At 41.6% G+C, this 72,089-nt stretch overlaps 1 protein-coding gene across 2 annotated transcripts; it reads right to left on the bottom strand.

The window, feature by feature from the left end:
• Positions 1-21,663: 21,663 nt before the first annotated feature.
• IDS (iduronate 2-sulfatase) lies at positions 21,664-56,415 on the bottom strand. Of its 2 annotated transcripts, XM_028523046.2 has the most exons (9): positions 56,191-56,408; positions 55,554-55,690; positions 54,740-54,917; positions 51,856-51,944; positions 48,084-48,284; positions 46,395-46,565; positions 40,717-40,843; positions 35,711-35,884; positions 21,664-24,111 (listed from the first exon to the last, which is right to left on the bottom strand). In XM_028523046.2, exons 1-9 carry the CDS (start codon positions 56,282-56,284, stop codon positions 23,615-23,617), a joined length of 1,668 nt encoding a protein of 555 aa, XP_028378847.1. In that variant the 5' UTR covers positions 56,285-56,408; the 3' UTR covers positions 21,664-23,614. The 2 variants fall into 2 exon arrangements, with proteins under 2 accessions (XP_028378847.1, XP_028378848.1); XM_028523047.2 differs by lacking the exon at positions 35,711-35,884 and having other exon boundaries at positions 56,191-56,415.
• Between the last annotated feature and the right edge of the window lie 15,674 nt (positions 56,416-72,089).

Here is a 72,089-nt window from a genome sequence, read left to right as displayed (position 1 = left end):
TTGCTCTGTTCTTGGTTGGACCTCTGTCCTTTCTGCTGCTTCCCCTGAGCAAACTGGGCCTCTCTGGTGCCAATTCCCATGTGGGTAGGCTTGTGCACACCGTGGGACTTTCCAAGGATCTGTCCTATGAGGCTGGGAGTCTTTTCCTGCACCTCAACCCACACAGCTGTTTTCAATCAGTGCCCTAAGGCTCTATTTCCCAGCACTGGAATCCTGGGTTGCGCGCAGTGCCTTGCTTCACAATTGTCATCTCTCTGGGTCTTCTGGTTGCCACCCCTTGGCCGTGGTCTGCCAGCTGCCGCTTGCATGTTCAGGGTCCACCTGCTGCAGTCTTGCATGACCCAGATGCCTTACGCACCCGGTCCCAATGCTCTCTGCTCTCCGCACCATGACCCGTGCCCGACTTTCCAACTCCGCCCCTCCTACCGGTCTGGATGAACGTGTCTATTTTAACTTCTTGGTTGTCCGACTTCCATTCAGATCAATTTTCTGTCAGCTCTTGTTGTTATTCTGTTTCTAAATTGTTGTTGTCCCTATCTTGGTTGTGCAAGGAGGCACAGTGTGTCTACTTATGCCTCCATCTTGGCTGGAAGTCCTGTCATTATTTTTTTCAAACAGGTTTCCTATCCCGTGCTCCTTTTCTTCTTCTGATATCCTTATGATATACATATTGTTCCATTTCTTGTTGTCCCAAAGCTCCCTTAAACTATCCCTAATCTTTTTTGAGTCTTTTTTTGTTTTGTTTTGTTGCCCTGCCTGGGTGTTTTCTTCCTACTTTGTCTTCTAACTCACTGATTCAATCTTCTGTCTCATCTAGCTTGCTTTTAATTCTTTCTAGCATGTTCTTCATTTCTGATATTGCATTTTCCTTTCCAACTGATTCTTATTTACAGTATCTATGCAGTTCCCACTAAGTGCCTTGTAGTTCTCACTAAATTCCTGATCATCCTTATAACCATGCTTTGAACTCTATGTGTGATAAATTGCTTACCTCAATTTCATTTAGCTCTTTTTCTGGAGATTCCACAACCAGAACAACAATATCAACAACAAGAGAACAAAGAATAATAAAAGTGTAAAATGAAATGGAATAGTAGAGAAGGGGAAAGGGGACAAGAATATGAGAAGACCAAAGGAAAGAAAAGTGATTATGAGGGGAGAAAGGGGAAGAGAACTAATAATAGTAATGAACTGAAAGGGGAAAATAGGGAAAAGGAACACAGAAATAGCAACAGAAATAATAAAAAGAGAGAAGGGAACAATGGAGTAATTAAAGATAAGAGTAACATAAGAAATATGAAAGAAAAAGTAGAGCATCAAAATTTTTAAAAATATAAAAATAGATTTAAAATTATAAAAGGCTATGAAAAAAGAAAAAAAAAAAAAACAAACCAAGTGGATTCATCTCAGCACACTTTAGATCTTGCTTGCTGATTTCCCCTTTTGGATACCACTGTGATGTCTGAGTCTGTTGTAAGCCAATGTCAGGTGCTGTCCACATCTGGCCCTCAGCTGCTTTTTGAAGCATTAAGTGATCCAGAGTTTCTGGCTGATTCCCACACACTTGGCGGCTCCCAGGGTAGACCAAGGTGCTCTACAAAGCTGGCTTTTATCACCACTGGGTCCAGGGGTGTGTTAGTAAATGTCCCGAGTCACCCCAGGATCTGCCTCTGCCTATCTCTGCCTGCTGTCCTGCTGTCAATCTTAGACTAGTCTTAGACCTTACTATTTCTGAGAGGACTTCTAGAAACATAGGGCTGCAATTTCTGCATTTTCTATGGCAAGAACCAGTCTGTTTCCCAGGAAAGTGTATAGAATGGCTGTGCTCTACAGCCAGTCTGACAAACCCTAAATCTGTCTTTGCTGCTGTCTCCTCAGCAAGGTTTAAGATGCAGGATGGAAGAAAAGAAAGAAATTTTTTAAAAACCCAAATAACTCTGGCTGGTGTGGCTCTGAGGATTGAGTGCTGGCCTGCAAACCAAAGGGTCTCTGGTTCGATTCCCACTCAGGGCACATGTTTGGGTTGTGGGGCAGGCCACCCGTAGGAGATGCACCACAGAGGCAACCACACATTCATGTTTCTCTCCCTCTCTTTCTCCTTCCATTCCTCTCTATCTCTGAAAATAAATAAAATCTTTACAAAAATTAAATTAAAAACCCAAGTAAAATAAAACCCCAAGACAGAGCAAAAGTAAATAAAAAAAACAAAGAATGGTGTAGGGTGGAGTGAACAGAACTTCAGAGGGTATGGCAAAGAGAATTTCAGAATAGGGAGGGAAGCGGCAGGGTACTGTATGTAATACAAACCCAGGCTCCTGGGGTCTGAGTCATTATGGATGAAATATAAGACATTCACAGGGACTACGGGGTCCTGTGGAGGAAAAGGGACAGCATGGCTTTTCTCTCAAGGGTAGCAAAAGCCAAGGCCCTTGCTCCAATGAGCTTTTATTGTCTTACTGGACACATTACAAGAAGGTCCTCATTAACTATGCACAGGCTCACTTTAGGTGGTTACCTTTTACAGGAAACAAAGGAGTCAATGCTGCTAATCACATCACAGAAGGGGGATGTTTGCAAATAAAAAAGCAAAAGTAGTTGGACTGGTTACACTCACCCTTGGAAGGTTTAGCATGGATTTTAGGAAGTCGTTTTGCAGTAAATGTCCTCAATTCAGGGTGAGGGAGTTTTAGCAAAAAGCAAGACTCATAGCAGCCTGGGTACATTGCAGGCCTGATTCCCCACAGGAGAACCTATCCATGGGGGTGGGTCCTGTTCATCTCCCAGTGGGAGCTGGGCCCACGCCACACAGAACAGTGTACTACAATGTAATTGATTTTCCCCTGGGAGGGACTAGCTCTTCTCAAGAATGAAGGCTGCTGTAGAGCCCAGGTATTTCCAGCCCCCGAAAATCCCAGAGCCACTCCCTCAACTCTCTCCCCAGTGCCTCCTGTAGCATCCAGCACACACTAGAACCAATATCGGAGACTTTCAGGGGTTCAAAGATGTTACTTTATTGGCCAAGTTTAACCTGCGCAGGGTGAACTCTCAAAGTGTCCAGCGACACAGTGCCCACAAAGAGCTGCAAACGAGAGCCGCCATGAGCACGTACAACTACTTTCTTATATAGGGGAGGGCAAGCAAGCGTTATACAGAAGCAGACGTGGCAGTTAGCAATTCGCTTACAGAGACCGCGGGAATTTCAAACCAAGCATTTTTGCATAAGGCGGGAAGGCAGGCTGTTTGTTCATTAACCTAGTAATCTCCTGGCTCTAGCTAGCTAGTTTTCTATTTTCTCATTAAAAACTACAAAGCACTGCTTATCTAGCCTACTCAGGGGAGAGCATCTGCTAGACACAGGATGTTTGCTTAACTGCCCTGTGTCTCCCTTATCATTTCCTTTTAGCTACAATGTGGTTCTTGTCTATTAGAGGAAATTTAGTTCTTAATTTCCTTATTCCCAACACCTCCCACTCCAGTTTCTCCTTGTGCAACACCAGGCTGCACCACCGTCATTTCACTAGGGCCAAAGGTGAGTTGCTACAAAGAGAAAACCTGTTTTTGCCCCTTTATTAAGGAAGAGGAAAAGATGGTGGGTTTGTATCCAGCAGTCTTCGTCTCCCTTCAGCAGAGAAAATCCATGTAGTACAGATTCCTGATCTGATCTGGATGCTCTAGGAATGTCCCTTGTTTGGGCTATGTGCTGTCTCCTGTTGTATTTGTGTCCTGATTGTTATTGGCCCAGTTTTTGGTTGGAACTTCCCCCATCTGGCTGACTAAGAGGCTCTTCCCCTACCACATCCGCCTCTGCCTTGAGAGGACTTCTAGGTAAAGGTTGGATCCCCTGTCAGGGCACATACAGGATACAACCTAACAATGTCTCTCTCACACCAAAGCCTGTCTCTTTCCCCCAAATCAATAAAACATGTCCTGTATGTATCTTCTTCTTTCAAGTCTCATATTATCCTGTTGGGGTGAGGGAAGGTAGGGAAGAGTCCAGCAGCAAAACCATAACATAGGATGACTGTGGATGCTCATACCACTCCTTCCAATAAGTCTCAGCCTTGGGCTCCCACCACTGCACTTCCCCATGTGGCCTTCATAGCCAGTGCTTCACAGCCCTGCCACCTCTCTCTGCACCTGGTCCTCCCAGATCCTCAGCTGATCCACAGGCTCCTTCATCAGACTCTGGCTCTCAGTTACAGCACATGGCCAGGAAGGCAACAGCCCCCTCCCCAGCAAATACCACATTCCCCAACCCTGATCCCAGCAGCTGGGTACATGGCCATCCCGGTGGGGAGGGCTCGGAGACAAGGCCAGGTACCAAGGACTGGCCATTCCAGTGGCTTCTTCCCAAGGAGGATTTTGTAAATTTCATGAAATGGCTCATGCTCCAAACCTGTACAGCCAGAAATGCCAGGCTGGGCGGCGGCAGCAGCCACTACTCTGCCTGGAGAGCCCAGACCACCTGGCCCTGAGCACCCACACAAACAGACACTTACACACTCACCCACACACACACTCACTTATCCATGCTCTCTCACACACACTCAACTGGATTTTCAAGTTGATTGCTCTGTAGTTTAGCTGCAAGACTGGTCTAGAGCAAGTGGGCAGAGCTTCCAGCTACTCTGCATCCAACTTGGACCTCTCTCCCAAAGATATTTTCTGATCCCAGTTTGGGTCACATGAATTTATTTCATAGCATTCATCAATTTGTTATAAATTTCAATAAGATTTTTCTGCCACATCTTCTTAACTTTTGGTTAAATATTTATTAAGTACCTGTTATATTTCACATACTGTGCTAGGTATTGGGCTATCAATAATAAAGAAGGATATGGTTGTTTCCTTCAGAGAGTTGAGAAATATTCTGAAGGAAAAGAACAGGGATTTTTTAGTATAATATGGGACCTGATCTATCTAGAGGGGCAGTGAAGGCCTCCTGGAAAATATAACATTCTCACTGAGACTGGAAAGATATATAGAGATTAGCCTGACATGGCATCTGTCAGTACAATATTGATTAAATGGAATAGTCAAGAAACAGGGTATTTAATTAAAAGGTCTAATTTTTTAATTATAAAAATGAGCTATAATAATTATAACTCATTTATAAAGACTAGCAGTACTTTCATATACATTTTTTCATTTTACTCTTAGAAACTCTCAAAGAGAGAGATTGAGAATACATTATTTTTTCTGATTTTGTAGACATTTTCTGTGCCCCAGCCAAGTCCCTTAGCCCCTACTATTTTCATGTATCCTGACCCAACTTCCAACTGCTAGTACCTGAGTGTCTTTGCCTGAGTGCTGTTTCTGACCACAGATGTCTGCCCAATCTGCCCACATGGCAGCCCTGAAGGATGAGGAATTAGTCCCTACACTGAAAGCAACTCTGAACCAGTAACTGAAGAGAGTTATTGTATGAATGACCCAGCTCCTTCATCCTTTGGTCAGGACAACTTGGGGTCATGTGTTCTACTCTTCTATCCATAGATCCCCAGAAGGAGTAAGCTGCTGCTGTCCACAGCAACTTATATGGATAATGTACCCTTCTTAAAGTTGCTTTTCTTCTTGTATCATTTCTTTATTCCCTTACAGGTGTTTCCTAAGGTCACCACTGTGATGGTTAACTTTATGCATCAATTAGCCTAGTCTATGATGCCCCAGCTGTTTGGTCAAACATTAGTCTATATGTTCTATGAAGGTGTTTTTAGATGTGATTAACATTTAAATCAGTAAACTTTGAGTAAAGCAGATTTCCCTCCATGTGTGGATGGGCCTTATCCACTCAATTGAAGACTCTAAGAGAAAAAGACTGAGGCCCTCCAGAGAAGAAGGAATATACAGTGGTACTTTAGTACTCATCATTAATATGTTCTGGAACATGTGACAAGTGCTGAAACCAACAAGTGACCAACAATGAAGCATTTTCTCTTGTGGGGCAGCAGCATGACTCATACAAGTTCTAGAGAGTACAATGAGTCCTGAGCAAGCTGAATGCTGAAACATTTTTTTGTTGTCAAAATGTGATGAGTACAGGGTTTGATGACTTCTGAAGTCAACTAGTACTGAGGTATGTCTATATTTGTAATATATATTTGTATGTATATGTATAGATAGGTAGATAGACACAAACAAATATATAGCTAAGTGACTTGCTGAAGTCACAAAGCTACTTAGCTGTAGAGCTCAGATGATTAGATGCCTTAGCTCCTCACTAGTGTGGTTTCCACCTATGAAGATTTGGCAAACATATGCCAAATCACTTCTATCACTCCCCTTCCTGCATCCATGGCAGACATTATGAGTTGATCTTTTCCTCTTGGCCTCATCACATCCTCAGAAACTTTCTCAAGGCACACTCTAAGCAGCCTTTTACAGTCAACAGGGCCTGGTGTGCAAGAAGAAACTTGCTTGTCATCCCTGTTCTGTACTATATTCAGAACCTTTAAGAAACACATCACCATGACTTTGGCAGTGGCTGGTAGTATCTACCTTATTTTCTCCCTTTTGCTTGCCTTATCAGTTCCTTGAAGTTAGAGTCAGGTGTGCCTTTTAGCCCTACTCCACCCTGCCCCCTTCACCACTCAGTGCTGATTCAAGCATACTCCATTTTATGACAGATGCTGCAGAGACCACACCTCCCACACAAGGGACTGGAGATTGCATTTATTGTCACTCTCAGAGGCCAGATCATACAGCCCATCAACAACTGAGTCCAGCATAGTCCTGTGCAAGAGTAGGTGGTACTTTGTGTTGATGGACTGAGGAAAGGAACACACATGAGTGAATGAACACCTCTAAGCATTATGAATTATTTCAAAGTCTCTCATTCCAGTGGTCTTTGAGGAGCTAAGAGAAGAATAAAACAAGAGTCACAAAGCTGGTCCTGTTATTCTCAAGTCTCCACACATCAGCCTAGAGCTCATTCAGATATTTGCCAAAGTGCTTATGGATGCTGCAATTACTCTTATTACAGAATCTAAGGCCATGAATCTGGAAAAGTGGATTTGCAAGATAAATTTAGCAGAGATGGGAAACCCTACCAGTTTAATAGCAAAGGGAGCTGGCACAGGAACCCTCCCACTACCTGGGGATACAAACCTGTTGACATTGGTCTGGGAAGTTCCTGCAAGAATGAGCCTGGGACACGTCTGCTTTCAGCCATGGAAATAGCTGGGCCCTTTCCCATGTTGGCTGGGGGAAGGGTGGGGGGAGTCTGCGGTGTACACAGCTGTAGCATATCAAAAGAAAAAATAGGAAAGGAAAGAGCTCTAGGCTGCAGGTTAGGTGGGAAACCATGACAGAGACCTCCAGAGCCTTCCACAGAGCAAATAAGACCCAGCCTCTGTGCTCTCACCCCCATCTTTGACATGCCTTTCTGTCAGACGTTAACTACATGGGCCAGATGGGCAAGTGAGGATTCTAGGAAATCCAAGGCTCCCAAATCCCAGTTAAAAAATACGTGAGCTTTTCTTCTTTGTGAACACATAATCTTCCAAGGTCACTTTGATGAGGCCATGAACAAGTAACCTAAATCCATCTGGACCAGGGATTAGGAGATCAGGGTTCTAATGTCAGCATCCCCACTGACCCCCAAGGGCACAGGTTGCCCAAATGCAGGGCAATATTGCAATAGCATAACCACTCTGATGCTTTGGGTTTACACAGCTGGACTGTTCACATGGTCTAATTAAATCCTAAAAGCAACCCCGTGAGGTAGGCAGGATTCATTATCCCATTTACATAAAAAAAGGCTGATTAAGGTCTAGAGAGGTTAATGCACTTACCTAAGGCCACACAGCTAATCCCAAGTGGCATCAAAATTCACACTCCAAAATCAGGGCCCATTTCATCTGTCATGGTTTCTCTCACAAGCTCTCAAATAGTGATCAAAAAGTGAAGCAACAAATACTTTGCAAACACTTGTGAGGCTCTGTTGTATGTTCTGAGATTGTAGTGGTAAATAAGATACCACAACTTCCCTTGTCTCTGGACCCAGTTTTCTAGTGGTGGAAATGTATGATGATTTGTTACCAAGAACATAAATTCAGAAAGTGGAGGGTGCTATGAAGCCAAGTAATGTGAGAGAAATGGGGCAGGTCTAAAGACTGGCTGGGCAAGGAAATGAGGCAGGTGACATTTTCTATAGCCCAGGAACCTTTGAAGAAATTGTGCCCTTCTAGGCTTCTGTATGTGTGAGTGCCAGGGCAGAAACAGTTATCCAGATCAGGGACCAGCCTCTGGCAGTGATGACCTGCACAGTAACCCCCTGTTCCCACCTGCTTCTGTCAGGTAGTCTCCCTTAGTCCTGGTTCCCCCTACCCTGGAAGTGGCCTTCAAACTAGAGTCTGGCCTAGTACAATGTCAGTCTGAGACCACACCAGCCCAGGAAACTCAGGAAATGTGTATGTGAGTTAGGTTTGAATTTAAACTCATTCAAGTCTAGTTCTAGAAATAACTAGAAAGAAAGAAAATAATTTTATGATTGTATATTGAACATAGCTCCCATGCAAAGAAAAGCTGACCTTTGAAAGGACTCTAGAGTATGACAGCAAGGAAGGATAGATCCTAGATGGAGAGATCCAGGACCAGGGAGATTTGTCCCAGGTTACCCCATGGGTAAGTCAGGGTCAGGGTCAGGGTCAGGGCAGAGATGGGAACATATTCCCTACCTCTCAGGTGCTCACAGCCTAGGCAGACAATGAAGAAATGTGCCAAATAATTCCCATAGACTTTGATACTTGCACAGTAATAACTCCGTTAAATAGCTGTTGTATTTTTTTTTCAGAATCCTCTAATCAGAGGCCCCCTTCTCTCTTAAATGTTTCTAATCCAGCAGTGGTGGCCTGGGATGTGCAGATTGATCACTTTCAAGTGGGCCCCACCTCCCTGACCTCACAGAGTTTGGAAAAAGAGAAGACACATGGACTGATGCTAGATCCTGCCAGGACGTAGCATGTTCTCTGCACCCACTCATTGAGGGTACCCATTCTCCTGAGCAAACAGACCCAGAGAGCGAAGTGGTTTGCATAAGGTCATCCAGCCCTCAAGTAACAGAATTGGATCAACCTCATTCTGTGTGGGCTGTTCCAGATCTGCCCCCCCCCAGGATTTCTTCTGCACCTCCTGGAGACCCAAGTAGACCAATATGAGGGGATCAGAGACTGGGGACTCCACAGGAGAGCTGGTTTATTTACCAAACCAAAAAATGGAAATTTACGGGCTGCATGTCCCCACTGAGTCATAAATAATGACAGTCCAGTCATTATTTAGATCTCCAACCACATGGGAGAGCTTTGTGAAGAGTCGGAAGAGGTGAACATTTATGTGTTGGACCTCTGGGACTTCAAGAGTCCCATATTTAAAATGCCCTTTGCTGGTTTCATCTCCTTCACTGGCTACCCAGAGTTAAATCTACTGCTGGTCCAACCTGTAGCCCCAGTTCCACTGTGGCTCCTATGGTGACCACACCAGGGGCAGGGCCTTTATTAGTACAGCATGTATACACAGGGTCTCTCACAGCCATGACACAGGTTACCACTGGTTGAACTCAATGAGTCTGAAAATCAAGTCTTCTGAAGTTTGTTTGCTTGTGCAGGTGTTAGGGGGAGGGTGATAACAAAAACGAGAGAAGTAGATTACCTCTAGTTGCCACTTCTCAGTGAGCAAACTCTTTCCTCTGAGACTTCTTACCACTAGGCAAGTCTGAGAGCCCATTGTTCTCTGTCTGAACATATTGCCACCAACATGGCATTAGAACTGTATGCCTGGCTTCAGCCCTGAGCACCTGGAGTCTCTGAGCTCCCTCAGAGCAGCTCACTGCTCCCTGACCAGAATCACCCCTCAAAAAGGATGGCCAAAGTATGCAAATCAAAATGCAGGACATCCAGTTAAATTGGAAATTCCAGGAAACAAGAAATCAATACTTACAGTAACCAATTAATCATTGTTCATCTGAAATTCATTATTTATCTGGACATCCAGATTTTATTCCATAGCCCCATTACTGCCGCCCACTTGGTGCCTGTGACATGCTGCCAGTACTTGTTAGTGGAGAATACAGTATAACATCCTGTTTTGCCAAAGTATTTGGGAATAAACCCTACAGGGTGCAGCCACAACACTTCTACATTTTTGGAGGATTTTCCTCACCGTATGTAAGGCCTGCATCAGGAGAGATGTGAATGAGACCCAGGCCCAGAGAGGAGAAACTGAGTTAGAAAAGCAGTTAGAAAACAACCCCAGGGGATCCGGTACCCGCGTTTCATCTCCCGAGCCTTTTATCCTCGTTAATTCATAAGTGTCTTTAAAATTCTGGACTAGAATTAGAGAAGAGTCGATGTTTGTGACAGTCTTTACTCCTAGAAGATGTGCCCTCCAACAGTTGGTCGCGTTACACGTGTTCTTAGTGCCACAGCGGCCTCTACTGGCCTCTCCTGAAACCGCAAGCTGTCTCAGCCCCTCTCTGTCTAGAGCCAGCCCATGCAGTGCTGAAGCGCTGGCCTGGGCAGTGTGGAAGGATCGAAGTCCAAAGGCACAAGTCCAAGTGCCCAATGTGGAAACAAAGCTCTTCTCTGCTGCTGTGAAGCTCCGACCAGACCAGGGCTCTATTTCATCTTACTTGCCAACATGTAACATATCTGCTGACCCAATTTTAAAGATGTTCTCTTCAAAACGGACACGCCTCTATGAATATTTTTAACTCTCAAGCTGTGGTGGTGAAAAATCTTTTTAAAAACCCTTTCATAAAATGAGATGGTTGAGCTCAGGACTGATTTTTCTACCAGTTGGTTATGCTTAAATAGAAAGTTGTGGGTTGTGGGAAAGGTAAACCACTGAATTAGGATCCCCCACCACCACCCACCACCTCTTCCCTCCAACTTAGCAGCCATCTTCCTTCATTTCCAACAAAGGGAAGCAACATGGATCCATTATTGAAAATACACAACTCCCATACCTTCTTCATTTTCATACATGTAGCTCAGGGCAAGAGGTTCTCTCTCATTGCTTCCCTTTGATTTGAAAGCAATACAAAGAATAAAGAGAAATTTCCCTGGCCGGTGTGGCTCAGTGGATTGAGTGCTGGCCTGCAAACCAAAGGGTCACTGGCTTGATTCCCAGTCAGGGCACATGCCTGGGTTGCGGGCCAGGTCCCCAGTAGATGGCATGTGAGAGACAACCACACACTGATGTTTCTCTCCTTCTGTTTCTCCTTCCCTTCCCCTCTCTTTCAAAATAAATAAGTAAATAAAATTTTTTAAAAGAATTAAAGAAAATGGAAAATATGGCCATAGAGGGACTCACATTTAATCCTTACTTACATACATACATACACACATGCATTTGTGCCTTCCAGCTACATACAAAGGCAATTTTCCAAGTGGATGGCCATGGCTATCTCTCCCTTCACAAGTTGATTTTCTGGCTGCTCCATGACTTATTTGCTCATCATTGCAACTGAAACCTACCTCCTGGGTGGGTAGAACCAAGAAGAGGAAAGTTACCCAAGTCGTAGACTTTGCAACAGCTGCCACAGAGGAAGGGACTTGGAGGTGGCCACAGAATTGACTTAGTGGAGTTAGGTCTGAGGCCTGCTGCCACTTTGCAAGCTGTAAATCCTTGGCTGAGTGGCTTCCCTTCTCTAAGCTTCAGCTCCCCTTGTGGAATGAGAAAATGCATGGGCATCCTCCCAAATCTGAGTCTCTGGTTCTAGTTTGGTCTTCCTTAAGCTTTTTTAAAAAAAAAATTTTTTTGCTCATTCATTGAGTAAATATATAAGTATCTTAAGCATGCCAGGCACTGGATTAGAGGCTTAGCATAGAGGATGAATAAGAAATGCCTCTTTCCTGAAGGAGCTCCTACCCTTTGCAACAGCTTGGATGGAGCTGGAAAGCATTATGCTAAGCGAAATAAGCCAGGCAGTGAAAGACAAATACCATATGATCTCACCTTTAACAGGAACCTAAACAACAAAACAAAGAAACAAGCAAAATATAACCAAAGACACTGAAATAGAGGACAGGCTGACAGTGACCATAGGGGAGAGAAGAGGGAATTTCAGGGGAGAATGGGAAGGGTTTACGGGAACAAATTTAAAGGACACATGGACAAAAACTAGGGGGAGGGTGGTAATGGGAGGGAAGTGGGGAGGGTTGGGAGGGTGGGCTGGACTGGGAGTAAAAGGGAGAAAACTGTACTTGAACAATGATTAAAATAAAATTTAAGGAAAAGAAATGCCTCTTTCCTTAGACTTAGGTCATTGCAAAGCAACAAAACACAGATATAAACACAAATGCTGGGTGTCCTACTTATAGGACTGTCAATTTGTGCAACCTCTTTGGAGGCCAGTTTGGCACCAGCTTCCAGATTGTCCAATGTACAGACTACCTTAGTCAAGAGCCCTAGTTGCTTGACTGAGTCTAGTTAACTTAAGCAGAAAAGGGTTTGTACTTTTTAAAAAGATTTTATTTATTTATTTTTAGAGAGGGAAGGGAGGGAGAAAGAGAGAGAGAGAAACATCAATGTGCCATTGCTGGGGGTCATGGCCAGCAACCCAGGCATGTACCCTGACTGGGAATCGAACTTGTGACACTTTGGTTCGCAGCCCACGCTCAATCCACTGAGCTACGCCAGCCAGGGCAGGATTTGTACTTTTTTTAAGGCTATTAACTCAGAGTCCCAGGGAACACTGCAGCCTCAGACCCAGGTAGAGACATATGGTATACAACCACAGCTGAAATCACACCACAAAAACAGTCTGGCACTGACACTGCCATTGCTACTACCAGCCACTGGTGGCCACTGCTCACCCACTGTTGTGGCAGAGCCTACGTGCTATGCCATGCTACCACTGATTTCTACCACAAAGATGGAGTCACCATGGTTCTTGTCTCACAGATTGGGGAAGAGGGTATCTGCTTAGTTGGGTGAGGGTCACATATCTGCTCTCTAGCCACAAGGGAGCCACAGAAAAACTGGCTATCTGGTATGTTGTGCCTCTACAATGGCAAGTGGGTTCTGCTTCCCACCCAAAATAATAGCATGGGGAATTTCCCCAGCAGAGGAAGACATTTATGATGCCGGTGGCCAAAATCATGACAAATGTCCTCTATTCATGCCTTTGACCTGGAAATTCCATTTCTACAATTTAATCCTTTAGGGTTACCTTAATACACAAGTATTCATTCATTCCACTAACATTAGTTGTAGGGGTTCCCATGTGCTAGACACTGGGAGACAACAGTGCAAAAATAGACACTCTGTGCCCCAGGGAGCTTACTGGGGGGAAATACATACAAATGAGGCAATTACATAAATGAGTGTGAAACTACAATGTGGCTGAGGGCTAAGAAAAAGTGGTATGGGTATGCTGCAATCTGACCTAGTCACAGGCATTAGGAAAGGATGCCCTTGAGAAGGGAGGGTCAAGCTAGCCCTGAAGACAGGAGTCAGGACAAGGAGGTCAGTAGGGGCCAAATCAAAGGGTATACACAAAGTCCATGTTAAAGTGTTTTCTGCTTGTTTTCATGTCAATGGGAATCCATTGGACACTATATTTGGGGGTGGGGAGGTACAAGCAGTGGTCAGTGACACGATCAGATTTGCATTTTGCAAAGATCATCTGCAGAACTGTGTGAACCAGAATGCCATGAAGCAGGAGTGGAAGACCACTTAGGAAGTTGTCAGGTGTCCAAATGATAGGGGATAGTGGCATGGAATGGTATGTGTAGAAATAGATGTGTGGATGGATTTGGAATATACTGAAGAAATTAAAATCCACATGGTCTTTTGGTCCATGTCTATACCCTGTGGGGTTGTAGGGCTCTCCAGGCCCTGCAGACAGCAGAGTCATGAAGGTCAAGGCTAGAAAGAGCAGCAGTCTTGGTGTGAAACTTTATAAAAGTATTCATATTTATAAGCTGGCATGCGAAAGGAAGGAAACTCTCAGGTTTCCCATTTTGTCCTCCAGGAAATAGCATCACATGCTCACATGCAAATGATTCATATTTGCATGTTATAGGAAGTTGGAATTGGGGAGTCCCTTAGAAATCATGCAGCATAAAAGCAGGCTGTAAAAAAAGGATGCATAATAACAGCTAGAATGTAAAATTGTTTAATATATTATGCATAGGAAAAGCTATGTCAGGTTAACAGTGGTGTTAGATTATTGTCTTTGCTTCAGAATATTTTTCTAATTTTTCTGTGATAAATATATAAATACTATTGCAATAGGGGAGGAATTCAATATTATTTTTAAAAGAAATTACCCAGCATACATAACTCCTCTTCTATCAGAGAGAAAACTGAGATGGGGGAATCTCTCTGGACAGGGAGAAATGAAAAATGCAAACAACTACTATAGAAACTTTTTTTGTTGTTTTAAAATCTTCATTTTTATTTGAATGCTCCTTGTCCTCTTTAAAGATTTTTTTAAGGCAATATGCAAAGGGCCACTCATTTTATATAGTCAGCACATTATTTTAATAATTGAGTGTGTATTCTCCAAACCATGAAAGTCTCAGAGACAAAAGGGGTTTGAGTGTATAACGTGCTCTGGCAAATGATTGCCTGTGTCAGTTTCTCAACCTTGGAAATACTGCCACTGGGGGCCGGATGGTTTTTGTTGTGGGGACTTTCCTGTGTATGCTTCTTTCCCTTCTGGCTTCTCCCCACTCAATGTCAGCAGCACTGCCCTCAGTTGTGACAACCCAAAATGAGTCCAGAAACTGCCAAATGTTCCTGGAGAGTAGAATCACCCCTGTTGACAAACACCATCCTAGGTATTACTTGTATACTTCAGGTGACAGCTCACCAAAACTAGGAACAGACTCTTCAAACTATGAACTGCTGTTAAAATTCAACCTTTCACTGAATTGCCATCTGTTTCCTGCAGCCTCTGGTACTGGTTCGTCCCTTGGGGCCATTAGAGAACATGTTCAATCTCTCTTGCCTATGATGGTTCTGCAGAGATTTCAAGACAGTACCATGTTCTGCCCTCCATCACCCTCCACCATATATTCCCATGTCTTTTTTCTCCCAAGTTAAACATTCCTCTTTAGATTGCTCCTCCCATGCCATGTTGGATCTCTTGTTTGTCCACATTTCTATAACAACTCTGGGTCCTTAGCTAAAAACAATTGTCCAGGTGCTGGCTGGCCATGTGGGAAGAACAGCTGACCACCTCACTCCTCCTGAATACCCATTTATGTAGCATGACATTCCTTTCACTTCCTGGCAGCTGCATCACACCAAGTCCCCATACTAAGCATTGGCTAAAATACTAAAGGTTTGCATGTATAATACTGCTTGCTCTCTTGGGTCACCCCTCCCTAATATCTTGGTTCTGGGGCCCACTTGTTTGGCCCACATTTATCTTTCTCAAACTTCACCAATTCACATGGAACTGGTTGGCAACTTTCCATTCCTCTGAGGACAGTAGGGTCACTGGGGACAGGAAGGAAGAGAAAATGACTTGCATTGTTGACACGTGTGTGTCTTTCAAACTTTGTACCATATGCATATATTATCTAGTCACAATAAACAAGCCAGCAAATATATTGGATATATTTCATCTGCTTTGATTCACCCAATCCTTCCAGCCTGTCGTGATCCATTTGGTAATTTATGATGTCTTCACTCAAAGTCATCCATAAGGCAATGTGGAAAAAGATAAGTCAAGGCTCATACAAGCACATTTAAATTAATTCAAAGCACTAAGTAGGGATTTTTCCAGTTAGGACCTCAGGAACTCACGCATTTCCTTCAAGAAGACAAGTAAGTCTGCCCCATTTTAAGTGGTTGCTATTGCATATCTGGTTTTCCCAGAGGCCCATCTGATTTATCACCTCACTTCCTTCTTCTTTCTGGGGAGTTTCTAACTTCAGGGTAATCTGGGAGAGATATCACTGCCCACAAAACCCACACCACACCTGCCCTGTCCTCACATAGATGGGAACAGGTTGGATACTGTAAGGGGACAAACCTGTACCACAGTAATGAGATTTGTTAAATGGCTTCATTTATTTTAAGGCAGCATCAAGTAGTCCCAAAACAGCAGCAAGAATAGCATACACAATGATAATGATGAATTTAATATTATTTAACCATACAATAACTCATGCTGCCATTAACACAAATACAAGGATACCTTTTTAATAGCATGGAAGAGATGAATTCATAAAACCTGTTACATAAATGATGAGTTTTGAACATAAATCACATGCTAAAGTTTATTTCCAATACATACCCAAAATTATGATAAATTAGGGCAAAGGTAGTGTAAATGTCAGCCTCAGTCCTTGCTCCAAACCATCTTATCCACGTAAATCAATGGCCCTTGACTTTTATAGACAGAAAAAAGCAAAAGCAGTTTTCTCTTGGCATTTGCTCCTCTCTTTGCCTAGATCCTAACTCTGGATTTCTAGTAGATACCAAATACCTTGAGCCTTTGCTCCCTGCTGGAAGTGGGACTCTGCTCTTCCTTCCTGGGCTTTGACACATGATTTTGTGCAGGTACCTGTAAGTGGTTTCCTGATACCTCATCCAGAGCCAGCCCAAGCCATGTTTGTTTTCTCCAGCCTAGATTGCCCCCCATCAGAGGCCTAGGAATCCATAGTCAAACAAGGGTGTCTTTCAGTGACTAGCACCACTGGCTGCCACTGATCTTGAGTAGTACCTAAAACAACAGCCAGAAAATTCTATCACAAAGAAAAGTCCTTGAAGGTGGGCTCTCCACAACATTAGATTGCTTATATTTCAGCTGACACTCGAGAGAAAAATGGCCCTACCCCATCTGATGGGAAAATGGACAGGGATACCATAAGGGGTTTCAATAGCATGGGCAAGGCAAGTCCTGAAGGCAGGGAGTATTCTTACCCATCATGGCAACACTATGGGCAATTCAAGAACACCAATTAGTAACAGCCTTATCATCTTTAAGTTCTCCTGAGCAGAGGAGAGACTGCTTGGGGAATGCCAAGGGGTCACCAAGTGCATTGGGATGAGGAGAGGCTAAACTGACAGCATTTTCAACCACAAAAGGCTATACCTAAGACCAAAAGAGAAAATGGATGCAGGCCAAACAGGGCAGCTGCATTCTAGTCCAACACTGGATCTGAGGCCAGAATTCAAGAGACTCTTCAGAGGGACTATAATGTACAGGTTGGACTTGGACAATGAGAAGGGACTGAGCCCCATTTGTGAATTTATACCCAAAGCCCCTCACATGGTAAGGTAGATATCTGGCAGGCATCAGTGAGGTTGGCCCTAGAAGGGGGAAGAGCCAGCCCTTTCCATCATTCAGAGAAACCCTGGCCTCTGCAACCTGGGTGATGCTCCCTCAGAGTTGCCTTGTCCATCATTTAGCATACAACCCAACATTTTTAAGTAATTAAAGATGAATATAGGCTGGGTATATACCCAAAATAATTAAAAGCAGAGAGTCAAACAGATAGCTGTATAGCCATAATCATAGCAACATTATTTCCAAAAGCCAAAAGGTAGAAACAAAGCAGGTGTCCATCGGGGGTGAATTGATAAATAAAATGTAGTCTATCAATACAATCAGTCTTTACTATGAATCAGTCTCTAAAAGAAATCCTGCAATATGTTACAACATGGATGAACTTTAACAATATTATTCTAAGTGAAATAAGCCAGACACAAAAGGACAAATACTGTATGAGGAGGGATAGAGTTCTGTGGATGGATGAAGGTGACAGCAGCACAACAATGTAAGTGTACTTAATGCCACCAAACTGAACATTTAATAATGTTTAAGATGGTAGATTTTATGCTATGTGTATTTTACCAGTTTTTATTTATTTTTATTTTTTAAAGATTGTATTTATTTATTTTTTTAGAGAGGGAAGGGAGGGAGAAAGAGAAAGAGAGAGAGAGAGAGAGAGAGACATCAATGTGCGGTTGCTGGGGGCCGTGGCCTGAAACCCAGGCATGTGCCCTGACTGGGAATTAAACCTGTGATGCTTTGGTTCAAAGCCTGCGCTCAATCCACTGAGCTATGCCAGCCAGGGGCTGCCACAGTTTTTAAAAGTGCATACATAAATTTGAGAATTCACACACACAAAAAAATTAATGTAGGGAGGGTGGAGCAGTCATTACAACTGCTAACCAAGAACCATCAATGACATGAAAAACCACTCTAATGTTATTTTAGACTTAAAAACATCAGGATACAGGATTGTTTGTAGTAGATTTCAGTTATGTAAAGATAAAACTGTCCATATCTGTACTCATGTATGTGGAAAAAGAACAGAAAGAAATACACACATCAATAGTAGCTACATTCTGGACAGTGGGCTTCTTTTCATCATCACAATTCTCCACAATACACATATGTTTGTTACTTTGATAATGAGGTGGGGAGAGAGGATAAATCAAGTATAAAACCAAACCACAAAAAAGCAAAAGAATATAAATATTCATTCAATCCCCAGGTTGAGAGAGGTCTTCAGGTTTAACAGAAAAAAGACAGGAAAAAAAAAAACACACAGGATAAGAGCAATTTGTTTAATTACTTGAAAAGTACAACCCATAACCAAAATTAAAAGGCAAATTCACAGGCTAGAAATACAGATGCCCAACAATTCTAGAGAGAGAACATAATCAAAGTCACTAATGAGCAAAGAATTAAACAGTAAAACAGGATACCATTTTCATCAATCATTGTTAAGGGTGAGTTTTGTGGGGTTTTGTTGGCTTTATGGTTTTTATTTGTTTGCTTATTTGCTTTAGTTTTAGTTTTACTATCTTAAGGTATCATGAGAATTGGGAGGGGAACAAAATAGAGAAACTTTTGACAATTTGGCACTGAGAGGCTATCCTAATGGAGTAATTTGAAATACATAAAAACATTTTATTTAAAAAGGTGTTCATCACAGCATTATGCACACTACAAATTTGGAAATAACCTAACCTTCAAATGACTGGAAGGTTATGTAAATTGATAAAAACTACACAATAAAATATGTTCTTACCAGCATGGAGCATTTTTGCAAAAATGTGTAATAACCACATATAATACTTAAATAAAAAAAACAAGAATGCAAAACTACACAATAGAGCACATAGTATGATCACAACCATATAAAACTTTACACCGCTAAAAAACACATGTTAAGTGTCTATCTTGGAGTAAAATATTGGATGTATTTTCCTACCTTTTACTATATTTCTGTCTTCCAGTTTTTCTATAATACAATTTTATGATCAAGAAAAAATACCTTTTTAAGTAAGGGGACCACAAGATTCTTTAATAATGTTAATTTCCTCCCACAATGTAATCTAGAGAGTCACAAATTCTAAGCCTTTTGGAGGTAGAAGAATGGGAGCAGGGTGTGAAGAGTGACCATGAATGTATGGTAAATGGAAGAGGGGAAATCTAGGAGTGGATGGGGAGGCAGAGATTGACAAAGGACAGTGAGGGACCAGTGTGCAAACTGGTCAGCCAAGGAAAAGGTCTTTGTGGAGTCAGGGAAGACTCTGACTGCTAGGGGAGGTCTGTATAGATCCAGTAATAGGCACTAATGGTGTTCTCAAAGGACAGGATCAAAGAGGGATTTCAGGAAGACACTGGGATTCTTTAGGGATGAGGGAGGAAAGAAGAAGGGCAGGTAAACTACTTGGGAAAAAGGTAAGAAGGGCTGAGGTGATGACCATGGGAGTAGAGAAAAAGGCCAATTACCAGAGTGAACTCCCTATGCTATGTTTAAACATACTTCACTCATGTGTGGACATGGCTTTGCAAGAAAACATAGGGCAGGGAATCAATGCACAGGAGGAACTTGCCAACAACCAGGTAGATACAGCTCAAATTCAGTTAATCTAGAGCAGCTCCATTCAGTCAAATTTCTGTCATGACAAAAAGGTTCTACATCTGTGTTGTCCAACATGGTAGCCACTAACCAACCACATGTGGCTATCAAGTACTTGAAATATGGTGAATGCAGTTGAGATTCTGCTTTTGAAATGTTTCATTTTAATAATTTAAAATTAAATAGTCATATATGTGCCTAGTGGCCTCACCCAGACACACTGAATCAGAACCTTTATGGGCAGACCCAAGCACACTGGATTTTAACAAGCCCTTCAGGTAGTTCTCTGATGTGCTCTCATATTTGTGAGCCACTGAATTAGGACCATTGAAAATTTCTGGAAATACTTGTTCTGGTTTCAACTGAACTATAAAATGAGCCCTGGTCAAGTAAAATGCATCTTTCTACAAATAAAGTGTCTGGAGAATAAATAATAAGAGATGTCCAGCTCAGTGGGATGAAATAAAGGTATGTGAAACAACAAAGTTGTGGTTTATCTAAACTAAGGAACATGATCAGGTTTAATATCTGAAAACCAGAAGTGGCTGTTCATTCCAATGTGTGTTTCCAATGCAAAAGGAAAACAAGAAGTGGCTCTAAATTGGGTTCAATATCAAAAACAACGACAAAAAAAAAACTCATAAGATGATTTAGAAGAGCATACCACTGAATGTGAAATGCAGCCTTTGCTTCTAAAAGGAGATATTTTGTTGCATGGGTCACCGGCCAGCAGTGACCACAGAACGCTGCAGATGGCTTGCCGAAAACATGCGAGAAAAAACATGCACAGAGACAAACTAGTTTCTGTGGGGAAGTAGAGACGAAATGGCCACCCCCCCCAGTGGGGAGCGTGCCGATTTACTGTCCATACCTGCTTTTATTGGGCTCATTTTGCATAATAATTCAGGTAAAGTACAGTACTTATCAGGGGGAAGTAAGGAACTATAGAAAACAAGGAACTCTGCAGGTCTATTGAGTCGGGGTCAAAGAGCTGTAAGACTTTGAGGAACAAACTAAGTTCCTCCTTGGGCCCTTCTCATTCAACTGAGAGCTTTCTAAACAAAGAAGGTTTCAAAGTAATTTACATATTCTTTCTTAGGCCTGATCACCCGGGGAATCCTCCCTTTTCAGCACAGAGCTGCACCACCCTGTCATTGTTTCAGGCTTAGGTGGAGCAAGGGAACTAAGGCAACCAAGAGATAAGGAGATTTTCTCCCAGACATTGAGAACTCAGGCTATGTCAAAGCTGAGGAGCGAGGGTCCATCACCCCATTTTGCTGCAGCCCCCCAAGTCCTTCTTTTGGGGGGCCTCCCAAAGTGATCGTGCCTGTCTTAGGTCATTCCCCCCGTGGGGAATCTTACCCGTCTTTGGCTAACTGACCAAGCTTTTTGGGGTTCAGTTATGAATAAAGCAGCAGAAGCAGCATTCCTGCCAGGGAGATAAGCTTTTGTCTCCTTGCTGGCTTATGGTTCCAAGGGCGTTCCCTTAGCCTAGGCCTAGGCAGGAGTTTCAGCTTCTGATACCAGTCAGGGCAGTTCCCAACAAGATTTTCAAAGGGAGGCCAAGAAAAACTATAAACTAAGGACAGCTGAAACATTCTGAGGCTACATCTTCATGTAGCAAAGATAGGACAGAAGCACTTCCAGCAAAGGCAGACCAATATGTAAAAGTACCCTGTGTAGACCCAGGCTCAGATGTAGCTTTAGTAATTCAGGTAAATTACTGACAGAATGGCAGATGCACATCCGATATACATGTCACTTCACTCTCTTCTGGCATAGTTCAGCTTATGACTTCAGCAAGAGTAGAATTTGGGGATTTCTGATTATGAAACTGTGCTTCAAGAAATGAAGTGAGAAAAAATGATGTATGTATTATAGTTAACAGGAGCAACAAATGAATGTGGAGTAAAACCCTGTTAAAACTTACTATAACTATGGAGTAGGAGATAAAACTAAATATACTGAAAATATGTCATGAGAAATTTACAGAGTGGACTGTAAAAATCTTAATGGAAGTGATAAAAGCCATAAAGAGGATGAAGAAGGAAAAAGAAAAGACTGAGGGAAGTCATCTACATGTAAGCTGAGACTTCCACAAAAAAAAGAGGCTTCAGGATCGGGGGAGATGAATAAAGCCCTCATGCCTGAAGTAGAAATTGTTGTTGTCAGAACACTGAGTCACTTAATTGCTTAGAAGGTCATTGTGTTAGTATATATACCTCTATTGTAGATTACTTAGCATGAAAAAACTTTTGAAATTTTATTGATTTGAAGCAATATTTTAATGTAATGTCTTGCCTTTTTGGTTACCATTTAATATACTGAAGTAACTTAACCTAATTTGCTGTATTTTGTTTCACCAATGAAGCATTTGCACATAGAGAAATACTAAAAATTATTCATTTTGATTTAAAACTATATTTGATGTTTACTTAGAAAATGATTGACTCTTCTGATAACTACTGATAATTTAATCAGCTGCAGCCTATTATAAATGAGTTGAGAATATTCTATCCTTTTAAAGATGACATAGGCTAAGTTTATCACTACCATCTGCCTTTCTGGTTACTTTGATTTTCAGAACTACATTCTGGGGGATTAGAAATGACCTGATATTACACTAATGGAGTTTTCACAATTCTCAAAATAATTTTAAATTTACTAAAATTAATGTTGTCTTTAATCAGTAACTAATTAGGATATTTCTTGTTTCCTGAATAAATGGATGTCTGCAACCAAACACCCCTGAAAGAGAACACTAATAAAGTTGTGAGTGATTTGACTCATGCATACAAGTGTCTTTAAATGTTTTCCATTGTAAACAATGATGTCTTTTAATACATGGCCTTTAGGTTCAAGGGTCATATTATTTACTAACAAATTATTATTTGGGTCAAAAAATATCTAAAAAATGTAACTGAATTTCTCATTCATGTTATGACTCTAGTTTACTGAACATTATTATTTGATATAGAAACCCACATTAATTACTTCATATATATTTTATCTTTAGATTTTGAATTTTGTACTCTTAGAAACAAAAATTAAAGATTTTAAGGTCTTGGCATCTAGCATTATTATTTAATTTTCTTTTAAAAACAAATCTATATTACATATTGACATAATACTTTTTTTATTTTTTTAAGATTTTATTTATTTATTTTTAGAGAGGGAAGGGAAGGAGAAAGAGAGAGATAGAGAAACATCAATGTACGGTTGCTGGGGGGCCGTGGCCTGAAACCCAGGCATGTGCCCTGACTGGGAATCAAACCTGCAATGCTTTGGTTCATAGCCCACGGACATAATACTTTTAATATATTGGGCTAAATAAGACAAAAAATAAAATTATAAACAAAAGACCAGGACTCAGTGTCAAATTTAATTTGATATATACTTACTTTTTGAAATGCACTAAATTCCACAAATAATTAAAGTATTTCTTAAATATAGTGTTGTTTGGCTATTATGGTCTTGATATCTGAAGTTATGACAATTATAGTTTACCAATCTGTACTTATTCATTCAATAAATAAGCTATGACTCTTAAAAAAAAGGAAAGAAAAGGTTCAGCCCAGACCCAGTTCCATTACCAATTAGAAACTAATAAAGACCAAATCAAAATATTTGGCTGTAGTATATTCTTTTGCCAAATTGTTGATGCACATTTTGATTGCATACCCCTTGGATTTCTTCTGATATTAAGAGTGATCACAAAATAACCAGCTTTAACTCCTTTTGTTACCTGCCACAAGGGAGCACACACTATGTATATATTATACCCCCTTTGTGGTTGGCACAACCCAAGGTATCAATGATTGAAGGTCTCCACCTTGGGAGTCATTATACATATTATGATCCTGGAAAGGGTCAGAATCTACAAAATACAGTTCCCCTGCATGGACATCAGAAAAGTTAGCTAGAAATTCATGGGGATTAAAGCCAACCCACACAGTATATCTATAGTCTATTGTGCGTATGGAATAGCCCATGACTTTTATATCTTTTAAACTCGGCTTGTCAGAATTCCACTGAGGATAGTCTGCAGGTCGGGGGTACTGGCTATAGGCAATGGACTCATGGGGATTATCATGGAGTGTCAGATCCTCTTCTAAGTCCTGAAATCGAAAATGCTTCAGAAGGCTCTGGCCTTCTCGGCACAGCTCCACATGAAATGAGGGAATGGGGCAACGAGGTGGAACGTGCAATCCTGCGAGTCCCGTTAGTGTGGGAAACAGAGAGACAAGTTCCACGAGGTCCACAACTTGCTGGCCTGAGGAGGAAAAGACCCAACAGAATGAGTTACATTACAGAATCCTGCCACAGCCAGGCAAAATGAATAAATGAGCCCATCAGGGCTCCACAGTTTTCTTTTACAACATTTATTTTTAGCATAAAAACTTTAGAAACAATGCCAACTCAGCACCTTGCCCAATAGCATGATGCAAAATGAAGGTGCCCTCAGCCTCTTGGCACTTTTAAAAACTATTGAAATTTTGGAACCACCAGTTTATAATTGAGTCAAGCAAGGATCATCAATGGAAACCCAAACCACCGGGTAGAAGTCCGTTAAAGAACATGACATTCCAAGTCTCATAGTAACATTCTGCAGGTTACCATTACAATGGCAAGACCTGGCTGACATGACCACCTTAAACAGGTGATCAAACCTGGCATCACTAATAATGGCACAGGCTGCCAGGAAGTGCCCCTGATCTGATACAATGGGAGCAAACAACCCCACAAGTAGTACACGTGTTTAAAATATCTACCCTGAATCTAGTCATGAGGAAGCAATCAGACAATTCCCAACTTGGGGCCATTGCACAAGACAATTGGCCTGGACACTTGTAAAAAGATAATGTTAGAAAGATAACGTGACCCGCTCCCACGTAAAGCCTCACTCTCACTCTGCCTACCTGGCGCTAAGGGGTGACAGGAAAAACTATGTTCCCAGAGTAGGTAGGAGCTTTGAGTACCAGTATACCTGATGGAAGAGGAAACCCACCAACAAAGGAACCACCAACACATAACAACAAAAGAAGGTAAAGGAGGGAGTGGAAGCCACACTAACCTCAATCCAGGACCAATCTGAAATTACAACTAAACTGTGGAGAAATTACCCAGAACAAACAACTGAACAAGAGTGAGAGAAAAGCCTCAAAATCTTATACACACAGAAGAAACAGCTTCAACACAACTTGTCTACACTTGCACAACAGAATACAAGATGTGGTAGGTGAAGTGACCCTCAGTTAACCAGCTGGAGGGAAGGACTCACCAAAGAAAGACCCAACAATGATGAAAACCCATAGACACACAGAGAGCCAACATAAATGACAACCCAAGACCAGCAAGCTCAGGAGATCAAGTAGACTGCACTGCTGAATCTCACAGATCTTCTGCCATAGAAGTTCACACCATAAACCCTGGGGAGTCAGAACAGATCACATTAAGAAGCAGAGGCTAACAAGAAGAATCTCACAAACAATGGGAAGACAAGCAAACAATCCCCAAATGAAAGGAAAGGAGGAAGCATCAGAAAGAATGCTAAATGAAATAGAGACAACATAACTATCAGATATTGAGTTCAAAGCAAAGGTTATCAGGAACCTCAATGTGCTCACTGAAAATTACCACAAACTACAGGGAAACTACAATGAAATCACTGCAAACTATATCAACATGAAAAAGGAAACAGAAACTATCAACAAGGGCCAAGAGGAAATGAAGAATACAATTTGTGAAAGGAAAAACACAGTAAAGGGAATCAAAGCCAGGATTGATGAAGCAGAAGACCAGGTCAGCGAACGGGAAGACAAGGTACAAAAAAAAAAAAAAAAAACCACCCAGAAAGAATAAAATAAGGAAAAGAGACTCAGAAAGAACAAAGAGGGGTTAAGGGAAATGCAGGACAACATGAAACATAATAATATCCATATAATAGGGATACCAGAAAGAGAAGAAGAAGAGAAAGGAATAGAAAACCTGTTTGAAAAAGTAATGATGGAAAACTTCCCTAATTTGATGAGAGAAAAAGTCACACAAATCCAGGAAACAGAGAGTCCTAATCAACAGGAACCCAAACAGGCCCACTTCAAGACACATCATAATTAAAATGGCAAAATCCATGACAGAGAATCTTAAAGGCAGCAAGGGGGAAACAGGAAGTAACATAAAAAGAGAGCCCCAATAAGGATAGCAGCTGACTTCTCAATGGAAATGCTCCAAGCTAGAAGAGAATGACAAGAAATATTCCAAGTAATGAGAACCAGAGGTCTGCAACCAAGGCTACTTTACCCAGCAAGGGGTAAACCCCTTAAGCCTTGCTCTCAATTAAGATGGAAAGTCAAGTAATGAGCTTCCCAGACCAAAGAAGCCTCAAGGAATATATATGCTCCAAACCAGCTCTGCAAGAAGTGCTAAAGGGTCTGCTTTAAGAAAAGGGAAAAAGAAGAGTGAGAGAGAGAGGAACACAGGTACAAAAAAATGGTAATGAATAAGTAACCATCAACAATAACCTTAAAAGTAAATGGATGAAATGCTCCAATCAAAAGACATAGAACAGCTGAATGGATAAGAAAGCATGACACATACATATACTGGCTATGAGAGACCCAATTCAGAACAAAAGACCTACATAGACTGAAAGTTAATGGCTAGAAACAAATATTCCAAGCAAATGGACAGGAAAAAAAAAACCGGGGTAGTAATATTCACATCAGACAAAACGGACTTGAAAAAAAGAGCCATAAAAAGAGACCCAGAATGTCACTTCACAATACTCAAAGGATGAATCCATCAAGAAGACATAAACATTGTATATATATGTACCCAACATAGGAGCACAAAAATACATACTGAAAATTGTGGAGGACTTGAAGAAAGATATTGACAACAACACAATAATAGTAGGGTATTTCAACACCCTAAAGTCAAAAATGGATAGTTCATAAAAAAAAAATCAACAAAGATGTTGTGGAATTCAACAATATCCTAGATCAAAAAAACTTAACTGATATATATAGAACATTTCATCCCAAAGAAGCAAAATACACATTCTTTTCAAATGCACATGGAATATTTTTAAAGATAGACCACATAATAGGACACAAAACAAGCCTCAACAAATTCATGAAAATTGAGATTGTATCAATAATTTCTTGGACCAAAAGGGACTGAAACTAGAAACCAATCACAAGGAAAAAAAAAACCCAAAAACATTCAAAGTCATGGAGATTGAATAGCATGCTTTTAAACAATGAATGGGTAAAAAATGAGAATAAAGAAGTAATCAAAACGTTTCTGGAAATGAATGAAAATGAACTCACAACAGTCCAAAACTTATGGGACACAGCAAAGGCAGTCCTGAGAGGCAAGTTCATAGCAATACAGACCTACCTAAAAAAGATAAAAATATTTCAAATAAACAACCTAACCCGACACCTACTGGCATGTGAGGAACAAGAAAACCCAGAGCAAGTAGAAGGAAGGAAATAACCAGGACCAGAGTAGAATTAAACACCATAGACACTACAAGCACAGTTCTAAGGGTCAATAAATCCAGGAGCTGGTTCTTTGAAAAGATAAAAAAAATTGACAAGACTTTAAGCAGATTCATCAAGAAAAGAAAGGAGAGGATCAAAATAAGCACAATCAGACATGAAAGAGAAGAGATTACAACTAATACCACAGAAATACAAAGAATTATAAGAAATTACTATGAACTATATCCTAAAAGTTTGAAAACCTAGGTGAAATGGACAAACTCCTAGAAATGTATAATCTTCCAACACTCAGTGAAGAAGCTGAAAGCCTGAACAGACCAATAACAGCTGAGGAAGTCACAGCAGTAATCAAAACACTCCCAGGACACAAAAGCCCTGGACTAGACAGTTTCGCGGGACAATTTTACAAAGCGCTTCAAGGATGAGATAACCCCTATCCTTCACAGACTATTCCAAAAAATCCAAGAACATGGAAGACTCTCAAACTCTTTTTATGAAGCCAGCATCATCCTAATCCCAAAACCAGATAAAGGCTTAGGAAAGAAACAAAACTTCAGACCAATGTCGCTCATGAACATAGATGCTAAGATCATAAACAAAATATCGGCAAACTGCATCCAGCAATACATTAAAAAGATCATATACCATGATCAAGTGGGATTCATCTCAGGGATGCAAAGACGGTACAATATTCACAAAGCAATAAATGTAACACATTACATAAACAAAAGCAAAGACAAAAATCACATAATCATACCAATACATTCAAAGAAACATTTGATAAGGTACAGCATCCATTTATGATAAAAGTACTTAGCAAAGTGGGAATACAGGGAGCATTCCTCAACATAAGAAAGGCCATATATGAGAGACCTACAGCCAACATCATACTCAATGGGCAAAAACTTAGAGCTTTCTCACAAAGATCAGGAACAAGGCAAGGATGTCCATTTTAACCACTTCTATTCAACACAGTATGGGAAGTCCTAGCCAAAGCAATCAGACAAGAAAAATAAATAAAAGGCATCCATATTAGAAAAGAGGAAACAAAACTGTCATTGTTTGCAGATGACATGAAAGCGTACACAGAAAATCCTATAGATTCCACCAAGAAACTGCTCAACCTAATAAATAAATTTGGCAAAACACTGGGTACAAAGTCAATATTCAGAAATCAAAGGCATTTTTATATACCAACAATGAAACAGCAGAAGCAGAAAACAGGAATAAAATCCCATTTGATATAGCGACAAGAAAAATAAAGTACCTAGGAATAAACCTAATGAAGGAGGTAAAAGACCTGTACTCAGAAAACTATACAACACTAAAGAAAGAAATTAAGGATGACACAAACAGCCCTGGCTGGCATAGCTCAGTGAATTGAGCGTGGGCTCTGAACCAAAGTGTCACAGGTTCGATTCCCAGTCAGGGTACATGCCTGGGTTGCAGGCCATGACTCCCAGCAACCGCACATTGATGTTTCTCTCTCTATCTCCTTCCCTTCCCTCTCTAAAAATAAATAAATAAAATATTAAAAAAAGGGTGACACAAACAAATGGAAACATATACACTGCTAATGGACTGAAAGAGTTAACATCATCAAACTGTCCAAACTACCCAAAACAATTTAAACATCCAGCGCAATCCCTATTAAAGCACCAGTGACATATTTCACAGATATAGAACAAGCATTTAAAAAATTTATATGGAATCATAAATCACCCTGGATAGCTGCAGCAATTTTGAGAAAGAAGAACAAAGTAACAGGGATCACAATACCTGATATCAACTGTATTACAAGGCCACTGTAATCAAAACAGCCTGGTACTAGCATAAGAACAGACACATAGACCAATGGAACAGAACAAAGAGCCCAGAAATAAACTCAATTCTCTGTGGTCAATTAATATTCAACAAAGGGAGCAGAAGCATAAAATGGGGTAAAAATAGCCTCTTCAACAAATGGTGTTGGGAGATCTGGACAGCTACCTGCAAAAAACTGAAATTTGAGCACCAGCTTATACCATACACAAAAATAAATTCAAGGTGGATAAAAGATTTCAATTTAAGTTGTGACACCATTAAAATCCTAGAGGAAAACATAGGCAGGAAAATGTTAGGCATTCCACGTGGTAGTATTTTCACCAATATGTCTCCTAGAGCAAGGGACATAAAGGATACAATAAACAAATTGGACCCCATCAAATTACAAAGCCTCTGCATGGCTAAAGAAAAGAGTATTTAAATGAAAAGAGAACCAACTATATGGGAAAACATGTTTACCAATGACATCTCAGACAAGGGTTTGATCTCTAAAATATATGAAGAACTCACACGACTCCACTCAAGGAAGAAAACAAGCTAATTAAAAAATGGGCAAAAGACTTCACGAGACACTTCTCCAAGGAGGACAGAGGGCTGAGAAACATATGAAAAAATGCTCAGCTTCGCTAACCATCAGAGGGATGCAAATTAAAACCACTATGAGATACCACTTCACACAGGTCAGAATGCCATCATAATCAAATCAACAAACAAGTGTTGGAGAGACTGTGGGGAAAAGGGAGCCCTAGTATATTCTTGGTGCTGCCACTGTGGAAAACAGTATTTAATTTCCTCAGAAAACTAAAAATGGAACTGCCTTTTTATCTGGAAATTCCACTGCTAGGATTACATCCTAAGAATCCTGAAACACCAGTCCAAAAGAACGTGTGCACTCCAGTGTTCATAGCAGCACACTTTACAATAGCCAAGTGCTGGAAGCAACCTAAGTGCCCATCAGTAAATGAATGGATCAAAATACTATGGTACATTTACACAATGGAATACTACCCAGCAGAGGGAAAGAAGGAGCTCTTCCCCTTTGCAACTACATGGATGGAACTGGAAATCATTACGGTAAATGAAACAAGCCAGGCAGTGAGGGACAAATACTATATGATGTTACCTTTAACTGATCTAATCAACAAAAGAAAAAAGCAAGCAAAATATAACCAGAGATATTGAAATTAAGAACTATCTCACAGTAACCAGAGAGTAGATGGGAGGGGATAATGGAGGAAAGGGGGAAGGGTTTTGAGGGATGAGTATAAAGGACACATGGACAAAACCAAGGGGGAGTGGAAGGAAGGGATGGAAAAGAGTTTGGCTGGGGTTGGGGGGAGTGGTGGGGAGTAAATACAGATAAGTGTAATTGAAGAACAATAAAATCAGTTTAAAAAATAGTCTGGTACTGGCATAAGAACATACATATAGATCAATGGAAAAGAAAAGAGAGTCCGGAAATAAACCTATGTTTCTTTGGTCAATTAATATTTGACAAAGTGGCATGAGCATACTAAGGAGTAAAAATAGTCTCTACAATAAATGGTGTTGGGCGAAGTGGTCTGATACATGCCAAAGGAAATGAAATCACACTATTCTGGTACATTTTACGATACATCAGAATAAATTCAAAATGGATAAAAAACTTAAATATATGTCATAATACCATAACACTCCTACTGGAAACATAGGCAGTAAAAGTTCAGATGTGCCAGAAAGCAATATTTTTGCCAATATATCTCCTAAGGCAAGAGAAATAAGGGAAAAAATAAATAAATGGGCCTACATAAAATTACAAAGCTTCTGCATGGCTAAAAAAAAAACTGCCATCAAAATAAAAAGGGAATCCATTGTATCACAGAACATATTTGCCAATGATACATCAGATAAGGGTTTAATCTCCAAAATACATAAAGAACTGAAATGACTCAAAACCAGGAAGACAAGCAATCCAATTTAAAACTGGCAAAGGAGCTGAATAGACATTTCTCCTTGGAGGACATACAAAGGGGCCATAGATATATAAAACGATGCTCAACATCACTAGCCATTAGAGAGATGCAGATTAAAGTCACAGTGAGATATGAGCTCACACCTGTCAGAATGGTTATCATCAATAAATCAACAATCAACAGTGCTGGCAAGGATGTACAGAGAAGGGAACCCTAGTGCACTGTTGGTGGGAATGCAGACTGGTGCAACCACTATGGAAAATAGTGTGGAATTTCCTCAAAAAATTAAAAATGGAACTGTCTTTTGACCCAGTGATTCTATTGCTGGGAACATACCCTAAGAATCCTGAAACATCAATTCAAAAGAACTTATGCACCCCCATGTTCATCGCAGCACTATAAACAATAGCCAATGTTGGAAACAGCCTTAGTGCCCATCAGTAAATGAATGCATTAAAAACTGTGGTATATTACACAATGGTATAGTATGCAGCAGAAAGAGAGAAGGAGGACTTCTGGCCAAGAGGGAGGCGTAGGTAGATATATTTTGCCTTCTCGCACAACCAAAAGAAGGATAACAACAAATTAAAAACAAAAATAACTAGAACTGCCAGAAAGTCCAACTGTATCAAAGTCCAACAATCAAGAAGTTAAAGAAGAAATATTCATTCAGACTGCTAGGAGGGGTGGAAATGGGCAGCTTGGACAGAGAGGATGTGTTGCAAGTCAGTGGCAGGGAGAGCTGGTGGGTAAGGAGACGGTTGGCAGACTAGGTGGTCACATATTCACATGTGGATAAACTGGGAGGAACAACTGGGAAGCAAGACAGGCTACACAACCCAGGGTTCCAGCACAGGGAAATAAAGCCTCAAAATCTCAGGCTGTAAAAACTTGTGGGAATTGCAGTGGCAGGAGAAACTCCCAGCCTCACAGCAGAGTTTGTTGGAGAGACCCACAGGATCCTAGAACATACACAAAAGCACCCACCCAGAAATCAGCACTATAAGAGACCAATTTCTTTGTGGGACACCAGGGAAATGACTGAAAGCCAGCTCAGCTGAGCATGCAACATTATTCCCTCTAGGACCCCTCTCCCACATACAGTGCCACAACACAGCTATGTGGTTTGCCCTGCCCTGGTGAATACCAAAGACTCCACCCATTAGAATGTAACAGATGTGCTGATATACAGAAATATGGTCCAAATGAAAGAACAGTTCAAAACTCCAAAAACAGAACTAAGTGATGAAGAGATAGGCAACCTACCAGATACAGAGTTCAAAACACTGGTAATCAGAATGCTAACAGAAATGGTTGAGTATGGTTGCAAAATAGAGTAAGAAGTGAAGACTATGCAAAGTGAAATAAAGCAACATGTACAGGGAACCAACAGTTACCAGAAGAAAACTGGAATTCAAATCAATGATTCAGAGCAGAAGGAAGAAAAAAACATTCAACTGAAACAGAATGAAGAAACAAGAATTCAAAAATATGAGGAGAGGCTTAGGAACCTCCAAGACAACTTTAAATATTCCAACATCTGAATCATAGGAGTGCCAGAAGGAGAAGAGGAAAAGCAAGAAATTGAAAACTTATTTGAAAAAATTATAAAGAAGAATTTCCCAAATCCATCAAAGGAAATAGACTTCGGGGAAGTCCAGGAAGCTCAGAGAGTCCCAAAGAAGTTGGACACAAGGAAGCACACGCCAAGGCACATCATAATTACATTACCCAAGTATCTTAAAAGCATCAAGAGAAAATGAGACAGTTTCCTACCAAGGAGCGCCCATAAGACTATCAGCTGATTTCCCAAAAGAAACCTTAAAGGTAAGAAGGGGCTGGAAAGGAGTATATAAAGTCATGAAAGGCAAGGACCTACATCCAAGATGACTCTATCCAGCAAAGCTATCATTTAGAATTGAAGGGCAGACAAAGTGCTTCCCAGATAAGGTCAAGTTAAAGGACTTCATCATCACCAAGCCCTTATTGAAATGTTAAAGGGACTTATCTAAGAAAAAGAAGATGATCAAAACTATGAACAGTAAAATGACAACAAACTCACAATTATCAACAACTGAACCTAAATAAAACAAAAACAATAACAAACTAAGCAAACAAACTAGAACAGGAACAGAACCAGAGAAATGGAGATCACATGGAGGCCTGTCAGCGGGGAGGAGGAGTGGGGAGAATATGAGAAAATGTAGACGGAATAAGAAACATAAATAGTAGGTAAAAAATGGACAGGGGGAGGGAGGTTAAGAATAGTGTAGGAAATGGAGAAGCCAAAGAATTTATATGTATGACCTATGGACATGAACTAAGGCAGAGGGAATGCTGGTGGGAGAGGGGCTGCAGGGTGGAGAGGAATTAAGGGGAGAAAGAAATGGGACAACTATAACAGCATAATCAATAAAATATATTATAAAAAGGAAGGAATTCCTACCCTTTTTGACAGCAGGGATGAAACTGGAGACTATTGTGCTGAGTGAAATAAGCCAGTCAGTGAAAGACAAATATCACATGATCTCACTTATAAAAGTAATCTAATCAACACAATAATTAATGAGCAAAACAGAACCAGAGACATGGGAACATGGAAGATACTGACAGTTGCTAGAGAAAAGAGGGGAACTGGGGAATGGTGGAAAGAAAGGGAAGGGATTAGTCAAAGAACTTGTATGAATGACCCATGACATGGACAATTGTGTAGAGATTGAACGTAAGTGTTGGGGGTAGGCTGGGAAGTGGAGGAATAACGGAGAAAAAATGGACAACTGTAATAGAATAAACAATACTTTAAAAAAAAAAGAAGGATAATGAGGACCCACATCTCATCAGGTCTTGTTGGCCATGATAAGGACTTTTATTCAGATTAATACAGGAGAATATAGGAAGCTCCAGAGCAGGGCTCTAACACAACATGACTTGGATTTTAAAATAATCACTTTAGCTACTGTGAGGAAGAAAAACTGTAGGGGATCAAGGGCATACTCAGGAGACCTTAACAAGCTGTTGTAGTAATCCACCAAGAAATGGTGGCAGTGTGGTCCACAATGGCAGCAGTGAAGTGGTGAGAAATGTTATGGACAGATTCTGAATGGAGAGTGACAGTCTTGTCGATGCACTGAATATCACATATGGAATATGAGAGAAGGATGGGTACAAATGACTCCATGATTTTTGGCCTGGGAGACTACTACAATTTCCTGAGAAGAGGAAGACTATTAAAGGAAAGGCTTGAGGTAAAAGGTCAGAAGTTCAGCTTTAGGCTTGTGAGATGTCTAGGTAGACAGGCAGCCAGAAACCCAAGTTCCAAGTTTAGAGAACAGATATAGACTAGAGAGAAATTTGGGAATAAAACGGATGACAGTGTATGAATTTATGAGTGGCCAAACATTTCTGAACAAGTTTCAAAAAAAGATTCTGAACCTCTCAGAAGACTTTTCCAAGTAAACAAAGGGCTATAATCATGCCTTTAAACTTTTAACATTTTTTATCAATGACATGAAATAATGCAGAGCATAAAAGCAGAACATAAAAAGTAAATGTACAGAAAATGAAATTAGGCAGTAGAAAGCAAACTTGGAAAGATCCAGAAAGCCAGAACAATGGTCCAAAGCCAGGAAAATTTTAAACAGGAATCAAAAGAAAGCACACAATGTAGATGTTAGAGATGGATTAAATGCAGAACTCCAGAAAGGGGGCGACCTGCTTTAGCAGATTTCATAGAAAAAAAGCCCTCGGAACGCAGCAAATGTTGTCTAAACTGCATGCCTCATTTCTGCACTGAGCAGATCAAGTCAGAAGAAAACTAACAACAAAACCATCCAGGTCACCCTTACAGCAGGGAGGGGATCATGCCCAAAGGACATTTCTGGAAGTGCTTTCTCAAACTGGAACATTTTGGAAGACAGAGACCAGGATAACCATGGGTATCACACTATCTTAAGAACAGCTAGATTGAGGGTTTTGGCCTAAAGAAAAAAAAATATTATGTTGTTTTCAAAGCTTGAAAGGACTAAACCTGGAAGTCTAAGTTAACTTGACCTCCACTGTTAGGGAGGGCAGAGGGAGAATCACCTGGTAATGTTACAGATCTAGTGGTTCACTAGAATGATGAGCTGACTCTCATCAGATATGGCAAATGTCTGTCTGTCTCACAAAGGGCCAAGTCTCTGCCAGATGTATGTAGGTAATGGACTTGTACTCATCATTGAGGGTTAGTAGGGACAGCCTCTGCCCTAGCTGAGTCTGCTACCCGCTTCATATGAGCTCTGGAGTAGGCTGTTGTTGTCTGTCTCCTCTTTGAGAGCCCTCTCAATCCTGGGAATGCCTCCTGCTCCTCTGACTCCAACCATCCCTGCCATCCATGGCTCCTCAAGAACAGGGGTCATAGTTGTCAGCTGCAACTGTGCCACTCCCCCGACCCAGAGCATGGAAAGTACCCAAGAAATGTGTATAGAAATACCAACATTGGGCAGGAAGGTGGACTGGGTAAGCCCCTAGGCTATGATTTGGTTAAGTGATTTATATAAACTAAAGAAGCTATTACTGCCAAGCAATATCACTTTAGCATACTATATACCTGGTTCCATCAATTCTGAGGCAGGATCAAAAGGGTCGATATAAGGGAAAAGCTTCTTGCCTGCCTCTGGAAGCAGAGCTGTCCTTCTGGGAACATAGAACATCAGGGGCACATGAGTAGCGACATCAAAATTGCTGTATTTGGCCCATTCTCCATGTTCACCTAGAGACCACCCTGGTTCATAAAAAGCACAGAATGACAGAAAATAAAATAATCACATTACAACTTACTCATTTTAGATATCATTTTAATTCCTGTTATTATTAAAAATCAGAGGAAGCAAAAACTCTTCACCAACAAGAAATTTTCCTCTACAATCAGCACAAATGGGTGATTTCACCTAAATATTACTTTATTTGAAGTTAAACACTTATCTTGAATGAGGAAATATTTAAAAAGAAAAAATATTAAATTCCCAAACTAAAATATCTTCTTTTAGGAAACAACTAGCAATATACGTTTAGGTAGGGCTCCAAGGGACCACTGCTCTCCCCAACCCACAGGCCCACCTCCCCTGCTTAGATAGGCTTGTTCTTGACTGGACAGGGACCCCAATAGCTGTAGTGTCACCACTGCCTTATCCTGTGCCTACCTATCTTGACTCAAGTTTCACAACTCTGGTTTTCACTTTTTTTTTGGAGGGTGTACCACCAAGAAATAAGCTGTAAAACTGTGACACAATCACTTAAATTTAAAAAAAAAAAAGATAAGGGCAGCTTGTCCAACTTTTAAGACACACCATAGACCTAAAAAATATAACTTTTGATTCCAAATCCTTAACCTTGATTAAAAACTACACTTAACCCTGATTAAAAACATGCCTTGAAAAAGATAATTTGAAATCCCCCAGTTGGAAATTTCCAATCTTTTTAAGTTTGAGTACTCTTTTTCATATGAAAGACTATAAAAGACAAAAATCATACATTAAGTATTTTGTGTTACAAAACAAGAAAGCCACAAAAAGCTGTTATGTGTAGATTTGAGAAGGTTTTAGAACTCAGATATAGGAAATCCAAGGAGAGCTCTTTGAGAAGAGCCATTTGTAATCAACAGCAGCTGCCAAGCAAAGAGAGCTTACAAGTGGGCCTTATTCTCATGGGGTACAGTAGGCTGTGTTAGCACTATAAGAAGAAACTGGGCACTGAGAGAAAGGTCAGAAGTGGATAGCAGATCATTAGGGAAAGAGTGAAAATTATGACACTTCCATATATACTGAAACAGGCCTTTATAAGGCATAAGGTATGTCTGTGAGAAATGACACAGAAAACTGTATATGACATTGTTAAGTCATAAAAAACAAACTAGGGAATAAAACAGTACACATAGCACAATCAACCCTACCTTGTTCATTACTAGTGTATTATATACATATGCACACATAACCCATAGCCACAGGCATATGCATAAAGGCTGGCAGATGCCCCATGATCCATCAGTGCCAGTTAGCTCTAGGCAGGGGCAGGTGGAATAAAAGGTCAGGGTGCCCTGGCCCTATATGTTACACTCTATTATCCTTTTTTTGTTTTTATGATGAGTACATGTTATGTTCTAATATTGTTGTGTTTTACATTATATGATATTAAACAATTGTCTTCCTGGTGCTAGGTATGATAATGGTATGACACTGTTCAGAAAAATGAACAACCTTAAATTTGCTTCAAAACAATTTGGGAGTGGGGGTGTAGAGGAGGATGAAATAAACAAGACTTCCATGAGTGGATACATGGGGCCAGGAAGATCAAGACTAGTAAGTTGTTGTTTATCTTCTTCTCCTATGCATGTTTAATTTTTTTCAAATTAAAAATAATTTTTTAAAAAAAGATATTTCCCTTTTTGAAAAAAGTTAGAAACTGCCTTAGAAGAGATGACAGTTGTGAACCCAGGCTCTTGGCAGAAAAGACAGCAGGGCTAGGGTGGAAGGGTGGAGGCAGATCTGAAGGCCTTATTGAGTTCAATCAGGAATGTTCTGGATCCTCCTAAGACCAACAAAAAGTCTTCCAACCGTCTAAATTAGAAAAGGTGGTTACAACTTCCGGTCAAGGTAGTAGCATAGGCAGACATGGCTTGCCTCTTCGCACAGCCACATCAAAATTACAACTAAGCCCTGGCTGCTGTGGCTCAGTGTATTGAGAGCCAGCCTGTGAACCAAAGGGTCATTGGTTCAATTCCCAGTCAGGGCACATGCCTGGGATGCGGGTCAGGTCCCCAGTTGGAGGTACACGAGATGCAAGGACACCTTTAGGTTTCTCTCCCTCTCTTTCACCCTCCCTTCCCCTCTAAAAATAAATAAATAAAATCTTTTTTAAAAATTACAACTAAAATATAGAACAACCATTACGCAGAACCATCAGAAATCAAGTTTAATTGAAGTCTGACAATAGCAGAATTAAAGAAACCACATCCATCCAGACTGGAATGAGGCACACAGACATGGAACAGGTTGTTCCCACATCCATGTGTGGTGGATAAATATTAGGGAGGGATATCTTAGAAACAAGAAGTCCCAGCCCCACACCAAGCCCCGCAGCCCGAGGTTCCACTGCTGGGAAGGTAAGTCCCCAAAACTTCTAGGTCCCCCCAAAAAGTGGGGGCTAAAGAAACTTTTGGAGTCCCAAGCACTTCCCCTTAAAGATCTCACATACAGACTTAGACCCACTCCCTCTGAGCTCCAGCACTGAGGTAGCAGCTTGAAAGGCACCAGAGGCATAAAAGAAGGCACTGAAGTGACTGGCATCAATGCAGGAGTTGGGGGACAGCTTTCTCCCAGACAGAAAGGTAGGGAAATGTTATTGTCCCTTTTCTGAGCCCTCCTCCAACAGAGCCACAGAGCTGGCAAGTAGTTGCTTTATGTGAGATGCCATCAACCTAGTTAACACTATTCGCCCCACCATAGAGATACCCTGAGACTCCATCCCACCCAATTTATGGGCCCACCCACACTGTTAACTATGACATTTCCATATGAATGTCCAGACTTAGCTCATGCTTCACAGCTTCCTAAATTCTATCAAGCAAGCAATAGTAAGCCCGCAGGCCCATTCCCCTTGCTAAGTGGCCCTAGGCATGGCACTAGCACCAGTCAGCCTAGATTCACAGGTTGGCTTTCCTTTGGAATCTCCAACCCCAGCAGAAGAAGCAGCCATCTCAGATGGCTTTATAGTTCAGGCAGGGTGTCCCCAGGCAGAACACAGGTGGGGGTGGACCTTGGCCTGTACCACCCAGGAAACCCCAGAGCCTGTGCACCCAGTGACAGCTACAGACCACATTGGAGTACTACCACCCTGCCCCTGTCTAGCTGATCCTCCATGGTGGGCAGAGGTTGGTGGTCAGTGGTCACAGTCAGTCCTTGCAGCTAACTGGAATGAGTAAATCCCTCCCATTGATCTGCCAACAGTAATCAAGGCTAAACTACAAGAGGAGGGTATATTCAGCCCACATGAAAGGCATACCTCAAGTACCCAGCTTGGGTGATAGAGTAGGCTGTGCCACTGGACCCTATAGAACATCTACTACATTAGGCCATACTACCAAGACAGGGAGTCATAGCAGCTCTACCTAATACATAGAAACAAATACATGGGGGCTACTGAAATGAGGAGATAAAGAAACATGGCCCAAATGAAAGAACAAATCAACATGCCAGGAAAAGAACTGCACAAAATGGAGATAAGAAATCTATTGCATGCACAGTTCAAAACAATAGTTATAAGGTTGCTCAAGGAACTAAGTGAGGACCTCAGCAGCATAAAAAAGACCCAGTCAGAAATGAAGAATACACTAATTGAAATAACATTTTCCAAGGAAACAACAGTACAGTGGATAAAGCTGAGAATCAAGTCAATGATTTGGAACGTAAGGAAGCAAAACACAACCAATCAGAACAACAAGAAGAAAAAGGAATCCAAAAAATGATGATAGTATAAGCCACCTCTGGGATAACTTCAAGAAGTACAACATTTGCATCATAGGGGTGCCAGAAGGAGAAGAGAAAGAGCAAGAAATTGGAAATCTACTTGAAAAAATAATGAAAGAAAACTTCCCTACTTTGGTGAAAGAAATACACATGCAAGTCAAGGAAGCATAGAGAATCTGAAACAAGATGGATGCAAAGAGGCCCACTCCAACACAAATCATAATTAAAATGCCAAAGGTTAAAGATAAAGAAAGAATATTTAAAGAAGCAAGGAAAAAGAAGTTAGTTACCTACAAGGGAGTTATCATAAGACTGTCAGCTGATTTCTCCAAAGAAACTTCACAGGCTAGAAGGGATTGGCAAGAAATATTCAGAGTCATGCAGCAGGGACCTATAGCCAAGATTGCTCTACCCAGCAAAGACATCATTTAGAATCCAAGGACAGATAAAGAGCTACCCAAACAAGAAAAAACCATAGGAGTACATCATTACCAAACCATTATTATATGAAATGTTAAGGGAACTTCGTTAGGAAAAAGATCAAAACTATGAATAATAAAATGGCAATAAATACATATCTATCAACAATTGAATTGAAAAAAAAAACAAATAATTGAATCTAAGCAAATAAGAACAGAAACAGAATCATGGATATGGAGAGCATTTTTATGGTTGCCAAATGGGAGGGGTGTATGGGGGAATGGGTGAAGTGGTGAGGGGATTAAGAAGGTATGAATAGGTAGTTACAGAATAGCCATGGGGATGTAAAGTACAGTACAGGAAATGGAGTAGCCAACAAACTTATATGTACAACCCATGGACATGAACAATGGTGTAGCGATAGCCTGAGGGAGTGGGGTGTGTTCTATGAAGGTAGACAAAAGTGGAAAAGTGCTCCACTGACCCACAGAGACATGGAGAGAGGTCCTAGGACTAAGAAGGAGATCATAAATTCCTCCTAAGACACCACACTCAGGGCACTACTGATTCCCAACACAGAACATGCCTATGTTTAAGGCAATCTAGAAAAGCACATTTACAAAAAAAGTTCAGAGACTTTGAGTGACTCACCAGGACACTTCAGAACACTTACCATGATCTGAGGTAAATGCAACAATAGTGCTGTTGGCCAGATGAAAATCATCCAAAGCACTCAAAAGGTGGCCAACCTGTGTATCCAAGTAGGAAACAGAGGCAAAGTAGCTCTGGCGTATTTTCCTCTACGAATTAAAAATAATAATAATGAGAGTGACTGTGATTTAAGTTCCTGTAGCATACAGTGTTCACCTCAACATCCTGCCCAAACACCACTCCTCTGCTGATGCCTTTGATTTTCTCAGCCACAACATGATGTTCATTTCTCTACCATCTACATCCCATCTCCCCATAGTCAAAGCAAAATCTGTAGGTCTATAAGTAAGATTCTTTCTTAAGAGGATCAGCTTTCATTTAGGGTACAGCTGATGGATATGCTACTTACTATTTCTTTCTGTCTCCTTTACATATTTTTATAGGTCCCAGAAGAAGACCATGTACACAGAAACTTATCCATCAGTCCCTCTAAACTCGGTTGAAGTCATGTCAAAGATACCATAAAGCTGTATCCAATTCCTGTTGCTGCTATAACAAAGGATGACAGAGTGGGGGGCTTAAAACAACAGAAATGTGTCCTCTCCTAGTTGTGGAGGCCAGAAGTCTGAAATCAGGGTGTCCACAGAGCTATTCTCTCTCTGATAGTTCAAGGGGAGGGTCTTGCCTCTCCCAGCTTCTGGTGGTGGCAGCAGCGCTTGGCATAACTTGCATTGCAGCTGTAGTGCTCCAATCTCTGCCTCTGTCTTCACATGCAATCCTTCCCTTCTCTCCTCATCTCATAAAGACACCAGTCAGATTGAATCAGGGCCCACCCTACTTCAGTAGAACCTCATCTTAACTTGTTATATCTATAACAAACCTAGTTTCAAATAAGGTCATATTCTGAGCTACTGGGGGTCAGGACTTCAACATGTCTTCTTGAGGGACACAATTCAACTTATAACAACATCAGTATATGGCCCTTTCCTCTGACCACTGTCTAATCCAGCAGAAGACAGCAACTGCTTATCCTCATGGACTCCAGCTGTCATGTGAGGCTCATTCCTAACAAATTTGCAGCTGACAGGAGAGCAATGGAGGGACAAGAGAGTAGCACACCCTCCATGGTCTCTAAACCCAAGCAAGAGGGACTTTGGGAGCATCCAGGCCAAGCACTGATGTAAAACAGCCATGGCCCCTTCTGAAATGTCTCCCTCCCAGCCTTGTTCACAAATATTAAAGAAAAAGATGAACCCCCTCCCCAAACAAGTTTGAGAAAAAAGGGGCCACTGACATATCAGAGCAGCCACAGCTTACACCATCTTATTAGCTGGACAGCTGGCTTCTTTTTTAACTGCCAGCTGAACACAAACATGAGACTCACCCATTCTCTCCATGAGGTAAAGATGACAGATATTCATCTAACAACCTTCTAGGAGGATTATGCGGAACTCCAGCCTACTTCACTGTTCTACTAGATAAAGGCCTTCAGTCTGTAACTTGGGGAACTTTAATCCTCCTGGGGATCAAAGACACCTATGAGGACGGCTGTGTCCTATTCAAGAATATGCCCTCCTTCCTATACTGGGCCCTGGAGATAGGGAAAGGAGCAGATGTGGTCCTTACTCTTAACAAGTCACCTGTCCAATGAAGATACCAGCTTGCAGACAAGAAAATGCACATTACTGGTGGGGCCCAGGTATGACATAGGAGAATGAGCCCTCAAGTCAGCTTTGGGAAATCAAGGAAGACTTCACAGAGGAGTAAGCATTTGAAAGGGGTGCTGGCAGTCAGACAATTTAGTGTAAGAGTTGCTTCAAAGGATAAGATGGGACACAGTCACCAGAGCAGAGTGTGTTTGGGGTCAGTGAGCTGGCTGCTGTGGCTGGAGAATGAAACAAAAGGGCCAACCAGGTCAGGGAGGATGCTGAAAAGGCAGGTCAGGGCCAGATGATCCAGACCTGGTGGGTCCATCCAAGGAGTAGAAGTCCCATGCTGGAGACCAAGGAAGGCACTGAAGCTGTTCAGTGTGAAGAGGCAATGTGGTCAGGGCTACAGATCAGCATGAGTCTTCAGGCAATAGCCCAGAGCAGATTCCAGGGACTCAAGGGAAAATGACACTATATTAGTGTTCGGCACACAAGAAGGTCTCAATAGATATCTGTTAAACAAGTAACACCCAGACCCACTGTAGTGGTCAAGGAAGACATGGTGAAGAAGCAAGAGTTGAATATAGAGTTGAGAAGAATTAGGGAAATCAGATAGGAGTGGGGAAGGGGAGGGGGCAAGTGCGGTAAGGAGATGAGGACTCCAAGGGTGACTCTAGGTTTCTTATTCAGCTGGTGGCATGATTCAGTGGCATGGGGTGGCACAAAAGGAGGGAGAAGAGAGAGAAAAGCAAGAGCAAGAGTGTGGCCATGTGGGGCCTAACGCCCTGAGGTCACCCTGGGCAGTGACTCTTGTAGACAAAAGGACAGACATGTCCGAAAATGGAAAGCAAAACCAGCACTGGAGGATTAGTTCAGCAGGGTTCACTTGAGCCTGGCTGGGGAGGAGGGGCAGAAAGGAGACAGTGGGGTCCCTGGGAATTATCTTGGGGCACAGCACTCCTGAGTGGCAGATGCAGGAAAAGTGGTTTGCCATGGGAACTGAAGTACTCCAGGATGTGGACATTTCCAAAAAGGGTGGCAATGGTCAACAGTGAGGAAGCAGCAGAAACTCAGGGAAGGTCACATCCACAAGACAGATTTTATTTGCCAACAAAGTTAGTGCTGACCCAGGTAAGAGAACTCTTTAGTGGGTTGCAGAGGCAGAAGACTCCACAGAGGTATATCAAGAATGGACAGACAGTGAGGGCACAGACACAGCCAGAACAGACCACATTTCACTCATCATTCCTTGAAGGGCAGGTGAAAAAAATAGGAAGGGAGAACTAACAGGCAAGGGCAAGGGAGGCAGGACTTTTGAAGATGGGATGGATACAAGCAGCTATACAAGCTGATGAGGAGAGGAGACATTGCCTGTAGATGTAAAGGGGAAAGGCACTGGGGAGAAGTCAAGTCCCTGCTGCTTTTCTTACAAGACTAGGGAGAAGGCCACTAGTCCAGCACACATGTACACATGATTCTGGCTACTGGTGAGGGAGACTATTAATAGCACTATTTTCCACACATCTGATGGGTACCATCTAATCCTCTCAAATACCCTTTAAGGTGAGCATTACCATTCCCATATTACACAGGAGAACTCAGAGGCTCAAAGAAGTTCATTAACTTGCCTAGAGACACAAAGCTGGCAAGGGGCACAGCCTGTATGTATACTCACATCTGTCTTGTGCACTCCCCTCTCTCAGACTGTCCACCAGACTCCATTTCTGAAACAGGAAGTGCAGTAATCACTGAGAGACCGGGCAGAGGAGAATGGGGGGCAGAGAGGCCTAAGGGGTTGAAGGGAGCTGAGACACACAGGACTGCTGGAACTGGAAGCTGAGAATGGGTGTCTCTGCCTCATGGCTACATGGATTCCCTTAAGATTCAGGCTTGAGAGCAGAGGTGGTGGCTGAACTATCCCATGATTAGGGTACTGCAGGTAGGGCAAAGATAAATAGACAAGAGCTGAGGTGCTGACAAAAAATAAGTGACCTTCCATGGGGCATGAGCTATTTAGGGAATGAGCGAAGCCCAAAAGGACCTAGTTACTGTGGGAGAATAGGAATCCACATACTGACAATCCAAGAGAACTGTGTGGCAAATGAGGGCATGGGGTAAGGGAGACAGTGGTCAGGTGGTAACAAAAGAGGAGCAGGCCTGGGAGATGACAAACTCCCAGGTGTGGCCCTAAAGTGTCTGGCTCACACAAAGCTTAGTCAAAAGGCTGGGGGTAAAGAGGGTATAGGACTGAAAGGCTCAGGAGTGGAATGAGATGGGCTTTGGGCAGAGACCTCCAAAACTGCAAGAAGATGGTGAGAAGGATCCCCATTCCAAGTACATGTGGGACAGGGAACAGCACATGAGCATTCCAGGGAGGTCCTCTGGGTCATGCTTTCAACTCTGTGTGCAACTGGGCAGCAATACCACCAATGGATGAAGGACAAGAAAACTTTGAAGGAGCCCTCACCAGGCAGCTGACACTGTCCTAGATGCTTTCACATGTTCACTATAGTTCTCACTGAATACCTCCAAAGTAGATGTTCTCAGAGAAAACTTTTCTTCATCTAGTTTCTATTTAACAGGTAAGAGATCTAACATTCCAACAGGTAAAATGACTTGACAGAGGTCATGCAGCTGGTATGGGGTAAAACAGAAATTTGAACCCAGACTATTTGGAACCAACAAAATAAACCATGGGGTTTTGACATTACACACTCCCTTATCACTAGCTGTGTGATCTGGGGCAAGTCACCACACCTCCCTGTCTTTAATTTCCTCACCTAGACAGCAGAGATAGTTGACACCTCATTAGGTTCCCATGGAGACCAAAATAAAGAACACACATAAAATGCTGAGCACCCTTCCTGGCATACAGCCCATTTTAGAAAGTCATTTTAAGTGTCCATCACTAAGAAGGTATCAAGTGCAGCCTCAGAGCTACAATTCAAGCAACCTCACTATCAGAATCCCTACAAATGGAAATTAGGAACCAAACAAATTGATGAATCCACTGCTTTCCAAACTCTCATCACTGCCATCTGAAACTCAGGAATAAAATAGATGTCAGAAACACATCCCTCACCACCCAAACTCAGGAGCAAACTATGTGAGCAGCAAGAGATACCTGTACATTATGTTTTGTTGTGAACTATACCCTATAGCAGCGGTTCTCAAACTTTTTTGTACATAAGTGTCAGCCCTGTGCTTTTTATGGAAATGCAGGTTCTTGGCCTCCACCTCCAGCTTCAAGTTCCCTATGTATGAGTAGGTTCAGGACTCTGAACTTCTAATAAACCCTCGTGGTGATTCTGATGCATGTGGTCCAGAAATCACATTTTGAAAGCACAGCCCTCTTCCTTCTACTGTAGACTGCCTGCAGGAGTATTCACATGGTAATGTGGAATATTCCAGAAATGCCATTGGTCAGCATGTCTTCTGCAATCCAGAGAGACGGTAACTGATGAGTCAATGTGAGGACTTTAACTCCATGTCTGCTCCACCCCCACATCATGGCAAAGGGAAACCACACATTGCAGCTGGATAGAAGTGGCTATGTTGGTCCCCCGCTCCATCTGCACCAAGACCCTACTCACCAAGTTACCCCCTGAGAGTGGTATGTGCCTATGTTGGCTTTCCCTCAGATGGGACCTGCAAGTACCAGAAAACTGAATGTTCTAGGCTGCACAGGAGTTGCCCACCACCCAATAACTGATGAACTGTTGCCTAAATTAAATAGCATCCTCCATGAGTTAGTAATGAACATCCAGGACTCTTCCCCACCCCTGTGCCCACATCCAGTGAGTCACCAAATCTCCAGATGCCCCTTTCTTTGGAAGTGGAGACACTGACTGGGAGACTGTACCCATCCAGCACTTTCCATGTCCTAAATGCCTCCAGAGTACCCCAACCCCAGCACTTTGCAAGATGTCTTACACAGAGAGGTTTCTTAGTAAGACATGATGGATGGAGTAGTGTCAATTGAGTAAAGTGGCATAACCAGTGACATCATGCCATAAGTGTATAATACTTCCCCAAAATATGTCCTTGGTACCTGAAAGTCCACAGGAATTGGGCCATAGGGAACACTGAGGTTTAAATCTTGGATGTCCTCCCGCAGCCTGATGTCCATCCAAGGGTTATAGGCCACAGGAGGGAGGCCAGCAGGGACCTGGGGATCAGGAGCCAGGGTGATGTTCTCCAAGGGGTACAACTTCTGAAACTCCTTGGGAGAAAGCACACAAAGCCAACAGGTTGTCACTCTTTTGGCAAAGGTACAAGGCTTAGAGTCTATTGGCATTTATACTGCCTTTTCTCTAAGCCTGTGATGCATTTACATGGTGGCTCACTAACACTGCTGAAGTATTTCCCCCACCTTAAAGTCAGATATTAAGTCACTACCACAAGATGTCAATGGTAGTGAAATAATGCAACTTGTTTTCTACAGAGTAGTGACACCTTTCTTCTCTCATACAAATCATGCCTTCTTGTTCCTATCTCAACCTAAAGTTATGGAGAGATGTTGTCAGTCCCCAAACAACCCTCAGGTTTGGTAATTCACTGGGACTCAGCACACAGTCATAGTCATGGCTATGACTGGTTACAGTAAAAGGAGACCAAACATATTCAACCAAGAGAAAAGCCACATGAATGAAGTCTGGGAAAAACCAGGCACAAGCTTCCAGAGTCCTCTCCTAGTTAAGTTGCACAGGATGTGCTTAAATTCCCCCAGCAACGAGTTGTGTGATAACATGCATGAAGTGCTGCTACTAGGGGAGCTCATTAAAGCCTTTGCACCCAAAGTTTTAACTGGGATTGTTTTGTCTGCACATATAAAACTTCTAGACTCGAAGCAGGAAGGTAGGGTTTTGCATAAATGGTTTAGGTATAGTGAGCCACTCATCAGTTCTGGGAATGGTAGGAGCACACCAGAGACCCAGGTTCCCAGCCAAGGGTCAAGCTCATAAACAGGATTTCCAAAAAAGAGCTTGTGCAACCTCTTTTTTTTTTTTTCACAAGAAACAGAAGTGAGACTCACTCCATCAAGGGGCTGACAGCTCCTGCTAGAAAGGCAAGATCCCCTCAGCCAATCAAAGCAAGATACCAGCAGCATCAAAGAACATGCCTTCAGGTCTCAACTTTCATCACAAGTAAGGGATATTCTTTTTCAAAGTCAAAAGAATGGGCTTCTCAAGCCCAGGAAAAACATGATAGGGAAAAACTGAAAAAAAAAAAAAAAAGAGATTATAATCTCTTAATGATATACATGCAAGCATAGGATTTGAGTTTCCAACTAGAAATGCAGTACCCTGTGTGTAAGGGGTCTGACCTGAGAGGCTCTATAGGAAAGTCAGTTACTGAAGAGGGATTCACATTCCCTGGAACTGTGTCCCAAGGACCATCCCCTATTGCAGGCTTTGGCAGCTCTGATTCACTTCTCTGTGATGATTTCACCAACCAACCCAGCATTTACTCACTGAGTTCAAGGAAAGAAAATAAAATCTTCCAGTGAGGGAAATTAGAAAGCCAAGCATTTCTAATAAGATTCTTATATGTCCTAAGTCTGCTACTTAGCCTTGACCTCTGAATCCCATCTTCATACTGTTAAGTACACTAGTGTCATCAGGCATCTCTGATGACCAGCGACAGCAGGATGTGGTCACCCTAACTACACAAATACCTCCTTTAACAAATGACACAGCTGTCATAGCTATATTATATCAGCCCTCAGCCAGCTTTTCACCTTGGGGTATCTGAAGGGTATGTGTGGCTTGTGATACCCAACAGCCAGGAAGAAAGGACTGGCAGATGTTTTCATTTTTTCCAACAATCGTATGGCTTGCTTGGTGCTCTGTTTGTCAGGCAAGGTACCCTCGGGTATATCTGCCATATCCACAGGGCAAATCAGGTTGGCATGGAGTTCTCCATCTGGCCCCCTACATGTCTTTCAAAACAAAACATAAAAAGTCAGATTTTTAAATGCAAGAAATAGAAGTCATGAATGTTACACACACAATGTATTTAGCATTCATACCAGCAGTCCATTAAGTATTAGTCATGCAGGACAGGCACATAACAAGTAAGTACTAAAACAGAGAAGTGTTCTTATTTTCCAGGGAGGGGCCAGAAATCAACCAGCACTTACCTCCCTGCTATTAATCTTCTGTCTCTAGGTCATAATTAAGAGAAACCCAAGTAAACTAATAATGAAGAAATCTGTCTTCAACTCAACAATAAAAATGAGCCAATTAGAAAATGGGCAAAGGACTTCAATAGATAGATATCTCTCCAAAGAAAACATACAAATGGTCAATAAGCACACATAAATATGCTTAACATCTTTAGTCATCTGTTGGGAGCTGCCCTACCTGGTTTCAGGAGCTGTAACCCCCGCCCCAACCATGGCTAAGGCTGACTGAGTGACCTTCAGACCATAAGCCTCTAAGAAGACAAAGCTTATCTCCCTATCAGGAGTGCCACTTCTGCCCCTTTTTCCATAACTGGCCCCCAATGCTTGATCAGTTAGCCAATGACAGGTAAGATTCCCTAAGCAGGGAATGAACTAAGACAGGCATGATCACATGGAGGCCCCAGGGAAGGACTTGGGGGGCTACAGCAAAAGGGAGTGATGGACCCTCACCCCTTGGCTTTGACAAAGCCTGAGTCCTCATTCTGCCTGCGAGACATCTCCTAATTTCTTGGCTATCTTGCCTCCTCTGCCTGACTTAAGCCTGAAACAATGACAGAGGGCAGTGCAGCCCTGTGCTGGAAAGGGCAGGTTCCCCAGGTAATCAGGCCTGAGAAAGAATACATAAACTCCTGTGAAACCTGCTTTGCTAAGCATACTCCTAATTAAATGATAAAGGCCTGAACAGGAAATGAGTTTGTTTCCCAAGGTTTTGTAGCCTTGTGGCTGATAGACCCTGACTCAGAATGAGCCCTAATAGTTCTTTGTATGCTATCTATCATTTGATTCTTTCTGCCTGACAATGATTAATAAGCTGTACCCGTATTCCTACACAAATTAAACCCAATAAAATCCTGTATAGGCAAGGGTGCACAGCGCTCTCCTCTTGAGAGAGTGGCCAAGTCGCTCTGAGGCACCCTCCCCTTGAGAGGGTAGCCGTGCTGTCCCTTTTCCTCCACAGGACTTGGCAGTCTGTGTGAATTTGTCTCGTATCTCATTCATAACGCCGCAGACACTGTGGGCTGGTGTCTGCGACAGTCATCATGGAAACGGAAATCAAAACTGCAATAAAATAATCACTCATACCACTAGGACGGCTATAATTTTTAAAATACTTATTTATTTATTTATTTTTAAAAAGGGGAAGGGAGGGAGAAAGAGAAGAGGAGAAACATCAATGTGTGGTTGCCTCTTGCACACCTCCTACTGGGGAACTGGCCATGACCAAGGCATGTGCCCTGACTGGGAATCGAACTGGTGACCCTTTGGTTTGCAGGCCAATGCTCAATCCACTGAGCCACACCAATGAGGGTAGATGGCTATAATTTTAAAAAATGGAAAATAACAAATGTTGCCAAGGATGTGGAAATATTGGAATCCTCATGCATTGTTGGTTGGAATGTAAAATGATGCAGCTGCTTTGAAAAACACTCTGGCAATTCTTTAAACAGTCACATATAGAGTTATTATATAACTCAGCAATTCTGCTCCTAGGTGTATACCAAAAAGTAAAATCCTAAGTCCACACAAGCACTTGACCCAGCAATTCTTCCCAAGAGAATTGAAAACTTAAGTCCATAGAAAAATTTGTGCGTGAATGTTATAGCAGCTTTATTCACAGCAGCCAAAAAGTGGAAACAACACAAATGTCCATTAACTGATGAATGGATAAATAAAATGTATTTGACTATACAATGGAATACTATTTGGCTATAAACAGTAATGAAGTTCTAATCCATGCTACAACATGGATGAACCTCAGAAACATTATGCTAAGTGAAAGAAGCCAGACACAAAAGGCCATATACTATATGATTCAATTTATACAAAATGTCCAGAATAGGAAAATCCAAAGAGAAAGAAAGTAGATCAGTTGTTACCACAGACTAGGGGTTGAGAGGAAATGGGGAGTGAATAATGGATACAAAGCCATTTCAGGGGTAATGAAAATGGTCTTAAATTGATTTTAGTAATAGTTGTACAACTCTGTGATTATACTAAAAATCATTGAATTATACACTCTAAAGGGTGATTTTTTATGGTATATAAATTATATCTCAAAATTTTCAACAAAAGAAAAAATGTGTCTTCAATTTCAAAGACAGATTAAGGCTTGTAAGTGACAGAGTCTCAGTCAACTAGATTAGGTGACAGTCCATGAAATTCCAAGATCTTCAACCACATCATGCACAGAACACATCATGCATCATGAAACAGAATCTACTGCTTCATTTCCCAAAGTGGCCATGGTGGCCAAAGGCCAAAGTCAGTTTTGACTATGATTTCTACCTCACAAAGACCCAGAGGCAGTGGCAGCTACTGCTCCATCTCAAAGAAGAGTGTCCTTCCACAGGCTGCCTTGTTCACCCTGCCCCAGGAATGGACAGCCCAGCACCTGACTCCCAGTATCTGCTCCCCTCTTTATGACCCACGGCATTCATGGGGGATTTTGTACAGTCAGACCCACCACTTTGAGAACAAATATGCAAGGTGGGAAACAGTGGTCTAGCATTTGAGAAGTCACTAGAAAGTAGCAAGATGAGAATGGAGGGATTGAGATGGGGTCTTCTAATCTCATTCTGTTAATATTCAAGTTACAAGTCAAAGGTCAGAGCCCTTAGCTTTCACTGAATTTTGAAATAGAAAGTTGTCAATAATTCATAATACTCCTCTGCACCACACAATCCCCCACAAATGTATAGCCTTCTCCACATAATAGCTCTAAAAACCTCCAAGGAGCATGTCATTTCTCATTCCTACAGCTGGTTTTCTGAATTTCTCAAATTATGGACTTAAGTTTAATTTATGCATTGGGGATGCCAAGATTAAGTTTAAGTTTCTTTGTATATCCCTTTTTTTCATAATGCTCTAAAACTGTAAAACCCCTATCAAAGCACCTGAACATAACCATTAGGCCTAACACAGACAGGCAGACAGATGGTATGCCTTTCTTTCAGCCTGGGTTGAGGTTCCTGGAGCACAGGTCTCTATTCTCATTTCCATGTCTCTGCATCTCCTACAACCCTTAGCACAGAGTCTTATCCAGAATGAGCACTAAGGAGCTATTAAATGAGTTTTAGAAACTTGAATATAAGGTTCTAGAATAAGACATGCCCACCAGGTTCTAAAACAAAGCTACCTTTCCCATTGGACCTAATGTCAAAGATCACAACATTTGTCTGCCAAGTCATGATCACAAACAAAACTCACACACCCCAATGGATAACTGGCTTGGAAGAACGTATAGTATACATGATAGTTCAACTTAAATTACTAGACAGGGTAAAAGGAGTTCCTCTTCAGAACTGTATCCATTTCACATCATTACCTTAGTATTTTCATACTTTTCAGAGGAGGGATGATAAGGTGGAACAGACCAGCTATATGGAGAATCATCACTATGGTTAGAAGATATTCCTTAAGGGGGAAAAGAAGAAAGTCATTAAATAAACTATGGACCATCTTTCAACGCCCTCCCCACCAAAAGTTAAAACTTTGTAAACAATTGGGAAAGAATCATCTCTCCTCTTTGGGCCTCAGTTATTTTATCTATAAAATTAAGAGCTTAGGCCATATGATAAGAAGCCCCATTAAAGTCAACTCTCTCTAGGTTTCTATTTTAGTATTAAGCATCTGACCTCCCACTCTTTTAACCCCTGGCAGTTCATGCTAGGCTCTGAGGAAGAAACCTAAAAGAGTAAGTGACTGAGATAAGCCAGCCTGTTAGAGCAACAGAGCCCTGCAGAGCCCTTGCTGGAGCCTTACACCTGCCCTATGAAGGAGATGGCAGAGGCACTGGCACCACCATGGGCCAGTGGGGAGGGGGAGGGTCAGAGAAGGTTGGGGCCCTACCCAATGCCAACCAAATATTAGATGAATGAGCCTGGACTTCAATCCATGGCTTAGAACTCCAGGTTCAGTGCTCATTCATGAAGCATAAACCCACTTCTAAGCTCAGTACTTAACATCCTATTTGGGAAGACAAAATAACAAAGTGTGAAACCAAGGAAGGGCTGCTAGCTATGAAGAGAGTAGAAGTGCTGTGTAAATGTGGGAGGCCCAAGGTACAGAGGTGATATGGGTTCAGTGATGGTTGGCAATGAGGGCTTCTAGGGGTCATCAAGGCTTGCAAGGGGTCTGAAGGGAAGTTCTACCTATGGGATAAGCCAGGAGGAGCAGAGAGTGTTGTACAGTCAGAACCAGGGGAGAAAGAGCATCTCCAGCAGTGACACATTGGGGGACAGTGGATGGAGGGCTCATCAGCACAATAAGCCCAGTGGATAGAGCACAGGCCACTGACAGACTTGGATTCAAATGCCCGCACTGCCCCCTAGTACTTGTGCAATCTTGGGCAAGACACTTGACCTCTGTGAGCCTCAATTTCCTCCTCAGGAAATGATGACTATGATAAAAATCTACTTTGCATTGTGCTGAGAGGATTAAAGGAGGAGCCAGCACAGTAAGTGGCACATACCTAACATTCAATCAATGGTAGCTGCTGTCATCCTGGACAGGTTCTTTCCTGACAGAACAAGGACCCAGTTGAAAAATGTGTTTCCACAAGAACTGCAGGCAAAGCTTTTGTTCTATGGCTAACATGCAGTGCTTACAGCCTGATCCCAAAAATCTAACCATCCAATGAGAGGCCAAGCAACACCACTCAGGCATTGTCTGGCCTACCTTCTTGAAACATGATCTCCCTCCTGCTGGATTTCTTCCTCTCCCCAAAACTGTCTTTTTCTCCAGCTATACTGAGACAAGGGTTATTATAATATGAGTACTGACTACAGAAAGTTCTATTAATGGTGGGCTTTTGGTTGCACAACATGATTCCTGACAGATTCACCTTCAAAAATGAGCCCAACTTAGTCCAGCTATAAGTTACTTTCAACTTGGACTGGTCATCTGGGTTCCAGAAGAAGTCTGCTGATCCTGCCAATGTAAGCAGTGAGCAAAAAGAAAGCTACTGAAAATGTTCAAGTAATAGCCCCTAATGACAAGCAATGTGGTCCATACAGAGCTTGGGTTTTCAATGTACTTTCACACTCTTGGACTACCAGCATGGGGGTGCTCCCCTGGAAGGTAATCAAGGCAGCTATGACTCCAGCTTCCCAGAGAAGGAATCTGAGACTCAGAGGGTAAAAGATTTGCTCAAGGTCAACTACACAGCTAAGAAGTGGCAGAGCTGGGACTGGATGCCAGGGACCTAAATTCCTGGTGGCACTACCATCAACAGTTCACTCTGCCTCCAGAGATATTCATCCCAGCTGAATGCATGACAGCAAAGACCTGAAAACAACTTGGAATAAAGTACAGTACATGTATATGTCAGGCTACTGTACTGTTATTTCAAAAAAAAAAACAAAAAACAAAACAAAACAAAAAAAACTTTGTATTAAGAGTAACCAAAGAGGAAAATTTTGTTAAAAAATCACAACACAAAATTATATGTACAGAAATATCTCCAATTAGAAGAACAGTGTGCCCAGAAGAGGGTGGACATCGAATACAGCTCCCAGCAGGGTTCTGTGATTACAAGTGATTTACATTTAGTTTACACTTTCCCTTTTTACCAACTTTTTGTCAAGTAATCATGCAATTCTTCTGTAAGTTAAAAAGAAGTCTTAGAGTTAGTCTGTGCTTCAGCATTCTCATTTTGGCATTAAAGAAAGTCAGTTTTTCAGGGGGTGCTGAAGGTGAAAACTGGTAGACCCTGGCACCCTATAGGTCCTGGATACCAGCTTATATTGCTCTTACTGGCCTAATTCACAGACCTTAAGCAGCAACCCCTTTCTTGGGAAAGAAAGCAACAACAGCTGGCCAAATGGGACATCCTCAGATGTTCTAACCCTTAAATTCCCAACTTTACTAACAGGGACCCTGGGGTACAGAGGCATAGAGCTAGAACCTCACCCAACACTGCCACATCCCCAACCAGTTCACTCCCTTCCACCCCATGAGCTGACAGAACCAACCAGTACCATGACTAATTTCTGAATGGAAGAAAAACTCCTTCTACCCCTTTTTACTTTGGGTGAGAACATGAAGCCAGGTTGAGAAGTTAAGATTTTGCAAAAAGTAAGCAGTGAATAATGCGGTGTCCACCCAGTCCCAAGAGGCCTCTCCAAAGACAGCCCCAACCCCAGTACAGGATACGCTGTGGTTGGGCATGAAACAAAAAAAGAACTCAGACTTTGGACAGTAAGCAGTACCAGGGTGAAAGACTTTTCCAACTGACATAGTCACGTAGCCATTCTCCTTGAAGTACTGGGGGATGGTGGAGAAGTTTCCAGCCTGTACTCTCCAGTAGGAGTTGAAGTCATATAGGCGCGTGGTGTCAGGTCTCCTCCCGGTAAGGAACGACACTCGGCTTGGGGCACACACTGCTTGCTGTTAGGGAGCAGAAGCAGAGGGAAACACTATCAGAGGAAAATAGTCTGGGAGCTAAATTGTAACCAGGGAACCTCCAGAGTCCTTAGCAAACAGCTTGGCTGAATCATGCAGATCTGAAAGCCAAGTAGTGGGATTTGGGTCTTACCCAGTCACCAGAAATGTCTCCCAGGAAAGAGGGAGGAAGAACTCAGTCCCCCAAACCAGCAGAAGATTTTGTCCTCCTTCTACACAGTTGTGTCTCACGGGTGCACAGAGTGGGCAATGGTACTGGGTGTGGCCCCGTGAAGAGGTTCAGGAAGGAGTGCTGCCATAGCAAGCTGGCTGGCACGTGCTCAAGGATAGCTGGCAGGTCCGAGGGTGACATTCTGCCCCACCCCTTCCTGCTCAGCCCCAGAAAACCTACTCTTTGGTGAATGAAGCTGGTCAGGACCATCCTAAGGAGACAACCCCTTGAAAACACAGTCTTCCTTGTCAGTGGACAACCAGGTTATATCAATGTGATTTTCCAGATGACACTTCTCTCTGATAGAGATGCTGGGCACAATCAGTGCCATCTAACAACTGCTGAGGCAAGCCCCCCCCCCCACTCAGCGTACAAGACACACGTCCACACCTAAAGGACCCCATACATACCTGGGCAAAGGCATTCTGGAAGAGGAGACTGTGGGATGCCAGTTGGTCGATGTTTGGGGACTTTATGAGCTTGTCCCCGTAACAGCCCAGGGAGAGGCGCAGGTCATCCACAATGATTAGAAGGACATTCAGAGCATCTGCATGGGAGGGTGGGGCTTCAGTGAGATGACCTGCACTGACACTGAACCCTTCACTCATGGTGGGTGCTAGGGTATTGAAAGGGCCAAGGCTGTAACCCCCACCCTGGCAACCCAGCTAACCAAGCCAGAGATGGTGGAAGAGGGTAAACAGAAGAAGCCCCAGTCTTAGGTAGCAGGGTGAGGCTTTGGCAATAGCCTCAGGCCTGGATGAGGGAGGGAAAGAGGAAGAGATCAAGGGAGAAAGAGGCAGGGAAGTATAGGGGAAAGGAAAAAAGGATTTAGGGAGGGAGGGAAATGTGAATAGAGGGAAGAAAAGACAGTGGATGGGGTGGAAGAAGGATGGGTGTAAGGATGAATAGATGGAGGGAAGGAAAAAGGAACACTATGAGGAAGAGAGCTAGGAAGGAAAGGATGGATGTAGTGAGGGAAGAATGGAAGGGAGCTGGGAGGGGAAAAGGGGGCCCTACAATCAGGGCAGGGAGGGGCATAGGCATCACCTTTGGTATTGTTGCCCCACACCGCTGACCCAAGAGAAGCGCAGGGGCCCAGGACCAGGCTTAGCCAGAACAGGCCCCGGTCCAGCAGCGGCATTTCTGCGTCCGTGCAGCCGCTCCTGGGCGAGGGTGACAGGCCGCAGCGAAATGGTAGAACCTCAGCCGCTGCTGCCGCTGACTCAGACTGCGGGGCTCGGTCTCCGGACTCTCAGGCCCGGGTGCCGCCAAAGAGCAACTGCGCCTGCGCGTTTCGTCCCCGCCCCACTCTAGGAGGCGGGGCCTGGTGGCGAGAGTGAGACTCCAGTGAGCTATCAATCCTCTTAGGATACCTGCTGCAGGGAGTTTTCCCAGGTGTTTCCAAAGTTTTGAGATGCAACCACTGTTCTTAACCAGCAGTGTCCTGCCTCTTTGCCCTAGCTCGAGTTATGCTTCTCACCTGGAGGCCCTTTATTTCTTCTTTCTATGAAAGTAACTTTTCCTTACAGACAACACCAAATGCCATTCGCCTTGAGTGAGGCCATTTAAGAACCAGGCTTCCTGATCCCCTTTCCCATGCATTTGTTCAGCAAACACTAAGTACCACAGATATGAACATCAAACACTATAGGGGGCTTGGGAATTCTAAGTCCCTGGCCTTGTGGAGTTTGCAGACAATAAATAACATAACAAAACAAAACAAAAACAATGTCAGTGGACATGAATGGTCTGGAAGGGAGTTGCTGCTTGTTACTCTTTGTGGAAGTGGTGGGTAAAGGGACACTTGAACAAAATCTCCAAGGAGGTGAGAAAACAAGCTATGTGGATGTCTGCAAGAAGGGTGATCTAGGCAGAGGAAGCAACCATTGTCCTGATCATGTTTGGCAGTGTTAGAGGACCAGAGCCCAGGTGTGGCTGGCTGGTGACATGAGATAGGAGGAGTGAAGGTAATAACTTCCTAACAGAAAACATTTACTGTCTGTCTGGGACTGAAGGCTGGGAAAGGACATCACAGTCCCACAGTCCCCATCCTCCTTCTGACTCACCCCAACTCCCCAGTGAAATAACCTAACACAGTTCCAAGTGGATTGGAGATCTTTTTTGCATGAAGAAATGCATAAATATTAGTATTGTTATCGAGTATCCTTATGACCCAGGCAACATGCTAATTTTCTCCTCACAGCAATAATAGGAACTAGATGCTGCTATCATTCCCATTTTACAAATCCAGAAATTAAACTCCAAGAGGCTGAATCACTTGACCAAGGTCACACAACCAGGAAGCAGAGGAGCAAGGTGGCTGTCAATGAGAGGCATGCTTCCTCACATGATAGCCAGAACATGGTTATGGCCTGTGGCCTGCTGCCACTGCTGCTGCACTTGCTTTGCTGTTTCTTCAGGATCCAGCATGGGTGATTGTTTACACTGGAGCCTGACTGGATTCCCCCTGGGGAGGGCCAGCCTCTGGCTGTTCTCCTGTCTCAAACTCCCAAAAAGAAGCTAGCCAAACAATGTACTGGTCCCTACAATGTCCTGTTGACAATGCACACTTCCCTAAAGTTGATGGGACTCAAGCCCTAGATCCACCATACACAGATAAAATAGGCACTGCCTGAGAAGGACTTGAATTCTGCTGCTGTTGTTGACGCTGAAAGGGAAAGTTGGACCTGCACTCCAGAAGGAGATTTGAAATTTTTCTTTTGGAAAACGACAGTGACTCCCAATGCAAACTTTATTTATGCACTTGCAAATCTAGGGACCCTTAATTGCCAGATCCTGAGTTAGAGTATGTTCTTTCCCATTGAGGAAAAAAAAAACAAAAACAAAAACAAAAAAAAACAAGAATTGAAAGTGAGTTATAGTTATTTCTGAACACGTAAAAGTGTATAGAAGGTTTGTAAAAGTTTCAGGTGTGTAGAAAATTGTAGAGGATATAGTATGTTGTGAAACTTTTAAACCTGAAAGAAAGAAAACCTCAGCTCTTAGGTGCAATTATACTTTGCTTGATTTTTTTCTTGCTTACTTTCTGATCTTATAGAGACTTTGTTCAAACTCTATTGTTCTGTGTGAATTGGGAATCCTCTGTCTCTACTGTTTGGCCATTGGCACCTAGTAGAGGTCATCAGAGGCAAGTTTGTGGTGAGAGGTCATGTCTCTGCCAAGGGACCAGTGAATGCACTGGTAGGCGAGAGAGTGCCTCTATCATTGGGGCTTTGTACCATTGAATGCTGGTGAGCGTACCATCTGTGGATAAGAAGTCATGCCTCTGTCAGGAGACCAGTGGGCATACTGACAGGTGAGGGAATGCCTCTACCACTGGGGCTTTGGGCTATTTAGGCCCTGAGAAAGGCTGTCTATGTGACCAGTTAGTGTGACCGGAGGTTATGAGACAAGATTCTAAAACTGGTTTTAGTCCCCGCTTTTTTGGAACTCTGTCTTTGCTTTGGACTTTGCTTTGGTTTCAGGAAGATTTTGAAGTTTCCCAGGGAGAGTTAAAACTTCACATCAAGTGGAACATAAACAGTGAAAGGTATAAGGCATGGAAATGCAATCTTGAAGGATATTGGAAGACAAGGATTTTTTCTTCACACTTTGTATTTTTCTCCCTTCCTGAGTCCTCCAGAATTTGATATTCTGAAGATTGTATAAAGTTTCTTTGCATAAAACCAATTAAGACCAGTTTCCAATGGTGGTTTTGTTAGCCAAGACTTTGACTGGAATGTCATGCCTGAAGGAGGCATGCCTGAATTCTAATTGTTACCAGAAGGCCTTGAGGAGCTGAGATTGACTCTCAAAGCTAACAGAAGCCCACTGGAAAAGTGGCCTGGTACTGAGGTTGGTCATGTGGTTCATTGCAGTATTTCCAGGGAAGGAACAAAGATTGCTTTCCTAAAATATGACAGGGAGGAACCTTAAGACCCTTTGGGCACCTCAAGGACTTGAGGAATATAGGTACTACAGGAAAATCTATACGGAAGTTGTGTGGCTTGGTCTCTGTGCCCTGAAGGGTTGATTAAAGCTCAGTCTAAAGGTTCCTTGCATGAGTTCCAGCAAAACAGATTCAAAGAGCCTATGTGATCAATTGTTACTCTTGCTGTGTTTTTGCATATGAGTGGGCAAAAATTAAAACTGCACTTAATGCAGTCCCTTTAGTGACAATGGGGGTGATCTTAAGGAGAAAAATCATGTTTCAAGGAAAATCACAATGCTCAGTGATAGACTTTAGACTCTAATATAGCTAACTGACTTCAAAGTTTTGTTTTCACTTAGAAGTTGAACCGGGTTTGTGACATCAGAGATGTTCAATTTATGAGCAGGAAGAATTTGTCAGATTGTCACTATTTAATATCATTCCAGGAAAGGCCTTGCAACTGAATGTCTTCTCAAGAGGCAGCCTCATGAACCCAGAGGCTGATTTGTGGGTTGTTATGTTAATTAACCTGCATGTTCTTCCTGTTTTCATAAGGCATATACCTATGACCTCATTATGTAGGTGATTGTTTACACTGTATAAGCCTTATTTGAGAAGCCTATGTGCATTACCACCTCCTGAGACTCAACAGTTTGACTAGACTGAGTTGTTGAGTTGGTCAAGTACAGGGTGGTCTGTCAGCTTCACTTAAAACTGCTTTCCTTTTCTGCCCTAATGGTTTAGACAGAAAGGGCCTAGGAGTGTTAATGGGGGAATCCTAGATATTCTCCTCAGCCCAAGTATAGTGGTCAAAAAGGCTTCAGATATGTGTGACAGACTTAGCACACCTTCCTCCAAGGAAACCATTTTCAAAATGTGGGACATTGCAGAATTGAACCCTACATCTATCATTTAGTTGTTATGGTTCTGATTGTGCCTTCTAACACTCTTGCCAAATTTGTCACCTCCAGAATACACCAAGGATGCAACTTGTCCAGCAATGCTATCCTTTAGACATTGTGCACACCACTTCCTAGGGACAACCAACTGACCTGTACTTTGCAGGATCCTTTTACCTCATGTGCCTCCTTTGAGCTTGTAAACCAAAGACCTAATTATCTACTTATCCTTATCAAAAAAAGCCATTAAGAAAAAATAACTCAGCCCTGGCTTGTGTGGCTCAGTGGATCGAGCACCGGACTCCAAATCAAATGGTCGCTAGTTCAATTCCTAGTCAAGGCACATGCCTGGATTGTAGGCCTGGTCCCCATAGAGGGCACATGAGAGGCAACCACATGTTGATCTTTCTCTCCTACTCTTTCTCCCTCCCTTCCCCTCTCTATAAAAATAAAGAAATAAAATATTTTAAAAAGAAAAAAGAATTCAGTATAACCCAATGTTGACAAAAGTAGAGAATGAGGTAAAAGTCACACACAGTTCTTGTTTCAAAAAATGCCTGCATTTTTTTGGTGTAGTGAATACTATCCTATCCAGGCTCAGCAGCAGGGATGGGGGAATACATAAGGGATAAAGAGGCAGACTTGTTCATGCCTGCCACCCTCCTCCAGGAGAGCACAGTCTATGGGAAGGGGGGGGGCAGAAACATAACGTGATCATTGTAACACAGGCAAACTTTTAATTTGTCAAAAAGAAGGGTTTCCAAAAAAGAAACAATTGATGTGAAGACAAATTCACCTGACCCAACACTGAGTAAAACCTGTCTGACATGTTGCTGAGGTGTTAGAGTCCACCAAGAAGGGGCAGCTGGAAAGCCTGTTCTGAAAAAGAGCCAGGCCTCTAATAACAGATATGGTGGATTGAAAGACCAGACAAGCCATCTCATCTGTCTTTCTGGGAAAGTTTAAATTTGAATAAAGGTGAAAAACTAGTATTCATTGACAGCTGTGGCAGACACACCCTAAGATGACCCCAAATGAGCCACATCCTTAAATAATTCCTTCTCTTTGGGTGTGGATGGAATATGTACTTCTAACCAATAGAATATAGTGAAGGTGAGACAGGATATCACAACTGTGACTACATTATGATGGAGATATAAGTCCATTTTGCTAGCAAACACTAGAGAGATTCTCTTGTTGATCTTTGAAAAACTATATTGTAACTGCTCATAGAGAGCCCCACATGGCAGGGGACTGTGGGTGGTCTTAAAGACCTGAGGGCATCCTTTAGCCAAGACATGGTAAGAAGCCAAGAACTCGGTCATACAATCACAAGGAAATGGATTCAGCCAACAACCATGTGAGCTTGACAGAGGACTTCAAACTCCAGAATGGAATGCAGCCTAGCCAATACCTCAATTGCAGCCTTGCAAGACCCTAAGCAAAGGATCCAGCTAAGAGGTACTGGGACTCTTGCCCCCAAATCTGTGAACTAATAAGTGTGTATTATTTTTAGCTACTAAATTTGTAGTATAGGAAATGAATACAACAATATTACTCATTCATAATATGAATAGACATTTGACCCCAAGGTCAGATACCTTCCTAGGGCCACCCAACAAAACTCAAATAGACGTGGAAGTGGCTTCTATATGGTTATGAAAGAAACGATGCCACAAAGGAGTCAATGAGAGTAGGTATGAATTGTTCTACAGAAACTATACCCATAAGGCCAATCCACAAGCTCCCCCACCGTATGTGATGGCTACAAAATTCTGGGAGAAAAAACAGCCTCTCTGTCCTCAATCTAGCTGTGGCTGTAATCAAAGAAAAGGTTGAGGGAAAAGGGATGTATTCAAGTTCCTGACAAAACTCAACAAGAAAGGGATACAAATGAGCTTGAATTTGCAGAGCAAACAGAGGGGCTTAAAAGGTAAAATGTGGAAGTAGAGGGAGATGATGGTGCAGAAGAAGTGAAAGCAAAAGCTGAAGCCTGACTTTTTGGACACAAAATCCAAATTAAGGAACACAAAGCAGCAGTCATTGTTATAGACACCCTACACTGAATAACTCCCACTTTTGCAGTTTTAAAAATGATAGTTTTCAAAGTACCTAACACCCCAACTGACCAGAAGGTGAAATGCTTCCTAAATTATCAGGTGCATTCACACAGTAGCTTCAATTCATCGAGCACTTTTTAAGGGGATAGCTTTAGTTTCACTAAAATATTTGGCTGAAAGTATCATAAAATCAGGCCTCTGATGTCTCCAGATTGATACTGCTCTGTAGCTTAGAGCCTACATGAGGTTTAAGAGGGACATAAAATGCAGAGTCCCAATCTTGCTATATAGAGTATATAAGAGAAAATATTAAATACATTTCTCCCTAATTCTTTTTTTTACCTTTTTTTATTGATGTTCGAATACAATTGTCTACATTTTCCCACCACCACTTCCCCCCACCATACTGGCACCCACCTCCCACCCTCAATCCCACCATGCCTTGGTTCCATCCATAGGTCCCCCATAGCATGATCATTTATGTTCCTTTCCATTCTTTCCCTTGTTATTTCCCTCTCCCCTCCCCTCTGGTTGCTGTCAGTTTGTGGTCAATATAAAAGTCTGGCTATATTTTGCTTGCCAGCTTGCTTTGTTGATTAGGTTCCACTTATAGGTGAGATCATGGTATTTCTGTTATACAGCCTTCTTATCTAGTAGAGCCCCACCCCCTCGTCCACTACAGATGAGAATAAGTCTATCAAGACATGATCCTATTGGGGAGGAAAGGTGGCCGATCTCTCAAATGAGAAGTGCCCCGAGCCTGTTCCTCAATGGGCTTTTATTAGGTTTAATTTCCAAAGGAATATAGGGTATATATGTAAAGCTCAATCATTGTCAGGTAGTAATGATCAAACAATAGACAACATTCCAAGAACTATGAGGGCTTATTCTGAGTCAGGGTCAGATAGCTAAGGGGCCATAAAACTTTGGGGAAACAAACTCATTTCATGCTTGGACCCTTATCATTTAAATTGAGGGTATTAGCAAAGCCAGTTTCACAGGATTTTATGCATTCTTTCTTAGACCTGATCACCCCTGGGAACCCGCCCTTTCCAGCACAGGGCTACACCCACCTCTGGTGTCATTTAAGGCTTAAATCAGGCAGGGGAAGTAAGGCAGCTAGGAGATTAGGAGACTTCTTGCAGACAGAATGAGGACTCAGATTATGTCAAAGCCAAGGGGTGAGGATAAACCACCCCCTTTTTCTATAGCCCCACAAGTCATTCCCTGAAAGCACCTTTGTGACTATACCTGACTTAGGTCATTCCTTCCTTGAGGATTGTTACCCATCATTGTCTAAACAGTCATCCACCCAGGGCCAAGCAGGGTGAAGTAAAAGGGGGCAGAGATGGCACCTCTGTCAGGGAGATAAGCTTTGTCTCCTTAATGATTTATGGTCTCAAGGTCTCTTTATTCAGCCTTAGCCATGAGGGGGCTACAGCTTCTGAAATCAGGCAGGGCATTTCCCAACACCACCTGGCTTACTTAGCTTACCATAGTACATTCCAGTTCCATCCATGTTGTCACAAAGGGTAGAATCTCCTTTCTTTCTGCTGCATAGAATTCCATTGTGTAAATGTACCACAGTTTATTGATCCATTAATTTACCGATGGGCACCTAGGCTGCTTCCAGCACTTGGCTATTGTAAATTGTGCTGCTATGAATATTGGGGTGCATAGGTTCTTTTGAATTGGTGTTTCCAGATTCTTAGGGTATAAAACCAGCAGTGCAATTGCCGGGTCAAAAGGCAATTCCATTTTTAGTTTCTTGAGGAAATTCCATACTGGTTTCCACAGAGGCTGCACAAATTTGCATTCCCACCAACAGTATATTAGGGTTCACTTTCCTCCACAACCTCTCCAACACTCGTTGTTTGTTGATTTGTTTATAATGGCCATTCTGACCAGTGTGAACTGGTCTTTCTTTGTGGTTTTAATTTGCATCTCTCTAATGGCTAGTGGGCTAAGAATCCTCTCATATGTCTCTGGCTCTCTGTATGTCCTCCTTTGAGAAGAGCCTGTCCAGTCCTTTGCCCATTTTTTAATTGGATTGTTTGTCTTCCTGGTATTGAGTTGTATGAGTTCTTTATATGTTATAGAGATCAAACCCTTGTCTGATATATCACTGGCAAATATGTTTTCCCATACAGTTGGTTCCCTTTTCATTTGATAATGTTTTGTTTAGCCACTCAGAAGTTTTTTATTTTGATGAAATCCCATTTGTTTATTCTTTCCTGTATGTCCCTTGCTCTAGGGGACATATCAGTGAAAATATTGCTGTGTGGAATATCTGAGATTTTCCTGCCTGTCTTTTCCTCTAGGACTTTTATGGTGTCATGACTTATATTAAGTCTTTTATTCACCTTGAATTTATTTTTCTGTGTGGTGTAAGTTGGTCATTCAGTTTCTTTTTTCTTTTTTTTTTTTTTTTGGCATGTAGCTGTCCAGATCTTGCAACACCATTTGTTGAGGAGGCTGTTATGTTTCCATTTTATGTTTCTTCCCATTTGTCAAATATGCATTGACCACAAAGACTTGGGTTTATTTCTGGGTTCTCTATTCTGTTCCATTGATCTATGTGTCTGTTCTAATGCCAGTACAAGACTGTATTGATTACCATGGCATTGTAATATAGCATGATGTCAGGTATGGTGATCCCATCTACATTGTTATTTTTTTTTAATTTAAGTATTTTTTAAAATATTTTATTTATTTATTTTTAGGGAGGGAAGAGAGAGAGAGAGAGAGAGAGAGAGAGAGGGAGAGAGAGAGAGAGAGAGAGGCATCAATGTGCGGTTGCTGGGGGTTATGGCCTGCAACCCAGGAATGTACCCTGGCTGGGAATCAAACCTAGGACACTTTGGTTCCCAGCCCACGCTCAATTCACTGAGCTATGCCAGCCAGGGCTTACATTGTTATTTTTTTACAAAATTGCTGCAGCTTTTCAGGGTCATTTGTGGTTCCATATAAATTTTTGAAGTGATTGTTCTCTATCTGTGAAATATGTCATTGGTATTTTAATAGGGATTGCATTGAGTCTACAAATTGCTTTGGGTGGTATAGACATTTTGATGAAATTAATTCTTCCAATCCATGAACACGGTATATGCTTCCATTTGTTTCTGTCTTCCTTAATTTCATTCTTCAGTGGTATATAGTTTTCTGAGTACAAGTCTTTTACTTCCTTGGTTAGGTTTATTCCAAGCTATTTTATTTTTCTTGTTGCTATATCAAATGAGACTTTTTCTTATTTCTGTTTCTGACATTTCATTGTTGGTGTACAAAAAATGCCTTCTATTGTCCTGGCTGGTGTGGCTCAGTGGATTGAGAACCAGACTGTGAAGCAAAAGGTTGTTAGTCCAATTCCCAGTCAGGGCACATGTCTGGGTTGCAGGCCAGGACCCCATTAGGGGGCACACAAGAGGCAACTACACATTGATGTTTCTCTCCCTCTCTTTCTCCTTCCCTTCCTCTTTCCCTAAAAATAGATAAATGAAATCTTTAAAAAATGCCTTCTATTTATTAATATTGACTTTGTATCCCACTGTTTTGCCAAATTCACTTATTAGATCAAGCAGTTTTTTTGGTGTAGTCTGTAGGGTTTTCTATGTACACAATCATGTCACCTGCAAACAATGATAGTTTTTCTTCCTCCTTTCCAATTTGTATGCCTTTTATTTATTCTTCTTATCTGATCACTGCAGCTAAGACTTCCAAATATTATGTTGAAGAGAAGTGGTGAAAGTGGACAACCTTGTCTGGTTTCTGATCTTAGTGGGACTGATTTCAGCTTTTGCCCATTGAGTATGATGTTGGCTGTAGGTCTCTTGTATATGGCCTTTATTATGTTGAGGAATGCCCTCTCTCTTCCCACTTTGCTGAGAATAGTTTTCCTTAGTAATTTCTTACAATCCTTTCTATTTCTGTGCTTTCAGTTGTAATTTCTCCTCTTTTATTTCTGACTGTGTTTATTTGGGCCCTCTCTCTTCTTTTCTTGATGAGTCTGCTTAAACACGTCGGTTTTGTTTATCTTTTCAAGGAACAAGCTCCTGGATTCATTGATCCTTAGAATTGTGCTTTTAGTCTCTATGTTGTTTAATTCTGCTCTGATCTTGGTTAGTTCCTTCCTTCTACTAGCTGTGGGCTGTCATTGTTGCTGTTCCTCCAGTACTTGTAGGTGTAGTGTTAGGTTGTTTATCTGAAATGTTTCTATCTTTTTTAAGTAGGCCTGTATTGGCATGAAGTTCCCTCTCAGGACTGCCTTCACTGTATCCCATAAGTTTTGGACTGTTGTGAGTTCATTTTTCATTTGTTTCCAGAAACATTTTGAAATCTTCCTTGATCTCATTCTTGATCCATTCATTGTTTAATAGCATGCCATTCAACCTTCATGAGTTTGAGTGTTTTTTGTTTTTTTTTTTCCTTGAGGTTGGTTTCTACTTTCAGGCCCTTATGGTTTAAGAAGATACTTAATATAATTTCGATTTTCTTGAACTATATTTTTTAAATTTTATTTTAATTGTTGTTCAAGTACAGTTTTCTGCCTTTTACTCACATCCCAGCAAACCCACCCACCCTCCCCATCTCCCTCCCATTTCCACCCCCCCATTTTTTGTCCATGTGTCCTTTATACTGGTTCCTGTCAACCCTTTCCCTTTTCCCCTGAAATTTCCTCCCCTCTTCCTTCTGGTCACTGTCACCCTTTTCTCAATTTCAGTGTCTTTGGTTATATTTTGCTTGTTTGTTTGGTTTTTTGTTTACGTTCCTGTTAAAGATGAAATCATATGGTATTTGTCTTTCACTGCCTGGCTTATTTCACTTAGCATAATGCTTTCCAGCTCCATCCAAAAAGGATAGCAGCTCCTTCTTTCTTTCTAGTACATAGAATTCCATTGCATAAATGTACCACAGGTTTCTGATCCATTCATTTGCCGATGGGCACCTAGGTCACTTACAACACTTGGCTATTGTAAATTGTGCTGCTATGAACAATGGGGTGCATAGGTTTTTTTGGATTGGTGTTTTAGGGTTCTTAGGATATAGTCCTAGCAGTGGAATTGCTGAGTCAAAAGGCAGATCCATTTTTAGTTTTCTGAGGAAATTCCATACTATTTTCCATAGTGGTTGTACTAGTCTGCAATCCAACTAACAGTGTGCGCTAGAGTTCCCTTTTCTCCACAACCTCTCCAACACTTGTTGTTTGTTACTTTGTGATGGCCATTGTGACTGGTGTGAAGTGGTACTCATTGTTGTTTTAATTTGCTAGCTCTCTGATAGCTAGCGGTACTCAGCATCTTTTCATATGTCTCTGGATCTTCTGTATGTTCTCCTTGAAGAAGTGTCTGTTCAAGTCCTTTGCCCATTTTTTAATTGGGTTTCTTGTCTTCTTAGAGTGGAGTCCTGTAACTTCTTTACTTTTTTGGAGGTTAAATCCTTGTCTGAGGTATCACTGGCAAATACATTTTCACATACTGTTGGTTCTCTTTTTATTTTAATACTGTTTTCTTAGCCATGTGAAAGTTTTTTTATTTTGATAAGATCCCATTTGTTTATTCTTTCCTTTATGTCCCTGGCTCTAGGGGACATATCAGTAAAAATGTTGCTGTGTGGAATATCTGAGATTTTCCTGCCTATGTTCTCCTCTAGGACTTTAATGGTGTCACGGCTTATATTTAAATCTTTTATCCACCTTGAATTTATTTTTGTGTATGGTGTAAGTTGGTACTCGAGTGTCATTTTTTTTTTTTTTTTTGCATGTAGCTGTCCAGTTCTCTCAACACCATTTGTTGAAGAGGCTATTTTTACTCCATTTTATGTTGCTGTCCCCTTTGTCAAATATTAATTGACCATAGAGACTTGGGTTTATTACTGGGCTCTCTCTTCTGTTCTATTGGTCCATGTGCCTTTTTTTCTGCCAGTACCAGGCTGTTTTCATTTACAGTGGCCTTGTAATCCAGTTTGCTATCAGGTATTGTGATCCCCCCTACTTGGCTCTTTTTTCTCAAAATTGCAGCAGCTTTTCAGGGTTGTTTACGGTTCCATATGAATTTTTGAAGTGTGTGTTCTATGTGAAATATGCCATTGGTACTTTAATAGGTATTGCACTGAATGTGTAAACCGCTTTGGGTAGTATGGACATTTTGATCATGTTAATTCTTCCACTCCATGAACACAGTATGTGCTTCCATTTGTTTGTGTCTTCCTTGATTTCTTTCTTCAGTGTTGTGTAGTTATCTGAATATAGGTCTTTTACCTTTTTGGTTAGGATTATTCCTAGTTATTTTATTTGTCTGTTTGCTATATCGAATGGAATTTTTTTCCTTGATTTCTGCTTTTGCTGTTTCATTGTTGGTATACAAAAATGTCTTTGATTTCTGGATATTGACTTTGTATGCCATTGTTTTGCCAAATTCATTTATTAGGTTGAGCAGTTTTTTGACCGAGTCTATAGGATTTTCTATGTACAATATCATGTCATCTGCAAACAGTGACAGTTTTGTTACTTCCTTTCCAATTTAGATGCCTTTTATTTCCTTTTCTTGTCTGATTGCTGTGGCTAAAACTTCCAATATTATGTTGAATGGAAGTGGTGAAAGTGGACAACCTTGTCTGGTTTCTGATCTTAGTGGGAGAGATATCAGTTTTTGCCCATTGAGTATGATGTTGCCTGTAGGTTTCTCAAATATGGCCTTTATTATGTTGAGGAATGCTCTCTCTATTCCCACTTTGCTGAGTGTTTTTATCATAAATGGGTGCTGTACCTTATCAAATGGTTTTTCAGTATATATTGATATGATTATGTGGTTTTTGTCTTTGCTTTTGTTTATGTGATGTATTACATTTACTGATTTGCGTATATTGAACCATCCTTGCATCCCTGGGATGAATCCCACTTGGTCAGGGTGTATGATCTTTTTAATGTATTGTTGGATGCGATTTGCCAATATTTTGTTGAGGATTTTAGCATCTATGTTCATCAGCAATATTGGCCTGAAGTTTTCTTTCTTTGTTGTGTCTTTATGTGGTTTTGGGATTAGGGTGATTCTGGCTTCATAAAAAGGGCTTGGGAGTCTTCCATCATTCTGGATTTGTTGGAATGGTCTGTGAAGCTCTTCCTTAAATGCTTTGTAGAATTCTCCTGTGAAACCATCCAGACCCAGACTTTTGCGTGTCGGGAGTTTTTTGATTACTGCTTCAATTTCATCTGCTGTTATTGGTCTGTTTAGGCTTTCTGCTTCTCCTTCATTGAGTTTTGGAGGATTTTATTTTTTCTAGGAATTTGTCCATTTCACCTAGGTTTTCAAATTTCTTGGCATACAGTTCTTTCTAGTAATTTCTTACAATCCTTTGTGTTTCTGTGGTGTCAGTTGCAATGTCTCCTTTTTCATTTCTGATTGTGTGTATTTGGGTCTTCTCTCTTTTTTTCTTGATGAGTCTGGTTAAAGGCTTGTCGATTTTGTTTATATTTTCAAAGAACCAGCTCCTGGATTTATTTATCCTTAGAATTGTGCTTTTATTCTCTATGTCATTTAATTCTGCTCTAGTCTTTGTTATTTCCTTCCTTCTAGATTGCTCTGTGCTGTCTTTGTTGTTGTTCCTCGAATTCTTATAGGCATAGGGTTAGGTTTTTTGTTTGAAATATTTCTATCTTTTTTAGGTAGGCCTGTATTGCTATGAACTTCCCTCTCAGGACTGCCTTGGCTATGTCCCATAAGTTTTGGGTTGTTGTGAGTTCATTTTCATTTGTTTACAGAAACCTTTTGATTTCTTCCCTAATTTCATTCTTGACCCATTCATTGTTTAATAGCATGCTATTCAATCTCCATGATTTTGAGTATTTTGGATTTTTTTCCATGGGGTTGGTTTTTAGTTTCAGTCCCTTGTGGTCCGAGAAAATGCTTTATATGATGTCAAGTTTCTGAAATTGTTGAGGCTTGTTTTGTGTCCTATCATGTGGCCTATCTTTGAAAGCATTCCATGTGCATTTGAAAAGAATGTATATTTTGTTTCTTTTGGATGGAAGTCTCTATATATATCAGTTAAGTCCATTTGATCTAGGGCATTGTTCAATGCTGCAATATACTTGTTGATATTCTGTTTGGAAGATCTATCCATTTTTGACAGTGGCGTGTTAAAATCCCCTAGTATAAGTGTGTTGCTGTCTGTATCTTTCTTGACATCCTACAAAATTTTCCTCATGTATTTGGATGTTCCTATGTTGGATCCATATATGTTTATAATGTTTATGTCTTCTTGATGGATTCTTCTGTTGAGTATTATGAAGTGTCCTTCTGTGTCTCCTTCTGGTATTCCTATTATATGGATATTACTGCTGTTCATGTTGTCCTGCATTTCACTTAACCCCTCTTCATTCTTTTTCAGTCTTTTTTGTTTTTTCTTGCTCTTATTGGGAGGTTTTTTCTACTTTGTCTGCCAGCTCACTGATTTGATCCTCTGCTTCATTGAGCCTTCTTTTTATTCCTTCTACTGTATTCTTTAATTTAGAAATTATATTCTTCATTTACCTTGGCCCTTGTTGATTGTTTCTATGTCCTTTTTTATGCTGACATAATTTGCAGTAAGTTCCTCATAGTTTCCCTGTAGTTTTTGGTAGTTCACACTGAGTTCGTTTAGCTTCCTTATAACCATTGTTTTGAACTCAATATCTGATAGTTTACTTGCCTCTATTTCTTTAGATTGGGGGTTATTTTTTTTTGTCTTCCCATGTTTGTGGGACTCTTCTTGTTGCTTCTGTTTCTTAAATTGATCTGTTTTGACTTTCTGACTTTGTGTTGTGCACTTCTATGGTGGGAGGCCTGTGAGATACGGTGGTGTAGTCTCCTTGATCACCTGAACTTGATGTTCTTGGGATATCCCTTATGCCTTTTATGCTGGTTTTTGGATGTAATTGGGTTCTGATTGTTGTTGGGTTGGTCTGTCCTTCCCTGCTGCTAGTTGACTAAGGGTTCTTCACCCAGCATGTCTTGTGTGCTGTTGTGGAGGCACTTCCTGAACAAAACCACAGAGTCTGAGAAACAAATCCACACCCATAAATATAGCTCCCCCTACAATCCCACTATCAATAGCAAACAAACCAGTATTAATAAGGGTGTAAAGAGATTAAAACTATTATAAGGAAAGAGAGTGGATATGAGATGACCTACTGGAATAGAAATGATTTTGAGAGGGTAGAGGGAGGAGGACTAATAAGAGTTGGGAGTTGGAGCAATGGAAGGAGAGAAGGTAAAGTTTACCTCATGAATAAAGAAAGGGATGAAGAGTGTGGAATGAAGTATGAGAATGGAAGTATATAATATTAGGTTTAAACAGAAATTAAAATAGTATAAAATAAAGTGAGAGAGAGAAAGAAAAAGGAAGGAAAATATTAAATAATTAATAAAAATATCAGAGCCAAATTGGAGAGAATGATCCACCAGAGTACTATCAACAACAAATGAGCTAAAATTAACATAGGTGATATGAGAATAAGAGGGAATAAAGAAACAAAGAAAAGTCTGAGAGATGTTTAGAGGAATGGGAAGTGATTTTATAATGATAGAGGGAGAGGGAATACTAAGAGTGAGAGACAAAAACTAGACAGAGGGAGAATTAAAATTTGTGATGCAAAGGAAAAGAAAAAAAGGAGGATAAAGAAAAGGAAAAGGGCAGGATGACAGAGAAATAGAAGAAAGACAAAAAAGTAAAAGAAAGAAAAAGCAGGCTAAGATGGCATAATTAAAATTTGAGTGAAGAAAAAAAAGTAGGAGAAGGGTCTAGTAAAACTTGGTATTTGAAATATAGAATTAGTGAAGCCCTAGAGATAATCTTGAAAAAACAATGCAACAACAACTACCCTACCCCCAACCAACTAGCAAATTTTGTTACAGGTGTAGAGAGAACACAGGTATTTTAATAGCTGGGTCAGAGACTGTGAGATGACCCTTGAAAAGAGAATTTGTTTTGAGTGTCTGGACAGGGGAGAAATAGTAAGAGTGTGGAATGGAAACAAGTTGTAGCTTGAGAGAAAACCAAATTTGAAATGAGAATATTGCAAGG

The sequence above is a fragment of the Phyllostomus discolor genome, chromosome X, assembly GCF_004126475.2.
Source record: "Phyllostomus discolor isolate MPI-MPIP mPhyDis1 chromosome X, mPhyDis1.pri.v3, whole genome shotgun sequence".
In the NCBI taxonomy this organism is placed as follows: domain Eukaryota; kingdom Metazoa; phylum Chordata; class Mammalia; order Chiroptera; family Phyllostomidae; genus Phyllostomus; species Phyllostomus discolor.
The sequence above is the reverse complement of the archived record's forward strand: the minus strand, read 5'-3'. Positions and strand labels throughout refer to the sequence as shown.

Bases quoted from the DNA above. Each gene is read 5' to 3' on its own strand.
- IDS (XM_028523046.2), bottom strand. From the start codon at position 56,284: ATGCCGCTGCTGGACCGGGGCCTGTTCTGGCTAAGCCTGGTCCTGGGC. The intron at 55,691-56,190 runs GTGATGCCTATG...CCTCCCATGCAG, and splicing joins GTGGGGCAACAATACCAAAG to ATGCTCTGAATGTCCTTCTA. The intron at 46,566-48,083 runs GTGAAAAGCTGG...CTTTCTCCCAAG, and splicing joins TACCCTTCAGATACCCCAAG to GAGTTTCAGAAGTTGTACCC.